Source organism: Podarcis pityusensis (genome assembly GCF_964106645.2).
Source record: "Podarcis pityusensis genome assembly, chromosome: 7".
Classification (NCBI taxonomy): domain Eukaryota; kingdom Metazoa; phylum Chordata; class Lepidosauria; order Squamata; family Lacertidae; genus Podarcis; species Podarcis pityusensis.
In genome coordinates this window covers 30,408,954-30,481,042 of record NC_138031.1, presented here as the reverse complement: position 1 = coordinate 30,481,042, position 72,089 = coordinate 30,408,954, and the positions used below count along the sequence as shown (strand labels likewise).

The following is a 72,089-nucleotide window of genomic DNA, read 5'->3' as shown; positions in this document are numbered from 1 at the left end:
AATCGCAGAAGGTCCCTCTCCTACCCATAGACACACCTGCATCAGACAACCTTGCTAATTACCAGAACTCTAACAATCAATCCCAGTCTAGCTTCTGCCTGCCCCTGCACTAATCTGTCCCTTTCCTTTCCCCTTTACTTTGACAAACCACAATTCCCACCTGTATTCATTGGGGAAGCAGCAGCTCTTTCTTGGAGAGAAGCTGAAGGTTTAAGGCCAAGACAGCTCTTTCATTTATTTCCTCTGTGGTGTGAACATCTTCTTTGCCCTTTGTTCTTTCAACTACTATAGAGGCAGAAGACAGCAAAGGGCAAGATGGCATCTCTCCACCCGCCCTTCTACGATATAAAAGACTGCTTCAAGACTAGCAAAAGGATAGTGTCCTCCCCAACTTCCAAGGGCAGCAAGCTAGTTATGGGGTGCAGGAGAGACCATGTGGAATGTACAGCTATGTCCTTCAACAGAAGGGTGTGACTATGGGGCTTGTGAGGATCAGCCAGGGCAGTTTCCTTCCTCTGCCTAATGGCAGGTCTGGTCCTGGGTGCTCCAGCAATAACGAAAGGAAATGAATAGCCTATTAAATAAGGTATTCCTGTGTAGGGGCAATAGGGGACAACTGAGGCTCTCCACTGAAGCACCAGGAAAGGAAAAGAACAGAATCCCTACATTTGCCCAGGGATGCAATGGCAGGGGAGGTAGTTGCTAGGGTGGCCACTGTCCTACTTTACAGAGAACAGTCTTCTACTGAGATGCTGTCAGAGGATGGTCTTCCAGTTGAAGGGCTCTCTGCTTAACGTTCTGTTTAAAGATAAAACAGCATAAGAAGAGAGAGCAGGGCCCTTGACATTTCCCATCAAGCTGCACAGCAGAGCAATACAACACACAGGTCTCTTGACCCCCGTCTTTCCCAGGCTAGTGAGGTGTCTTGTATTTTGAGTTAAATTATACTACTTATTTCTAAATCTGCATCTATGCAGTAATTTAACAAATGCAAGTATCACGCAAATGTGTTGTCTTTAATGGTGATGGTTGTCCTCTTTTTTGACAATGTGGATCCTCATCTCCTTCTTGTCTCTTATATTAGGATGCTTGCCACGTACAGAAAAATGCACAGAGATGGTGATGGATTGATTTTAATCGTTTTGTATGTTTACTGTGAAGTGCTTTGTGATATAGAAATGAAAAGTGGTATGTGTTGTTTTTTTAAAAGAATACAATGAAATAGGACCCATGTCTATGCATTGCTTCACAGTTTAGTGTCCAGAGTCACAGAAATGTACAATTCAGTTTAAATTCCTTGGAGTCTACACTGAGACAGTATGACAAACACCTTGCAATAAAATTAAATCAGGTAAGAAGACAACTCAGCTTAAAGGGAGAATGGGTCCCCCCGCCTACTCTAATCCAGTCAGTTTTATCTAATCACTGGACCATGTATAGGCTAGCTAATTTCTACTTGCATTAACATAGGCCTAAGCCAAGTGCTCATTTTAATTTAAATTACATAGTAAATGGAATGCCATCCCAAGGGTCTTAGTGGAATCTGGAAGGAAGAAACCATGTATGTATCATTTGTATTTCTGTTCCGGCATTAGATGTACAAGGATGGGGACTGGGAGGAGAGAGTGGCAGGAAGAAAAGCACAAGAAACAACATTGGAAAGAGTCTTTTGGGGTTTTGTGTCTAACATGATTCAGTTCTGATCCATTAATTCTGTACTCCTATTAATAAGTCCACTTATCAAAAAGTACGTTCCACTGAAATCAAGCTTAATCATTGTGATCATTTATTTCTCTGTTACATTTCTATCCTGCCTTTCAGCCAAGGAGCTCAAGATGGCGGTCATGGTTCTCTTTCTCCCCATTTTATCCTCACAACAACCCTCTGGGGTAAGTTAGGCTTGGAGACAGTGACTGGCCCAAAGTCACCCTGTGAGCTTTGTGGCTGAGTGGCAATTTAAGCAGATGGCCGAGCCTGCATGTCCAGGGATGACTGGAATGGTGGCCGATAGCAAAGGGCTGCAACTGCCACCCACCCGGGAAAGAAGGTAAGCAGCCATTCTCTACTGTGGCCAGTGGCCATAACTCTCTGTATTTGCACCCTCTAGGGATTTCCAATATATCACTGTTAGAATTCTTGCAACCATAAGTATCTTACTAGTTATTTATTGTTAACATGAAAACATTTGCAAACTCAGCATACATGGACAGCGACACTCTTTTACAACTCTAAATCCTGTCCTGGAGTCTGCTTCCCTCACCTCTTTCCCCATAACCCCACTTGGCTTCTGTTAAAGGGGCAGTAGCATATTAACAATTAATAAGGGCAAAGCTGAAGGCATAAGCTTTTATGCTTTAATAAGCTTTCTTTTCCCCTTGCTGGCATCCTAATTCAGAACCCATTAATAAGGCATGATTTGCACAAGAAGCCAATTGCATAGGTGACTGCTCGCATAGCAACTGCTATGTAGCAAGCGGTTTGTATGAAGCCGCTCACCTTGTGGTTATGTCAATGTTAAGCAAATCATCATATATGTGGCAAGCTACATGAGTAAATTCAACCAAACACTCCTTAAATTAATGCTACACGGGAAATTTTTAGGATCAAGGTCTAGGGCATAAACCTTGAATGACAAGTTAATGTCTGGGCTGTAGAAAGCTCAAAGGATTAAGAAGCTGCAGTCCTTTATATGTCATTTGACATCCCCTGGGCAAACGTTCCACATACAGAGAAGTAGCAGGAATTGATCCAAGCAAGATTGACAGGAGCTAGCAAGTTTTCATTTCAGGCTCAGAAATGAGCTGTAGAAAGAGTGGTAATCTAAAGCGAAGAATTTGATGTAATAGATTTTCCTGGGGCTAATATTTTGCTTTCTAAGCCTTAGAAATATGGAGATTTGATGGGGAGAGGAAAATATTCAGTTACGCCATGGAGACTTGTGCTGTATTGAATATTGGAGTGCCAAGATTCCATCACAATCATTTTGACACCATCTGCTAATTTTCTGAGCTTGCCATTAAAAATTGCCATCTATGTCATGCCCTATACTCAGCTCTCTCACCCATCATTATCCATCTTGTGATATTTCATTCCGAGCTCCCTTCCGGTTCCTTTCTCTCTCTCTCCATTGTGTTTTTTTGTTCCTTCCATGGTGACAGAGCACTCCTACCTCCACCTCTTCTGCAGCAGCTACCAGCCATATTATGTACAAGGAAATCATCAAAAGAGGGGCACCAAACCATTTCCACAGAACAGAACAAAACACACACCTCAGTCTGATTTGTTAATGAAAGGGACTGAATAACCCCCAAGGTATTTTCATTTACAATCTCACAATTTATGTAATGTTGTAATTTGAAATTGGCAGCAAATGTTTGCAAGTCTGGAGCTATATCTTGCCATCATCATTAGCTTTCAACTGGATTTTGGGCCATGGGTCTTTTCCTGTTGAATGTTTTCTACAGAAAAATATGCCCCTATGTATATACCGTATTTTTCGCCCTATAGGACACACCGGCCCATAGGACGCACCTAGGTTCTTTTTTGGGGGGGGGGGAATAAAGAAAAAAAATTATTTTTCCCCCCAGACGCTGGGCTGGGGCGGGGGAAGCCCGAGCTTCCCGGGGGAAGCCCGAGCTTCCCCCGACCCAAGCCCCCAGAACAGGCTGCTATCCGCAAGCCTTCCCCCACCAGCCCCAACAAACTCTGGGAGTATTCCCCACCTCCCGCAGAAGCCGCCTCTCTTTAAAGGGGCTGTGCGGCTTCTATTGGCTCTTCCAGCTTGGGGATGGCTGCGCACAAAGGAAGGCTGTTCCCAAGCCAGAACAGCGAGACGGAGGGCTCCGTCTCGCTCTTCTAGCTTGGGGACGGCTGCGCACAAAGCCTCTCCAGGGCAGCATGGTGCCTTCGCCCCGCTGTCCTGCAGAGGCTAACAAGGCTGTTCCCAGCCCTCTTTAAAAGGGCTGCACGGCTTCTCCTGGCTTTCCTGGGAGGTGAGGGGATTCCCTCACCTCTCGCAAAAGCCTGCAGAAGCCGCATAACCCCTTTAAAGACTTCCGGGGAGGTGCCTCCGGCAATGGCGGAATTCCTCTGACCGGGAGGAATCTGCTCCATGGGAATCTGGGTCTGGCCGCCATGGCGAAGGCGGAGACCCGTTAAAATCACAGGCGGGAGAAGCCTGTGAGCATGGGATTCGGCGGGCACCTTCTGCGCCTCCCCCACTCGCGGGGAACCCCAGTTTTTGGGGCTCCAGAGCGACGTGGGGTGAGCGGCGCAGTGCATCGAATCGTCTGCTTCTTCCACGGAGCGAAGCCGCATAGCTGTTGCCAGAGAGCACTGACCTTTTCCTGTGGACAATTTGACTTTAAAGTAATTACCCGTGAATAGAACTGAAGCGGAAGAATTGGATTTCTAAATGTTCAATTTGGTACCGTAACGGGGAGGTTCAAAACAGGAAGTCCGCCTCCCCCTTTTGTAAATAGACTGAGGCAATGAAGTTGCAAGCTAGAGTCCTGGAAAGCCTTTTGTAAAAGATTAAATTTCCATTGGTAAAGAACATTAAACCCCCTCTTGGAGGCAGGAGAAGAGAGGGGGAAGTTGCGGATTGAATATGCCTGCGGGAGAGAGCGAAGAGATTTAAAACACCGCCGCTCTGACCCTGGAAACGGGCTGCTAGCAGGACTGACGTCTTTTGGAATGTTCATTGACAGCGTTTAGAACGTTCATTGACAGCTAGTTAAACAAGAGAAATACATTGTTTCTACTGTATCCGGCTGCTTTAAAAAGGAGTAAAAGTAACTGAAAATTGAAACTAATTTGAAACTAATTTTGGATGGTTTAAAAGAGGATACTATTGACTATTACAAATAGAAACTGTTTCCCCCTAGTGGAAGCCTTTGAAACCGGTTGCTTTACAAGAGCTGGGCTAGGGGAATTTCCAGCTGCAAGTTAAAAACCGTGAGACTCTGGGACTGACCTTGAATCTTTTGAGTGTTATGGTAAATGGAAGAGGAAAAACAGACCCGTCAACTGCTGACAAAACATTAAGGTCTGGGAGGATTTGGCAACAATCCAGGAGAGGTCCATCATCAGGCCCCCCTGCTCCTCCCGTTGCTTCCTTTGTACCAGTATATTTAAAACCAAGAGGAATGTCGACAGAAGAGGCTTTAGTGGCTGCATTTTATAAGATAAATGACTCACTGCATCAGCTTAACAGGAAAATGGACACGATAAATGCGAAAGTGGATGTTTCAACTACTAAAATTAACTTAAATACAGAAAGTATAAATAATACCAATACAGAAACCACCCAGAAATTGATACAGGAACCTACTTGGATACGGCAAACTGCGGAGGAAGCCAGGGAAAATGCTGTCGTTGCTGAATGTAAAGTAGCACAACTGGAGAGAAAGAGAAAGAGAGCCCCAGCCCTACAAAGGCAATTTGATGAACATAAGTTGACGCTTGCTATGACTGAACTTAAAGAAAAACAGATGAATTTGAGGATTAGAGTTCACCTTTGGTGGACATGCCCAAGGATTAAGACACTTTGGGAGATGATTCATAACGAGATGAAAAAGGTATTTAAATATACCCTTTTGAAGAAACCAGAGGCCTTTCTCCTGGGCATTGTCGGCCAATTGGTGTTAAAGAAGGATAGAACTTTTTTCATGTATGCAACAATAGCAGCAAGAATACTTATTGTGAAATACTGGAAGACACAAGATTTATCTATTCGGGAAGAATGGCAGATGAAGTTGATGGACTATATGGAATTGGCGGAAACGACTGGCAGAAATCCGAGACCAGGGAGAAGAGTCGGTGGAAGAAGAGTGGAAAAAGTTTAAGACTATTTATAGAAATATTGTTAAAATAATGAATGTTAGAAAAATGTTGGAACGAAGTTATATGGCTTTAGTAGAAATGTTATAAGGAATTAAGTATAAATAGATTAATAGAATATTAAAGGGAAAAATAAGGTTAGAATATGTTAAGATAATTATAGGATAGAAAACAGAGGAAGATGGAAAGGAATTGCTGAAACAATTAACAGAAGTGGAATACAAAAAGGGAGGTGTGAGGAGGTCGTGGAAATAAGGGAATGAAAGATGAGATAAGATATTGAAATTGTTTTGTGTTTTAAATGGTTTGTGTCTTGTTTTGTTAGTGTTATGTCTTTTTTCTTTTTGTTTTTTTTTGTTTTGTTGTGTTTAAACGGTTGGAAAATTAATAAATATTATTTTTTAAAAAAAACACAAGGCTGTTCCCAAGCGAGAATTCCCCCACCTCCCGCAAAACCGGCAGAAGCCGTGCGCTCTTTAAAAGGGCTGCATGGCTTCTCCTGGCTTTCCTGGGAGGTGGGGGGATTCCCTCACCTCTCGCAAAAGCCTGCAGAAGCCGCACAACCCCTTTAAAGAGCGCGCGGCTTCTCCTGGCTTTTCTAGGAGATGGGGGAATTCCCCCACCTCCCTGAAAAGCCCGCAGGCTGCCATCCGCAAGCTCTGGGAGCCCGAGGGAAGTCGCGCCGGGCTCCCAAGGCTTGCGGATAGCTTCCTGAAGCCTGCATTCGCCCCATAGGACGCACACACATTTCCCCTTCTTTTTTGGAGGGGAAAAAGTGCGTCCTATAGGGCGAAAAATACGGTATGTGTGCCTTGTTACATATTAAATTTCTATACTGCACTTCATCCGAAGATCACAGGGTGAAACACAAAAATACATAACATAAAAACAAACAAAACAAAACAATAACACACACACACACACCACAGTTTAAAGGGATGTAGATTGCTTAATTAGTCAAAAGCCTGGGAGAAGAGGAATGTTTTTGCCTGGCAAAACAGGAAGTGGCAGAAGTGGGTGGAGTACAGGTCTTACTCTTACTTTTGTACCATACCATGCAAAAGCCAGAGTTTTGGACACCCACATCTCAATGCCGGTGAGAGGTGCTATCATAGTTCCAAGGACACATTCCACCAGACAAAGTACCCAAGAAGGATGAAAACTGTGGCCTGAGGAGCAGGTGCAGCCTGGAGAGATTCCAGAGAGGGCAGATGGTGCCATATTCAGACCCTGGTCATAAAGTTACCTACTACAGATTTAAGGCTAAATCACCATAGCAGCTCTTCGACCAATAAGAAGATTAGGTTCAGAAGTTATATCAACCTGGGACTTCCGGGTTGGCGCCATCGCCGAATGGCGGACTCCCTCCGAGCTCCGGAGGGAGCCTGCTCGGCAGGGGCTGGGTCCTACCGCACCGGCGATGCGGGGACCCTTAAAAACCACGGCCACGGAGGCCGTGGACATGGAGACTCGGCTGGCACCGCTAGCGCCCTCCCGACTCGTGAAGGAGCCTTTTTAAAGGCTACGGATCGGGTGCCGGGGAGAAGCGTGGTGCTTTGAGTCCTCTGCTATCCCTGCCGAGCGCAGCCGCATGCCATCCGGCGGAGAGCGCTGACTTCTTCCATTGAAAATTCGGACTTTTTAACAACAACCCGTGAGTAATTTGGAAACCGGGTTCAAAAGGAGAAAAAAAAAGAATTTTTTTTTCGGATTGGACACGAGCGGGGGGGGATCTAAAAAGGAAGTCAGTCCCCCCCCCCCTACTGTAAACCTTCCAAAACAAGGACGGGGAAACCAAGGTCCGAAATGATGTGTATTGCTGATTAAAACTAAGAATTCCACGATGGGGAACTATAAGAACTGTGCTGGAGGAAGAATTGAGGGAGAAGAAACGTAAACCCCCCCCCCCGGGAACCGGGGTGATTGAAGAGAGAGCCTGGTGAAAAGAGTCGGAGATTTTGACAGCTGTCAAAGTAGCTGTCAAAGTCGGAAAGCAGAGAGGATTTTATTATGAGAACTTTGCTGGTTAAATTTGTTACAATTTGCTATAACTCGCTAAAATTTGGATACAAAATGGCGAAAACATGGATAACAATCGAACTTTTGGACTAGAGAAAACAAAGTTACAACAATCCCCCTAGAGGAGTTTTGGGACATTACAAAGATGGTCGTAAGTGGAAAAATACCATTGGAATTTTACAGGACTGGTTATTTTCTGGGAAAGCTGCAAAACGGAAATAATATTTTGTCTACAGGGTGTTCAGCTAAAGGAGACAATAGAATTTTCTATTGAAGAAAGGAAGGGTCTGAACGCAAGTTTTTGTTCCTGAATAATAATAATCCCTGCAGAGTTATTAAGCTTCTGAATTAGAACGTTTCAGCAGCGGAACAAGAGGAAACTGGACTACAACTTGGAAAGAACAATGGGGGGAGTTTTATTAAAGATTTGAAGTTAAATGTTTTAAAAAATAACTATAAAAAGAAAAAGCCAGCAAGGAGTTGGGGGAAATAGGTGATTTATGGACTTTAAGAATTCCAGGCAGATAACATGGTTTGGTGGTCAGGGGGAAATTAAACCGGGGACAGGGGGGGGGAGAACTAAAATCCAAAGGCTTGTCAACTTTTTTTTCTGAATGAGCTTTTTCTCATCTATTATACTTTTTATTTCTTATTTTTTATATTTCTATTGTGAGGGGTGTCCTTATCATTAAAAAAAGGGAAATTGTGGAATGAAAATGGGGTGGGCCCTGGGGAGAGAATTTTTGTCTTTTTATTAAGGGTATTGATGAGGAGTGTATAAATTTTAAATTCGAATAATGGTCTAAACAAATTAAGTTTTAATTAGAACTGAGAGCTTGTGGAGCCAACAATATGAAAGAGGAATATGGTAGGGGTGGGGGAAGGGGGGAGTCCCGGAAAGTGGGTGTATGAAAATAAGGCTTTGAATGTATTTTAATTCTTACTTTCTGTATTTTTGAAAATCTTAATAAATATCATTTAAAAAAAAAAAAACAGAAGTTATATCAACCTATCTTTCGCAGATCAGATTCTCAATGTCAGCATCAAATGTGGGCCGCCAGATTACTATAATCAATTCAGTTTAACATTTCAATAAACTCATTTTCTTCTTCGAATACCAGTGTAGTTAGTTAGTTAGTTAGTTAGTAAGTAAATAAATAAATAAATAAAAAGTAGATAAATAGGTACCGCTGCGGGAAGATAAATGGCGTTTCCATGCGCTCTGGTTCCGTCACAGTGTTCCCTTGCACCAGAAGTGGTTTAGTCATGCTGGCCACATGACCTGGGAAGCTGTCTGTGGACAAACGCCGGCTCCCTTGGCGTGAAAGTGAGATGAGCGCTGCAACCCCATAGTCACCTTTGACTGGACTTAACCGTCCAGGGGTCCTTTAGTACTTTGAACTAACCCTGTCCCAAATTCCTAGCTCTTTTTGCAGAGATGTCCTGTCAGATATCTTCTCTTGATATATCCCAATGATAAGTTGCTGCAGACTGCTCTGCCCCTGAGTTTAGGGTTAATTTTAACTGTTTCTATCTTTCCGCATATATTTTATAACCTCATTGTACACTGCTTAAAAACTATTAACACTGTAGTCGAATAATTGAATTTAAAAAACAACACTGACATTAAAAAGTCTGTGGCCTTCAATAAATTTTGTATCCCTCATGCCATTCCAAAACTTCAAGGTATCTCCATTAGATGAGAACATCCGGTAGTGTTGTTTTTGAATGATTCTTCAACACATCATTGGAATACGAAACTAGCTAAATAGTTTGTGGTAGCTAGTCAGTCAATGGGGGGGGGGCGTATGCCAAAGGGATGATTTGTCAAATGGACAAGTCAATTAATAGATAACTTAAAAAACCCAACAAGACCTCATGGTCCCTTCCAAATCTATGATTATCCATGAGGAAAGGCTGGGGTATACTCAAACCATTGGACTCCCCACTTCTCACTCACCTCATCACAAAAAAAGTATATTGTGGAGTTGGAAAAGGTTCAGAAAAATGCAGCCAGATTATCAAGGGGGTGGAGTGACTCCCCTATGAGGAACAATTGCAGCAATTGGGACAGTTTAGTTCAGAGAAAAGGCAAGTAAGAGGTGGCAGAAAATTATAAAATTAAGAATGGCATGGAGAAACTGGATAAATAAATCTTTGTCTCATAATGTAACACTCATGGACTTACAATGAAGCTGAATACTGCAAAATTCAAGACAGACAAACAAAGGTCCTTCTTCATGCAGCACATAGTTAAACTACAGGACTTATTCCCAAAGGAGGCAATGATGGCCACCAACTTGGATGCCTTTAAAAGAGTTTTGAACAAATTCATGGAAAATACCTACAATTCTGGGCACCGTAGTTTGCTAAGGGTTGCTGGGAATTGTAACTTTGCATGGGGTGAATTACAGTGCTCAGAATTCTTTGAGGGAGAGAATGTGCTTTGAATGAGCTTTAGATGTGAAGTGCACTCACGACCTTAACAAATGCTAAGAATTGCAAATGGAAATGTGCTAAGGTGCTTTTGTAGCCTGTGCAGCAATGTGTCATTATCTGTAACCTCTTTCTTGTTCAAGACAATAGCAGAAGGTCTATAAAATGTTCTGGTAATGAATTAAAATTCATCTTATTTGTATAATCTTCATGTGCTGGGACTGTCTCAATTTGTATACCATTGTTTTCTTCCACTTTGCATTTTCTTGACTTTGGGGGGAGAAATAAGAAATTAATCAATTTCATTCTTTCTGCAATCTGTTGCGTTTCCTAGTTCCCAACGGCTCCCCCTCCACCTATGTATTTTGTTGATTTTGTTCCCTCCTTTCTCTCCCCAATCCGATTCTTGGGGCGGGGGGGGGGGGGAGAACAATTTATATTGGATTTTGTTTCTTAAAAAACACCAGCATAATTTTGAAAGAACTGCCTTGTTGCATATGGAATTATTTGGCATTATTGCTGACTTCTAAGTGGAAATAAAATTAGCTCCAATATAATCAAAAACAAAATCAATTAAGTAAATTTTTATTCATCTATCAGTTTTATTCACACTGTTACAAAAGGCAACCATGCCAAGGTTCTGATTAAATCAAAAACTTTTCATTAAAAGAACAAAACTATGACCTTTGTTTTATTCCATTTTACACAACAATCTAACAATCAGAATCATGTTATCAGATAATTGATATTATTGTTCTCCACATGCCATTGACTGGTTAAAGTCAATGGCAACGCCCTAAAAGAGGGCTTGAGAACCTCCAGATGTTGCTCCCATCATCCCTGACCATTGGCCACTGGGTAAGTATTAAATCTCAGAAGAGTGTGATGCAGACCTTTTGGGGTTAAGAATGGGGCTTTTTTCAGGGGAAACGCACAGGAACTCAGTTCTGGTACCTCTTAGGTGGGTTCAGGAACCTCTCAGGTGAGTGCCATTGCCATTCTAAGAGAAACAGTGATGTGTTCATTGTGAATTCCGGCACCTCTTTTTCTAGAAAAATAGCACTGGTTAAGAAAGACACATGGAGATATGTGCTGACTGGCCCTACTCTGCCAAATCATAGCAGATATATTTGGACACTGAACCACACTGCGAAATACAAATAAATACAGGCAGTTTCAGAAGAAAAGGAGGCTTGTTGCTCAACACAGTACTTATGCATTCTGCTTAATATTACTGTGCTCAGTGGTGTAGTGTGCTACACAAGGGTGCATAAAACATGAATAAAATATGGGGAGGAGGTAAGCCCCACCCCGCATAATCGATCACATGACACAGCACATGCACACCATTTGACTAGCAATGCCTATCAACTTTGGGGAAGAGGCTGACCCCTGAAATATTGGGGGGGCAAGGGACCTTGACCCCCTAGGAGTTGGCTCCTATAGTGCTCCACAATTATTTTCTGCAATGTATTTAAGAGTTCAATATTGTAAATGTTGGAAGTAGAAGGAAGGCCAGCCAGGGGCAAGAGAAAAGCACCTTTGCATATCAGCCTTTGTAAAAGGAGTCCATGAGATCAGCCTTAATGCTGCAAGACAAAAGGAGAAGCATGACTGCAATGTTAACAAGGGACCTTGTTTTTATACAGCCCATTTTTTTACATTCTAACAAGCCAGATTGTTCTGTCAGAACAACATCATTTTCTGGCTAATTAATCTATCAATTAATGTATAGAACCTTGTTCCTAAACAGTGACATCTGTGACATGTGGCATCTGTCAATGACCAAAGGCCATTGTGATGCAAAGCAGAGTCACAGACAGTTGTCATTGTGCTCTTGGCTGAATCACCGAGCGTTGACATTAGCAGAACTATATTATCTCTTTGCTAACTGCCCTCCAGTGCTAGAGGGGAGAATGATTTCAGAAATGGAGTGAAACAAAGGGGACGAGATCATCACTGGGGAAACTGAGCCCTGGGGTATTTTTCCAGACCAACAAGACATTTCACACATCCAGTAGCATGGAAATTCTGCAGTCAGTTACAGTGCAGGCCAATCTGCACAGATGCAACAAGCAGTGGCTCTGGCATAGCCTTGTTTAAAAAGCTGCATGTTAATATTCATATAAAACTTCTCTCTTCAGAGGGTGAACATGGAGTCAGGCAGGGCAGGGCTCAGTGGTCAACAGCTGCTGCTGCCACCACTACTGTCTAGGAGTAGCTTCCACCATCTTTCCCTTGTGTGGCAAGAGGAGGGGGAGGATGGGGGCTGCCAGTCACTGGGACCGTGCTGCCACCATGTTCGACTCCACCCCCTGGCTCCATGTGACATCATGCATGTGATGTCAGAAACTTGCGTTGGGCCCCCACAATGTTTTTGAGAAGTAGGCGTCTCTGATGAGCACCAAAAAAAGTTAAAGGCTCACAGCAGTCACATAATCCAGGTTCAGAGGGCTGGAGATACAACAAAATCAGGCAGAGAACACAGGGCAAAGTACAGCAGCCAAAGAACCAGGTCTATTGAACTCAAATGTTGGATTGTTCATTTTTTTTCAGTTTTGCATTTCAGGAAGTTGTACGTGTCTCTAAGACATTTGTTTGCCTAAAGTGATGAATAAATGCAAATAATAAAATAATTTTTAAAAGTGTACTGGAAGGTAGCGGACTCAAAATTTGGTGCAAGTTGCACCCTCTGTTCAGACAGGCAAGGAGCCAGGACAAAGGCCTGTCATCCAAACAGTTCCAAGGCTCCTCTCCCCATCCTTTGGCTGAAATAACACCTCCAAGAGGCTCATGATACCTTCACAGATTAAGAAGGCATTCACATCTCACCAGAAAGGAGGGATCTTATCAGCAAAATGTCTTGCAAATGTGCCACACTAGGACACCAAGCTGTCACTTATTTCCACAGGGACATGTCCGATTGTCTCCCAGACTACTCTGCAGGTTGATATGTGGCAATGGGCACATTGGAAGCCACAAAATTTGTGAACATACAATACCAGTTCTGAAGGAATGGCACCGGCTGCCAAAGTCAAGGTGATTGCTTTGACATCTTAAGCCCAACATGGGCATCTGATGGACCACCTACTTCCCAGTGTGGTGTAGTGGTTAAGAGCGGTAGACTTGTAATCTGGTGACCCGGGTTCGCGTCCCTGCTCCTCCACATGCAGCTGCTGGGTGACCTTGGGCTAGTCACACTTCTCTGAAGTCTCTCAGCCTCACTCACCTCACAGAGTGTTTGTTGTGGGGGAGGAAGGGAAAGGAGAATGTTAGCCGCTTTGAGACTCCTTAGGGTAGTGATAAAGCGGAATATCAAATCCAAACTCTTCTTCTTCTTCTTCTTCTTCTTCTTCTTCTTCTTCTTCTTCTTCTTCTTTCTTCTTCCCAAACATTACGATCAGGCGAGGACAGTCTCTCAATGGTGACACAGTTGTTGAGTGTCTGATAGGCAGCAACTCGTGGAGTGGGTTCTCAGTAGCAGCACCTTTGCCTGGTCCTGCCCACTATTGGCACGCTGCTGCTAGGTTGCCCACAAGGTTATAAATACTGATCTAAATAGACTAACCATCTGACCCGGTATGAGAGACTTCCTATGTCCCAACCAAAGGTGAAACCTGCGAATAGATTTCAGACGCCTCCTAGCAGAATGAGTTTATCTGTCAGGAACTCCCAAGGAAAGTAATCTTTAAACAGAACAGGCAGCAGCGGTATTTAGGAAATGAATCCAGTTAGTTAATGGATCACAGAGAAAAGCAGACAAGATTATCCTGCAAAGAGGATGCCTCTAAAGATGGATTATCTGTAATGAGATTACTCACACAGCAGAGTTCAGTTCCAAGAGAGGGGAAGAAGTCTTAGTGCTATAACGCAATTCTGTTTCTAAATGTATATTTTTTCCCCCAGAAGAAATATTAATGTTAATCTCACAGTCAGTTCCCTACTTCAGTTAATATTATGTAGCCGGTTACCATGATAGAGATATTATTATTGTTAATGATCAAATGCTGTGTTTTGTATTGCTTGTTGGAGTATTTCACATCCAACTATTCATGACACCTAAAAATGAGGTACATTCCATTTATATTGTTGAGTTTCCTGGGTGCTGGAAAGCACAATCAGGGCAGGGTAAAATTATTTCCCCCTCCTGAGCACGATCTCTGCCATCTTCTTTGACTCGTGATGCTTTGCAAAAATACTCCCCATTTTAATTTTCCCCAGCAGCTGCCATGTTACTACCCTTTGACCATATTTCTTTTTCAAACTCTGTGAAGGCTCTAAGGGCTTATTGAAACCTATAGGCAACAGAATGAAACAAAATCAGCAGATTGATTAAAATAAAATAGCTGTTGGAGAGTTGAGTGCCAGAATTGGACTCGATAGACTCAAGTTCAAAATCCCACTCAGCCACTGACTCTCAGCCTAACCTACCCCATGGGGTTATTGTAAGGATCAAATGGGGAAGTATGGCATGTAAGCTGCCTTGGGCTCCAGGGAAAATATATATACACACTAGCTGAATTTGTCTCCAGAATTCTGTCCCAGAACATGAATATAAAGATTACAAAATTATAATTATTTTCTTCATGTTTTGCATGCCTGGCATATGGTAAATCAAACTCAGGCAAAGGGAAGGACATCTTGGATAAAATTAATCCCTAGAATTAGACATCCTGTCAAAATGCAAGGTTGTCACTATGTCACCCAAAAATAACTTTGTGAATAAGTAGGATGCAGGTCTGGTTTATAGTAATTTGTTATAGCAAATTCCCAGGGGAACTGAAGGAGGCAGTGGTGCGTCCGCTCTTAAAGAAAACATCATTAGATCCCTTAGATCTATCCAATTACCGCCCAGTTTCGAATCTTCCATTCCTGGGTAAGGTGATTGAGAGAGCGGTTGCTGAACAGCTTGGTAGGTTTCTGGATGAAACATCGGCTCTGGATCCATTCCAGTCCGGCTTCCGCGCTGGTCATGGGACCGAGACGGCTCTGGTCGCCCTAACAGATGATCTCCACAGGCAGCTGGATCGAGGAGGGTCGGGGCTGCTGATTCTTCTAGACCTGTCAGCAGCCTTCGACATGGTCGATCACGAACTCCTGGACCACCGTCTTGCCGACGTGGGGATCCAGGGCACAGTCCTTCAATGGCTGCGCTCGTTTCTCTCTGGTGGGGGACAGAGGGTGGCGCTTGGGGGGGAACTGTCATCCCGCCACTCCTTGGTGTGTGGAGTGCCCCAGGGTGCGATACTCTCCCCGATGCTTTTTAACATCTTTATGCGCCCCCTCGCCCAGCTTGTCCGGAGTTTTGGCCTGGGCTGCCATCAGTATGCTGATGACACCCAACTCTATCTGCTGATGGATGGCCATCCTGACTCGGCCCCAGACACACTGATCAGATGCTTGGAGGCTGTGGCTGGATGGTTACGTGGGAGCCGGTTGAAGTTAAATCCTTCGAAGACAGAGGTCCTCTGGCTGGGACGGGACGATATGGGATTGAGGGGGCAACTCCCATCTCTTGCGGGGGTGCAATTAGTGCCAGCACCGTCCGTTAAGAGTTTGGGTGTAATCTTCGATACCTCCCTCTCCATGGAGGCGCAGATTGCAGCTATAACAAAGGCGGCATTTTTTCATCTCCGCCAAGCTAAGCAGTTGGCTCCTTACCTCTCTCGCCCTGACCTAGCCACTGTGATCCACGCGACGGTCACCTCCAGACTGGATTATTGTAACTCGCTCTACGTGGGGCTGCCCCTGAGACTGACCCAGAAACTCCAGCGGGTGCAGAATGCCGCAGCGAGACTCCTTACGGGGTCTTCGCTGCGGGATCACATTCATCCGGTGCTATACCAGCTGCACTGGCTCCCGGTGGAGTACAGGATCAGGTTTAAGGTGCTGGTTTTAACCTTCAAAGCCCTATACGGCCTAGGACCCTCGTATCTACGGGACCGCCTCTCCTGGTATGCCCCACAGAGGAACTTACGGTCTTCAAATAAAAACATCTTGAAGGTCCCAGGCCTCAGAGAGGTTAGGCTGGCCTCAACTAGAGCCAGGGCTTTTTCGGCTGCGGCTCCAACCTGGTGGAACGCTCTGTCACAAGAGACAAGGGCCCTCCAGGACTTGACATCTTTCCGCAGGGCCTGCAAGACAGAGCTGTTCCGCCAGGCCTTTGGTCAGGGCGCAGCCTGACTCCCTCCTTTGGCAATCTTTACAATACTTTAGTTTATGGTTGCCATCAATTTTGATTTTAATTAATTCTTTGATGTTTTTATAATGTTGCACTATTTTAGTGTTGTTAGCCGCCCTGAGCCCGGCTTCGGCTGGGGAGGGCGGGATATAAATAAAATTTATTATTATTATTATTATTATCAAATCTATGCCAGCATCTCCTCCTGGAATTTGTAGTGTGTGGCACTGCTGAAAATCCACTCTTAACCTAATTTTTAAAAGTGCAATATATTCCAATTGTATATTTTCTGAATTTATTTTAAATCATTTGTAGTTGCAGTTTTTATGTTTCATTTTAACTCCAAAGCCAAATGTGGCAGTAAATCAAAGCAATGAAGTGGTTAATTGGAGCCAAGGGAGGGAGAGGCAGGCTGGCAGGCAGGCAGAGAAACAATCACCTCCCCTCACACCTGCTTCTGCTTCAGTTAAACCAAATCTCCCCCCTCACACATGCATGGTGGCCCTAGAAGAGTTTAAGGCTGAGCTGAAATTTTAGAGGCTGGGGATCAAAACAGAAGCTAAGACTATGGTAGGAATGGGAAAGAGGTTTGATTCAGTTTCATTTAAAGACAAGCCTACTGTCAGAGCTGGCTCCAGGTCCCAGCTCACAGAGGACCAACGCTAGCCGGCAGTAATGTACAAAAGTCTTTATTGAAGTACAGTTTCCATTTTCAAGCCGCAGCGCCCCAGCTCTACGTCTAGGGGTTAGATCGGCGAAGCTCCATCTGAGTCTCCGCCCCCTGTACACCAGTTTAAGATTCTAGCCTTACTCCACCTCTTACGTCTCTCCTTTCTCCTCTGGGTCCTGCTACCCCCCGGGGTCCCTTCCTTCCTGGATTCTTCTGACGCTGACGTTGACCCCCCTGACTCCTCCCCCTCTTTTCGGCGGGCTTTGGGACCTGGCTCCCTATCCGGGCTGCCAACTGCGCCGCCCTCCTGTACATTTGAACTTGGCGCGCGCGCCCAGCCTTCAACCTTCCTCTCGACCGTTTCCTCGCTCCCCGATGGAGGCGTGGCCAATCCTGACTCATGTCCTCCCACTGGCAGTGCGCCGCCTGATCCCGATGCCTGGGACTCCTCCCCCCTACTGCACTCTGGTGTGGACGCTGGTCCTGATTTCCAACTGCTGCTCTCTGAGTCCCCTCTGGCCCCTTCTTCCTGGGGTGTCCCCCTCGGCACCCCCCTTGCTCTGACCATGGGAGCCCCTTTCTGTGAATCTTCCGATTCGCTGGAAAGACTCAGAGACCTCGGACCGCTGTCATCGCTAACATTTCCTTCGGACTCCTCCCCCTCGCTCTCTATTTCCTCCCTTTCCTGTGCCTCTGCTCCTGAACCCCTGACACCTACCTCCTTTCCATAGCAAAATGCAAACCAAAATACAACCTTCAAAATATACACTTCTCCAAATACTGTGATGCAGTTCTCCAGCTGAACAATGTACACAAAATTGCTTGTGCTGTGTTAAAATGTGCATGAAAAGTACACATACTGATGTAAAGGAAAATGCAAAAATGCATTTCGTTGGGAGAATTCACATAAAAACCCTGGTGAATTTTCATAAGATTTTTTTTTAAAGAAAATGGAAAACGATGCAGAAATGTGAAGAAATGAGAATGAGAAATGGGGGGGGCAAATAGAAAGACTTCATCCATCCCTAAAGCAGACTGTCTTTTCTTGCCAACATCTGCTATGCTGTGGCAGCACTGCTCCTGTGTGATGGAAGCGGCCATATTTGCCTGTAGGATCCCCCTTGGCATGACGCTTTGTCAATATGTTGCGTTCTTCTGAGGGTCGTACTGAGGGAGGAAATGGTAGCCGTGGGCCAGAGGTGCCAAGAAGAATGGCATTGCTGGTTGTAAGCCCCCCTTCACCCACATTTTGCCTCACCCCCCTGAATCGCTGCCCTCCCTCCAATTTCACCACCTATGAAGGGGGCGGCAGAATGATAAGCCAACTGCCTTGTGTGAGAGAAGGAGGAGGCAAGCAACTCACTATCTTGGGCCTGCTCTCATGTCAGAGTTTACCTCTTTGCTACTGCCGTCCTTTGTATTCAAAGTTAGGTCTTTTTTGCTTGTAAGACTTTTGCTTGTTTAGCTTTGTTTCGGGCTTGTTTTTCGAGCTCAGCAGTTTAACAATTCGTATGCAACCTGGTTTCCCCTTTGCTTCCCTTCTCCTCCCCCACCAGCCCCTTTCTTTTATGGTTTCTAAATTTCTAAAATAGTGGTGTCATTTACTGGGACCATGGCATTCTATGCAAGTTTTCTCAGCCTCTTGGTGGCTTTGCTCAGGAGGTGGGATACAAATGAATGAAAGACCGGGATATCATGTAGTCCTGCCTAGTGGCTAAGGCTGCAATCCTCTGCTACTGCAATACCTGGGCACAAACACCAGTGAATTCATTGGGACTTACTTCTGGGTATATGTGATTAGGATTGCAGCCCAAGAGAGCTCAAGCCAGTCAGCTTCTAATTCGATCTCAGTTCAGCCACAGACTCGGCAAAGGGTTTTAGGCTAGCCACTGTTTCCTCAGCTTCAGCTAGAGATAATAAAATGCCCATTTGCTTTCCAGCAATAATGGATGCGAAAGTGCTTTCAGTGCTCAAACCGCGCTGTGTATATGATAAATATGATTAAATAAGTGTGATCATTACCTAAGCCTGACATCACAGTTAAAAAGCAGATTAGTCATGACATTTCACAAACAAGGAACATGACTTAACTGCCTGTAAATGGCCCCTGATCTGAATTTGTGAGAGAGCAGCAGAGGTTATGGGCCCACTCCTTCACTTCAACAGATCGGCTATTTTTGGTGGGGATGCCTGGACCTACCCTAAGGCTCATCTCTTGCTTTCCTGACCTACACAGGCCCTATTTAGGCATTTCCCCTCAAGTGTTTCCCATTGCATGAGGCAGAAGATAATGCACATTCTATGTGTCATCCCTACCTCCACTGTCAAGAGGCCATATGCCTCGGTCCAGTATACCTGAAGGAGCATCTCCACCCCCATCATTCAGCCCAGACACTGAGGTCCAGCGCCGAGGGCCTTCTGGCGGTTCCATCACTGCGAGAAGCCAAGTTACAGGGAACCAGGCAGAGGGCCTTTTCGGTAGTGGTGCCCGCCCTGTGGAACGCCCTGCCATCAGATGTCAAATAAATAAACAACTATCCCACATTTAGAAGACATCTGAAGGCAGCCCTGTTTAGGGAAGAATTTTAATGACTGGTGTCTAAATGTATCGCCGCCCAGAGTGGCTGGGGAAACCCAGCCAGATGGGCGGGGTATAAATAAATTATTATTATTATTATTATTATTATTATGAGTGCCAGTCACTGGGAAACACACGTAGACAGAGTGCTGTTGCAGAGGAACATCCAGGCAGGGCCATGCAGTAGAAGTCAGTCTCTAAGGCATGCTGGCAACTTATGCATTACCAAAATAAAGAAATGCTTCAAACACAAAAACATGGCAGAGATTTGCAAACACTAATTTGCACACATAGATGTGAATTTAGAATAATGACTATAATTTAAATAAGAAGACAATACATCTCAGCATCGGGGGAAGGAATGCGACCAGGAGACCTGTGTCTTCTACCCCATCCATATTGTTAGGTTGGTGTTCCAGGTTGCAACGCATCAACACTACTGATAGGAATCAGTCTGATGTCTAGGTGCTAGGTGAACTTCAAAGACCTCCACTCTTTCTTCTTAAGGAACTTTCTCATTAAATTGGATTCGAAGCAGGCAACCCTTCAAGGAAATGATTGTTCTGTTAAAGTAAGATGCATGGCAACACTACACTCCTCCCAAGCCATTGACACCTTCCAAAATGAAAAGAAGCACACATGCTAGAAATAGACCAAGAGCTACTGTAGTAGTTGTTTGAAACCAGTGACTCCAGTCAGCAAACTAGCTGTTGTGTTTCGAAGCAGCTGCAGTTTCTGAACAGTGCTCAAAGTCAGCCCCATGTACAGTGCATTGCAGCAATCAGAATTTTTCAAAGCACATCACATTTGGGGGTGTCTGCAATAGTTCATTTCAGCCTGGCGATTTGTCACCGCAAATTCCCATCTCCTGTGCAAGGAAGCAGTGTTGGAGGTGATTAATATTACCCTAGGGATCAGCGTGTGGAATCGTTTTTCATTTCCATTAAATCAACAAATTGGGCAGATGTTTAAATATTAAAATAAAAGCAAGGCCAACAGGTAAACGTCAACAGGAGAAAAATAATAATTAAAATGCTGATCTACTTTATCCTTCTATCGTTTTAGTAATTTTGCAAGTGTCTATTATTCAAATAAGATTTCACCATAAAATTATAGTTTTAAGTGGTGCCTTGGGTTTTGACATTTAATAAATGTATTTGTCTCATTATACATGTTCTTTATCAAGTGTTCATATGAAAAGCCCAGGAATCCCATATAGTAAAATAACATTTTTGATAGGAGATATTAATGAGGTGATTAAGCTGTCTTGCTAGATTTGGTTTTCACTGGTAAACTGATGGCTCAATTCTAACAACTAGTAATAAGAGCAAATCATTTAATTTTAGCTGGTTACAACTGTGTTGTCTTGTCTGTTTAGCATTCTCTTTTGATATTTGCCCTTTATAAAGTCTGCTTTTAAATATTTTATTCTTTTAACATTTATGTGTAAACAAGTAGTTGCATGTCAATAAATTAGCTGCTGAAGACCAATTGTAGAAATGGTGTAGTATTTTTTTTAAAAAAAAACTGTAAAGCACAAATCACTAAAAATATGGAGTTGGTGTCAAATCCTGCTTAAGAGAGAAGCTAACTTGCCTTAAATACAGCTTAGGTCAGCGCTGAAGTAACACCCACAATAATAAAAGAGAGTAGAGGCTCTGCAGTATGGAAGGTGCAGACCTGTTAACTATCGTGAGTGATAAAAGCAACTTTACACCTGCACTGACCAAGTGAAGATGGCCAAAGACAACTTGGTTTCAATAGTGAAATACTGTTTGCAACATTATGATGTTAACGGATAGCAACATACAATTGCTTGTCACTTCAAAGGAATGGCCCACAGGTGATCACCAAGACCTTCAGATGTATGATGTACAGAGCACATGATTTTTATTTTTATTTTTTATTAAACAGATCTATTCATTGCCTTTCAGGTGTTCAAGGCCAGCATACAATGACAAGCATAACAAAACAGAGCAGATTCAATGAGCAGCGCAGAGACTCGGACACAAATAAGAAAGCAGCACCAATAAAAGGCAAGGAAAATCAGGGCTCATCCAGACTTCCTTTTCTGCTGTGTTTCTAGGCTTCAAAGCTCAGTGTCTGAGCATTTCTTCCCCTCCCCCCTCGAAAAAACCTGCATTTTACCACTAAATTGGGACAAATGGCAATCAGATTTTCTGTGGATTACCACTTGCTCTGATGCAGCAGTAAAAAACCCACTCAGACAAAGGACCCTGTGTACCTGGAAAGTGTGGTGCAAAAGGAAGTCCAGATGAACCCTTAGATAGGACTTTTGTTCTGTAAACCTGGGTCTAGTTTGATGAAAGATGGCTTAGAAGTTGAATGAAGTTGAATCTTTCTGTAAAACCAATAAAAATTTTTGCAAAAAAAAAAAAAAAATAGAAGTTGAATGAGTGAATGAATCCATGGTGGAGAACCTTTCTCAGCCTGAGGACTACATTTCCTTCTGGACTGTCTGCCATTAGTGGGTGAGGCCAGAAGCAAATGGTAGTCCAACAACATCTGGGGGACCCAAGGTTGGGAAAGTGCTCTGAAGACAAGGGCTGGATCTAGACACATAAAAAAAAGAAGTTTCAGAAAAATGCATTGTAAACCTCATAATGAGAGATCACATTGCCAAAAAAATGGAACTCCATATCACCATCTGCTGTCACAGTGTCATGATGCATTTAAAACACTTTTCTTCTTCTCATGTAGCTGAGTCCTGGTGACATGCAGCAGCTCAAGATTCATATACAAAATTGTTACTGTCCTTTCAGTTTAATATCCAGCTGCTGCTTTTCCCCTTGCAGAGACTCCGGGCATGAGCAACAACCTTCAGGGTCTGAAAAGCCTTGGTCCTAACTTATTAAGCGACTGTGGGTTACATTTCCTGAGACCTCAGTGCCCTCTTCAGATGCAGAAGGGGACAAATGTGTACCCAGGGAGTTGCCTGATGCAAACTCTATCTAGTTCAGTATTGTCTAGGCTGACAGGCAGTGTCTCTCCAGAATTTCAAGCCAGGTTCTCCCCTAGTCCTATCTGGAGATGGTGGGTCTTGAACCTGAGGCTTTCAGCATGCAAAGCAGATGCTCCAACACTGAGCTATAGCTTTCACGTGTACATCTCCCACATGACTGGAAGATAGCAGGAATCTCTGGATTGATTAGGTCTAGCAGTAGTCTACTTGGAACCTGGGTGTGTTTCTTTGCCGGGTCAACAAAGCTATATATTTTGCTCTCTGCATCCTCCAAGCTCAAGACACTGACCTTAGAAGGTCTGGATTGAGATACATCCAGCCAACCACAGCCCAAGCCATACAACCCAAGAATAACGAGGAATGAGAAAAGAGAAGGCCAATTTATCCTTACCCAGCAATGTTCTGCTAACAAGCTACAGGGAGGTTCAAAGTTCTATCACTGTGCTGACTAAACACAAGAAAGTAAATAATTAAGAGAGACAGCCTTTTGACATTCTTTATTTTCACTCTGAAATGAGAATCTTAACATGACTGCAATGTAATTGTTTTTGCTGCATATAAACCCTGATGCTGGACAGGGGTTGTTTCTCTCTCTTTTTGAGCAGCAGTGAGCTACTGTTTTAATTGGCTTTTCTGAGCTAGTACATATTAATAACAGCTTGCAGTCTTTTTCAACTTTTGGTGTTTAATAAGGAGTCTCTTTTCTTATGATTTACAGCAGCAGTTTTATTCCTCCTGGCCATTATTATTAAATTCAAATTTAAGCCTTCAAATTCCAGTGCAGGAAGCTATAGTCTCTATCATGTAGTGCTGGTAATTAATTAGGTTCTAATTTAGTATAATCCTTGTGCATTCTTTTTTCAACACAAAGTTGTATAGAAGAGTATCAGAATGGACTTATTATAGCCTTTTCCCCCCCTTAAGGGTTTAAAATCATTAAGGAATTCAGCCTTCAGTTTTTACAAAGTAATCAAGCTTCTAGTCCTGAAAATTTATAAAATATGCATTCACAGTATCTGCAAAATGCTTTCTGACTTTTTCTTTTCACAGGGTTTCTCCAGTAAGGTTCCAACCAGGTCTGGATACAGTTCTGGTGTGTGTGTGTGTGTGTGTGTGTGTGTGTACAGCTTTACTGCACACACATAAAACATATTTTATGTTGTTTGCATGATTAGTATTTTATATTTCTTTATTGTTGGTTTTACATCATGCTGAATAATTTCAATGTGGGAATCCAGTTCAAAGCCTCTGTAGACAGTAATCAAACCTAGGGGTCATCTTCCCCAATATTCTGGATGGAATATAAAGTAGCCTTAAGGAGATCAGTCCTGTTGTCGGCATGCAGAGGGTCGAAGGCCAGCTGGCTAGCCCCAGCTGAGTCGTCTCCTTCCAGCCATCCCGCTGCAAAGACCCATCAGCCTCTGCTCCAACGTACATCAGTGACCCGGGCTTCAAAGCCAGGGCACACTATTTCAGCAGAGTGAACTGCACACACAGAATAGGCATGAGGTTTGTGGAAGCATACTACAACTACTGATTTATTAATCATAAATCAGGACAAAGAAACATGTCGTCTCTCTCTTTGTCTTCCCAGAGAGACAGAGAAAAGCAAAATCTATATTCACAATAGAAGTTCCCAGCAAGCTGTGCTGGTATGTAAACAGACATGTGACACACAACAGTTCCATGTCTGCTCCTTAAGGTGGAATGCCAGATGTTGCCAGATGTTGGGCTGCTTGCCAGATGTTGGGCTGTGGGGGCCCAGGCACCCACAATTTTTCAATGAAGGGGGCCACCCCTCAAAGTTCTATACAGCAGGGCACGCACAATATGGGGTGTCTGCATGTCACTCAACATGGCCCACAATGTGTGCAAGTCACCACCCCAGGCACCCTCTGTAGCAGGGGCAAGGCAGTGTGCCTGCCTGCCTGATGGAATACTCTCCCAACTCCTCCCAGCCCCCAGCCCCCCGTGCTGTTCTGGGGATTCTCCTGATTTCCCCAGCTGATGGGGGGGGCTACAGGGGGAGCAGAGGAGGAAAGGCTGCATTGTGCTAGTGGAACTAATAATTCAGCCAGACCTAACCCTGATCCAAACCTTCTGGTCATCTGAACCGGCAACATAATCCCTAATATGTTCCGTGTCTATACAACCATGTATTCCTAATTATCTCAATTTCTTATTTTCCAGCATATATAGAATCATCTAGGATAGTAAAATATTTACACCTGCAAGAGGTTTCTCAGCTCTCCATTTGCAAAATGCAATGTGTGAGATGCCATTTACAGTGTATTGACTAAGGATGTGGTATTTTAAAAGCTATTAGATATTACCCTGTTCAGGAACAAACGTTTGAGAGAGAGATATTTCCATGAATGACAATGTACGCAAAACTCAGGGGCACTCATATATGTACTTCAACTCAATAAAAGCTTCATATAGCCCCTCAGCTCTTGAAACATCTGAAGAGAATTATTGGAAGAGAACATTTAAAAAGAGGCAATTTCTAATGTCAAATCCTGAAGGTTTAAACTCCCTCCCATCCCCCCAACTTTTCTCTACAATTTGTGTGAACTCAGTATAAAAAATTTGTAGCCCCGAGTGCTCCATCGACGGCCTGATAACTGCTCCCCATAAATAACTGATATGCCAAGGGTTTGACATGACATTGATTGTCATGTAATTTCTTGAGTCCAGATTTTGGTGATGGAAATCTCTACGGTACTCAAGACAGTCTCCTCCCTGTTCCCTCTGGGGGCAGGCAGATTTTTATGTGCCTGACAAGTTAATAATGTGGCCTGTTACTCTGCCACATTTTCTTTTCAAATATGGAAATGCTCGATCTGTGCAGCAAGCCACAATGAAAGAAACCCTTCCCCCTTTTGGCTCAAGTTGCCCATTCTACTCCTCCCAGTGAAATCCCAGAGAACAAAGAAGCTGTCTCTGGATCATCATGGCATTAGGCTTTGCAGATAGCAGTGGTCTTAGAGTGCTCTGCTTTACATACCTTAATACTGTTACATATTGTGTTCTTAGAATAAGGATGATTCAGGGAACATTAAATCAGGTACTTCTTCATACAATGTATCATTAACTTATGAGATTTACTGTGCAGTGATTGGCCACTAGCATTATCCGGGGTTAGACTCATCAGATAGACCAGTAAGGGAAAGAGGGAAATGAATGAGTCAAACAGAGACTCATTTATGCTCTTCTGTAAATGTTCAGCCTCAAGCTGCTTCACAGATGTGCAATGGAGGGAATCTGCCAGCAAATTACCTTCTAAATTCTACAGTAACAGCCAAAAGATTCCTAAATCTCTGGATGCCTTATGCAGAAAACTCAAGTGACCTAGACACATTGATTACCAACAGGAAAATTCCAACAGGAAGTTATCCTGTGGAAGCATCATGAGAATCAATGGGCTTCAATATTTCTGCTCCTGTTTATTTAATGAGGCTTGTGCAGGAAAACATCTTGTTATGTTGTGTGCTAGGGGTCATCTTACCTGTTCCCCACTCTACCAGCCCTAATGATTAATAAATGCACCAGATGAAGTGACCATCACATATTGCCTCATTTCAGGAAAGCCTCTGACTAACAGGAAAGGATTGGCCTAGGGCTGGGTGGACTTCATGCTGCCAAGGGTTGAAGGAAGAGTCCTTAGCAGTGGTGTAGTGAAGGGGCAATGCATGTGCTTCTTCACAGTAGAGTGGCATTTGTGGGGATTCAGAGACAGATCTCATCTGGCACATGAGCCTAGGGTAGACTCAGGCCTGAAGTCACCCAGTACACATCATGACTGATCAGGCACTATAGGCTTCTAATTCTTGATTAGGTGTATTGTTGTGTGTGTGTGTGTGTGTGTGTGTGTGTGTGTACCTGTTATGATGAGCTCCTGTACATCATAAATTACCACTAAACCACTGTTTCCTGCACTTGAAAAAAAGACAATACCCTAATGCTCTTGTTACTCCTCTGAGTATGACTCAAGGAAGCCATTGCCTTTCTCTCTCTTCTCTGTAAATGAAAACTACACACACACGCAGAGAGAGAGAGAGAGAGAGAGAGAGAGAGAGAGAGAGACCAACCCCCTCCCCACACACCCTCTCTACTGAGCTTTGCTTTTTAAATTGTTTCAGAAGAGATAACCTGCTTTTTGAGATAAACAGTAAAGATTATTTTATGGCTGTATCTACAGAGGCCACATTGTGCTACACAAAGAGTTAACTGAAGTCAGCCATTTGCACCCATTCATCCTCTACATCCCATCTCCTATTCCTAATCCAGCTCAGATGGGAGGAAGGGGGGAATTTAGCTTTCATGCTTTATAGCCAGACGAAAGGAACAGAGTGAGAATATAATGAAACATAACTGTATAATGAAAGTGGCAAGGTACTGACAGAAACTACTGATTTCATATGTTGGAGAAAATGTCATATAAAGACAGGAAGCAACAGATACACACGGGGGGGGTTCCCCAAGCTAGACCCTGATTCATTCCCCCCCCCCCCCCAGTTCCAGTCATTGCTGTGGTTGAAGGAAGCTTTCTTATGATTCAGCTAAGTGATTCGATTGGCAATGTAACAGTCTGGAAAGCTGCAGAGTGTTTCAGTACCAAGGACAGCTCCAGTGCCGCTGCTCACTTGCGTTCTTGCTTGCCTGCTGAGCATCAAAGTCCTGGACAAAGCTTGTGTGTGAGGCAGCCACAAGCTCATAATTATGATTATTCTGATCTGCATCATCATTGTGGGTTGGTTTCTGTTTCTTAGCTTAGATTTTAGAACCTTTTGATGGAAATCCAAAGAAAGTTAGCAGTGTTTGGGGCTCTTGCTACAAGAGCTGTCCTCTTATTTCAACACATGAATCCCTTTTTCCACTTCAGTACAGCTAACATTGTCTCATTCAAAGTCAAGCGGCATCTGTGCTCTCCCACAAGACTTCGCAGCAACCCTTGTCTCTGGTCTGGAAAATATCAACCATCTGCCCTCTCAGCGAAACCATAATGGTTGTTTTAATATTTGTTTCAAATAACCTGGGACTTTCAACATCTTAGTGGGGATATGGTCTGAGAATCATACCTGCTACATGGTGGGGGGGGACCTTTGGCCTGTGGGCTAATCTTGGCCCACCAGAGGGTCCAATTTGGATCATGTGGCCATTGCCCCCAAACCATGCATACCCACCCATCAGCTGACATCACTAATATCAGTTGATGGGCAGGAGGACAGTGTTGGCTGTGCAATCCTTTCCCCACCAGGGAATACCACCAGCATGTGGCTCCCATATGGATGCCTAGATGGGAATGTGGTCTCAGGCTGAAAAGGGTTCTCCATCAGTGCTGTAGCTCAGGGCCTTGAAGAGAAATTCCAAGGTCCTCACATCATACTGTAAACTGCTGTCCCAGTCTGAACATTTGGGCAAGATTTAACCAATATACCAGTGACTACAATTTGGGGCTTCTGCTAGAATGCACAAACACCTTTTTCCAGTGTTGGCTGATATGCTGGCTGTGCCTTTTCCGGGAACATCTCACCTAGTCCTAGCTGTACATGCCGTGGCAACAGCCAGACCAGATTACTGTGGACCTGCTTGTAATAGCTGCTTAGAAATTTTAATTGGTTCAAAATGCACCTGAGAGGATCTTAACTGGGACTCATTGTATGGAGCCTATAACATCAATATGACATCATCTTTATTGCCTTACAATTTACTTCTGGCCCCAATTCAAAGTGCTGCTTTTGTGCTTCGGAGCCCAGAATAAAAGAAGGAGGGGGATTTTCAGTAATTGCATCCAGACTCTGGAACCCACTTCCTGAGAAGGCTTTGCTCCTTCTTGGTTTTCAGAATACTGTGAAGGCACAGGTGTTCCAGGCACAGATGTTCCAGGGGGCTTTTTGGAGTATGACAAATGAAATCTGCCCTATGCTTAAAAAATTAATTGTGTTTTAGTTCTCTACTGGATTTTCTGGGATGATGTTGTTTTAAATCATAATAATGTGATTTTAGCATTTTTGGCTTTTTTATATTCTTATAACCTGTCTTGGATGTTCAGTTGAGACAAAGGTGAGATGTGTTTTAAAATTAGAGAGTGAAAATCCTAACATCACAAACACACACACACAGAGAGTGGGTGCCTGAAAAATCCCTCCCACCAATCATTTTCATCATAGTTACCTCACAATTATTTTCACTCACAAAGAAGTGTGTGTTGTGGTAAATCTCAGGGTACTACTTAATGCCATTGCTTTGACTATCAAATAGTACAAAAGAAAGAACATCACTGGTATTAGTTCTTAGCTCACCAAAGCTATGTTCATAGTCCTTTCTAGCACACCATCTTTGAGTCAGTATCTTACATGAATTTCAATTCTCTCCAACTCAAATTATCAGGTGAAAGCACAAATTGATGCTTTTGCTCTATTGGATCAGAAGGGAGGAGGGAAAGTCCTTCTCTCTCTCTCTCTCTCTCACACACACACACACACACACACACACAGCCCTTTTGGCAATCACATTAGTGCTTAGTTGTGACAAAGGAAGGGAAACATGGCAGCAGAAATTAAATCAGATAATTATCATCACCTGGATGTATAATTGCATCAGAGAGAACAAGAGAGATGTTGAGCCACTTGAAACACATTTTTTTCTCAGGATTATATTCTGATTATTTTGCGATTTCTCAGCTGCTTATATTTATATTTGCTAGTCTCAGGCCAAGCTCTGCCACTTTCTTATGCACGATAGTTGGCCCGTGTGAAACCTAACACCCACCACCCCCAGCAATGATCCTATATTTTTTAGAGTACTAAATTACTAGAAGACAGTGGTGAATAGGCCATTTCCATTCTTCATTTTAAAAACCCTATGGTTTATACACACTCCATCTAGCTAACAGTTCTTTTCACATTAATGGAATAGAGGATAGCACTGATCCCTCCCACACATTGTCACCGCACCACAGAAGAGGAAAGAACAGGTTCATTCTTGTCCCACATTGGGTTCACAATAGAATTTCCCCTGTTCCCAAATTTCAGACACATACTGTACATAAGCAAATGAAGCTGTACATTTACCATTAATGCATTTGGGAGTCATCACACTTTCTCTGCCTTATCATTCTATATTTCTTAACAATCTGGATGTCAAACTTCATATTTTCTATTCTTATTTTGTAAGCTTGCAGTGATGATCCCAGACTTAGCTTTTTTCAGCTCTTGGCCACCTGCTATTTTTATGATATGCATGATAACAAGAAGAGTTTATAAGAGCAAACCAAAACACATTAAAAAGCAGTGAACTATTGGTGTTAACAATACACTCACAATGAAATCCTATGCATGTCTACTCAGAGGTAGGTCTCCCTTACCTCCATAGGCCTTACTCACAGGATAATGTACATAGGATTACAGCCAATATATATATATAATTCCACTGCATGGGCACAAAATCAGCTGTAATACTAGGTAATTTTTGTTTCATGTTCTCCCCTGCTTCCTCCTATTAGTACCATAAAACGTGTTAAAGTGCATTTGTGCATGTTTTACAGGTAGCAACAGCCAGAGATTTCAAGACCAATAGGCTTTTCATGTAAGACATTAAACATTTGACATGGAATGTACCACTGAAAGGAAAGCGAAAGGGGGGTAGCAGCATTCAAGAGCCAATTTCCATTTCAAACTGCATTCTGGCACTTTATACTCCATCACCATTGGCAGATCAATATTTAATGCCTGGAGATTCTAGCTCTGCAGGAGTCATGTCAGGGGACCTCTCGAGCCAATCTGCTTGGATAGAGGAGTGATAATTATTCATGGGCTCCTGCCTCTTGCTCTTTCTTTTGCACAGCCCCACTCTGCTGACTCAGTGCCTTAGTCTTCTCTCTCTCTCCCTCCACTGCTGTAGCTGGACCTCTTTGCCTTCACAACCTCTGAGCGTCTGTACACCTCACAATGGCTAAAACTGCAATGGGTAAGGAAATAGTACCATCTCTTTTGTCTTCATCCTGTATGATAGCTGCTCTATTCTAGAAACCTGCTGTCCGTGGTGCTGACGGAGCGCTGATAATACTAATAATCAAAAATATTGTTTTTATTTCTATTATTCTCCTTGGGTTGTTGTTATTTTTGGGGAGTTTTACAGCCAAAACCTGGAAGCAGCTGGGAATTTGAGGGATCGTTATAAGTCTCTGGTTTACTTTTAAAAAGAAAAATTCGCTTCGATTGTTTTACACCCCTAGCCACAAATCAGTTCATCCGGAGTATTAACAGTGCAATCCGAATGCAATCCTAGCGGTCTTCTTTAGTGTTTTGGGTCAGGTAAACCCGAAGCTCCATTTCCAGAGCACTTTTCTGGGACTGGCGTGTGGCAAAAAGGAACAAGTTATTCTGTGTTTTATGCGGAGTTGTTGCCAGCCTCCAAAAATCACGCCCTGCTCATCGCCTGATGTTTGCAACCGGAGGGGGTGCGAGTTTAGGAGAATACACTGGGGGAAACTGACCAGTCCTTTTCGACTTGAAATTGGTCAGTCTTTTTGAATTAGATGGAGACGGCATTAGATCCAACTATCTTTATTGCGTGAAGAGGAAATGAAGAAGGGGTTTAAGAATTAGGTTGCGCTGCCTTTGTGCTAAAGATGGACGGGTGGTGTGTTTTTCCCCCTCCCTTTTATCCCCTTGTAGGGTGGGGATTTAGGATTGCGGTCGCCTTGGCTTTCTTTGTGTAAGGCTGTCATGCAGCCGTTGCTCCGGGCGTTCCCGGCGAGAGCGCACCTGCAGAGAGAGCGACGCCACAGACTCCAGCAGCCCGACACAATGCAGAGCGACCCCACCCATATCGTTGTTGGTGCTGCTGCTGCTGCTGCTGCCTAGTCACAGGCGCACTGGGGAATCCTCCCCCTCCCCTGCTTTTTTCTCTCCCACCCACTCCCAACGCTCAGCTAGCAAGGAAGAAAAAAGAAGGGGCTGGAGGACAGGAAAGAAAAGGCACTTCACCCATTCCAAATTGCAGCTATTGCTTATCAGCATCGGTTTTCCGCTCCCTTCCAGTTGTTTGTTTCTGCAGCAACCTCTCCGATCCCCTTGATCTCTAGAGGCTGGTTCTTTTAGTAGCCAGATTGTGGGGGGAGAGGGGAAAAAGTAGGTCACTGGATTACAAACCTCTACCTCTTCCTTCTCCCCACCCCGCCAGAATTGCCCCACCTGCTGTAATGCCTCCAGCGACCTTGTTTTTATTTGGTCTCGTTGAAAGCAGAAGCAAATCCCCCTCTCCACGCACACACATGTAGACTCAGCAGCCCCCCAGCCACACCCCTGCACCGCACCCAACCTCCCTCCGCATCTGAAAAGAGGTTCATTGCAGTGCTAACCGAGAGCTCTCCAGCAGTCAGGGCTGCAGGTCGGGGAAGAAAGATCATAGCTAGCTGTGTTTTCGGAATTTATACCAAGAAAGGTTATTGTTGAAGTCAGTAAAATCTAATGGTTTATTTATTTAGCATCGTTTGGAAGAGAGCCACGGGCTTTCCTGTCCTCTTGCCCCTCTGATCCCTCTTTCCTTCTCCCCTTCTCTCGCTTTCTCTGACTTTTTCGTCTCCATCCCAAAACTGAGTCTGCAATAAAACTGCTTTATAGTGGAGAAAACAGATATTGCAGTGAAGGGCGCGGTGGGTACTGGGGAAGTGAAGGGAGACGGCTTGGCGACCAGCATCACACATCTTGAAATGGCTTTTTAAAATATCCAATTCTTTTCTCCACCTTTTGCAAAAAATGAAACCAATATATTATAAGGGGGTGCCGATTTCCCCCCTAAAAAAATAGCAACTGACACACAGGCAACTTGGGGAGAGATCATATTTCTTTTTTTCCCTTCCCCCTGGTCCTCCCTCTTGCAAACAAAAGCCTTGTCACCTAAGGAATCTTGCTCATTTGCTGCACTCTCACTTGTCCAAAATTAATACGGATGCTCACTGAGCCCCACTCCTTAAAGGCTGCTTTCTTTTGGCTTCGAGGTGCTCAGTGCTGCAGGAAGCCACTCCAGCCCCCTGGCAGAGGGCTTTGTTATTCCTGAGGGAAGGGCATGAGACAGCTGTTTATGCCAATGCAGCCAGACAGGAGTCTGGCCTCATCCCTTCCCACTCCTCCCCAATGCTGCAATCGGGTAATCAGTATTGATAATTTGTAGTCAGTCAGAGACTGGCCACTGCAGAAGGCCCCTGTTCAGAATTCCATCGCCACAGCCAGAAAGGGATCTTCAGGGTTTGGCAAAGGAGGATTTCATGAATCCAATGCAGGTGAGATGGTGGCAGTCACTAGCGGCTGCCGATTAACCCTGATGATTAATAGACCCTTCCTAGTCACTCCACTATTCAGGCCTGCCTTACTTACTTACCGAGGGTATTGTCTGCTAGCATAAATAAATGCAGTGCCTTACTCTTAAAACTCCCTCATGAGTAACTGCATTACCGCATAGACAATAACATCTTCATTTTCAGTTTTTTAAAAAAACTAAAAATGGTACTGAAGTCATGGAATCATACAGCTGAAAGAGACCTCTGAGATCATCCTGCCAATACAGAGATTCATTGCTAAAGCATCCTTGAAAGGAACACAGGCACTAGGAAGCTGTCTTAGACTGAGTTAGACCATTGGTCCATCTAATTCTGCATTGTCTACCCTGACGGGCTGTGGTTCTCAAGGTTTTCAAACAGGGTTCTCTCCCAGCCCTACCTTGAGATGTCAGGAATTGTACACAAGACCTTCTGCATGCAAAGGAGATGGTCTACCAGTGAGCTGCAGCTCTCCCCCCAAAATATTTTGAATATTAGAACATGGGAACAGAGGAAGCTGTCTTATACTGAGTCCATTGGTCCATTAGACTCAGTATTGTCTACACTGACAAGCCTGGTTTCAGACAAGGGTCTTTCCCAGGCCCACCTAGAGATGCCTGGGATTGAATGTGGAACCTTCTGCATGGGGAGCAGATGTTCCACCACTGAGCCATGTCCCAAGGTGGCTGTCCAGCCTCTTCTTCAAAACCTTCGATGAAGGAGAGTCCACCACCTCCTGAGACAGTCTGTTCTGTTGCCAAACAGCTCAAACCATCAGGAGGCTCTTCCTGACGCTTAGTCTAAATCCTTTCTCTTGTAATTTGGACCCACTGGTTCAGGCCCCACCCTGGGGAGCAACAGAAAACGTATTTGCTCCATTGTCTCTGTGGCAGCCCTTCGAATATTTGAAGATGGCTTTTGCATCTCCTCTAAATATCCCTAGTGAAAAACTGCTTATGCAAAATTATTTTCAGTTGTTTACACATGCAAATTTGAAATAATGTTTTGGTAGCTAAAATATAATCCATCTGTTCCCCCTCCCACTGCGTATGGTTGTCATCTTCTTTCCTCACTGAGGCTGTTTGCCTTTTCTCAAAAAAAAAATGCAGTGATGGGAAAGCTGTATCTGTTGAACTTAAGCCTGTAACAGCACCCGAGTTCTGGGGAGGGGGGTGACTCCTATATCAGTTGCAAAATTCTCTGATTAATGTCCTAGGGTAGGGAAGTAGAGTTGCTATTCCAGAGGGAACGCAGATATTCAGTCCTCATCTCAGTGTGGGAGAGAAACACTTGGTTCTAATTAAGCTGGAAGGCTGTCAATTATTTTTAAGACAAATAATTGCACTGCGGGACATATACTTCCATGGAAAATGGATCAATGAATAGATGAAGAACTAGACACTGATTTGACAATAGATGTATAGCATTATTTAATGGTTTAGGCTGACTTTCCATCATACATGGGCCCTGACATCAAGATACCAGCTTTCCAAGAACTGCATAAATTCTGCTCATTTCAGCTCAGCACAGAGGTCCAGTTACTGATTTTCAAAGAAATGTGCCAAGGGCAGATGTTCAGACCTAGAAGTCCGACTCCTACTAAAATATAGGTTAGAGTGAGCAATGGGTGTTTAGTTGGGAAGTTAAGAAACCTGTACATGTCAGAGGAATTCTCTTTCTATGTGAAATTACAATAAGGGGGCAGCTTGCTGGAATAAGCCCATCTAGTCTGGCATTCTGTAAATGCCTGCAAAACAGGGTGATGGAATGTGTGGCCCTCCAGATGTTGCTGGACTACAAGTCTCATTATTCTGACGACTGGCCATGCTGGCTGGGACTGATGGGAGTTTTGAGTTCAAAAATGTGATCTGGAGGATGGCTACTCCTACTGTAAAATCTTACCAGGAAGAGTTGGTGATGGCTATAACCAACTTTTTGTCCCACCATCAGTTGTTACTAAGCCTGTGAGCATGAAGGCTACAGTTAGCCAACAATTGAGCTGGTTTACTTCCAGTTAAAAAGGAACGCGGGTAGCGCTGTGGGTAAAACCTCAGTGCCTAGGACTTGCCGATCATATGGTCGGCGGTTCGAATCCCCGCGGCGGGGTGAGCTCCCGTTGTTCAGTCCCAGCTCCTGCCCACCTAGCAGTTTGAAAGCACGTCAAACTGCAAGTAGATAAGTAGGGACCGCTTTATAGCGGGAAGGTAAACGGCGTTTCCGTGTGCTGCGCTGGTGCTGGCTCGCCAGCTGCAGCTTCGTCACACTGGCCACGTGACCCAGAAGTGTCTTCGGACGGCGCCGGCTCACGGCCTCTAGAGCGAGATGAGCACGCAACCCTAGAGTCAGACACGACTGGCCCGTACAGGCAGGGGTACCTTTACCTTTACCTTTACTTCCAGTTAAATTGCACTTAGGGCTAAGGTGCTTACTGTTAATAATGAGCAAATACTCGTACTGAGGAAGGAGCCTTAAAAGTGGTGGCCCCTTTCTTAGAAAAGTTCACTATCTGCCATCTTGAGACCAGCTAAGCCATTCCTGTTCAATGCACCTTTTATTCTACCATTGAAGCTGGTTGTGATCTTCAATTTGTTAAATTACAGTGTTTTCATATCTCATTTTTATTATGTATTGCACTTATATTTTATGTATTTTTAAAGCCATTGGAAGTTGCCCAATTTTAAGATAAAGGGGGATGTAAAATGTTTAAGTACAAACATGTATAGTTCCCTGTTTTCTAGGAATATTGATGCATATCTGTAGGGGTTTTCTGCGTCTCCCATGACAATTTGTTGCTGCTTTGGTTATGTTTTTCCTGTCAAAACCTAACTATATCATTTCTTTGAAAACTGCCACAGCTTTCATTCTAAATACATCAAGAACAGCCAAATTTAAGCACTTTTTTAGTGCCACTGATTTAAACGGGAGAGAGATTTAAGCACATACATAACACTCACACTGAAATCAATGGAACTTAAAAGAGCTAAATTCTGGCAGGAGCATGTTCATTGCTTTCCAGTCTAAAAGCTTCACTAGGTTATGGCACATGATGCTAGACAACCACATGCTTAAGTGCCTAGACAGATACAGGCTAATGGATTGTGTCTCATCTACCAGCATCATTAATGTGAATTTATTAGAATATTGGGTTTAATGTGGGGAAATGTCTTAGGTCATAACCCTCAAACCATATCTTCAGCACTTCAGCTTTATTTCATGGTTTGATTTCTAAATCATAGCCGGTTTAACAAAAATGTGCTGATAACTATAATTAATGTGTTGCTTGCACAAAATAGTAGGGCAGAATTTGGCCTAAAATGGAACAAGAATGCTATTATTTTTCTCAGAATGTCCACTGTTCTTTGGTATTAATGCTTATATTGTTCAACTTGATTTTTAAAGACTAGTAACTCAGTCTTCAGAAAGTGTCAAGGAGTTCCTGTTGCCAAATTTATAGGAAGCTGCTCTCTTGATAAAAACATAAGAAAATAATGATCCAAAGCCAGTACACACTTCTGAATATAATTGTCTATATAATTAATAAAACAACAACAACATGTATAACTGAGGATTAGAGAGTATGTATAGTCCTAAAATCTCTATTGGCTTATTGTGGTCTCTGGAATCCAGAAGCTGTGTCATATGGCAAGGCCAGAGAAGTCTCAGATATCTAGTTGTTACTGGTTTCCAGACATTGTTTTTCCAGCTTAATACAATTCTGTACTAAAATTTGAAATTGGTTTCTGTCTGAGTTATTAGCAGTTGCAAGTTGGGTTTGTAATGTTCCCTTACTATTTACATCAAGGTTGGGGAACCTGTGGCCCTACTAATGTTGCTGAACAACAGCTCCCATCATCCCTAGCCAGATGTTGTGGGACATCAGCTTCCATGAGCCCCAGCCAGCATAGCCCATAGTTTGGGATGGTGGAGTCTAACAACATATGATGTACACATTCCGGGGGGATCTTCCTCTGTGGAGCTCAGATATTGGAAATGAGCTTGACTGTGGGGGAAAAGCACATTGAGAGAGGGGTTGTAGAAAGGTAGGTGGCAGTCAGAGTGAGGCTCCTACATTCCTTACCCAAGGAGATGTTTTGCTGTTAAAAATCATATCTACACAGCCATATTATTTTTCTAAATAAATTAAAAAATTGTTCAACAGCACCTTAGAGACCAACTAAATTTGTTCTGGGTATAAGCTTTCGTGTGCATGCACATTTCTTCATGCACATGAAAGCTTATACCCAGAACAAATTTAGTTGGTCTCTAAGGTGCTGTTGAACAATTTTTTAATTTATTTCAACTGTGTCAGAACAACACAGCTACCTACCTGAATATTATTTTTCTGTGCAACTGGGACATGGGTCTGGTGTCATAACATCTGAAGGGAGCCATAATGGCAGGCCCATAGACACCCAATAATTTTGTGGCAAAAAGTAGGAATTTGAACCAGAGTCCTACACTCTGTACACTACCCTAGCAGTGGCACACTAGGTCACCATCCATTTGATTATTTTTCTCCAAAATAAATTCTTCAAAGGTTCTAGCTAATGAAACAAAAGCAGTCTGCCTCTATATAAAATCAAACCCATCCAAAAAAAAAAAATACATTTATAATATAACTATAAAACAAATTTCAGTAGTCGTATTTATTAAATTTGCTAGTCACTTTATCTTACCCAAGGCAACCCAAAGCAACTTACAACAGCAATAACAGTAATAAGCGAAGGGTTCAACATTCCTCACTATAACTCAGACTTCCATTCTTTGCATGTGATTGGGGCAGACAGATGATTAAAGACACAGGTCTGTGACTATTCTTTTGGACCACATATATCCCATAGGAATTATGTCAAACAAAAGCAAACTGGCAACAAATTAGTGAGGATGTTGGAATGGCCCATGCTGAAATCTGGAGACAGGCTGATTTGATCTGTGAAGCCAAATATATTCTTGTTGTTGACTTTACCCAAAATGGCATCCAAGTTCTTTAGAAACACTACACTGAAAAGTTATGTATTCAAGGAAGAAAATATTTAGGCATCATAATACAATGTCCACAATCATAATCACAACCACATGTGGTCTTCCATGTGTTGTTGGACTACACAGGATAGTGGCCCCTAATCAACATTAAATGGTAGCAGCTGTCCAGAGTTTCACACAAGTCTTTCTTTCTGTTGGTCAATGGCCCAAGGGGCACCTCTGAAATTACAGATCAGGTCAACTAGCAGTTGGACTGATCTACACTTTCAAAGCTCTTCTCCCATGGTTGCCATATCTCTTGCTCTCCTCCCTGCACCCCTCCTGCCCACCTCTGCTAGAAAGAGCTATGGCAGGCCACATCAGGCCCATGGCCTAGAGGTCATAGATAATGGAACATAAAATATGAACAAGCATACTTGATCTTTAAAGCCCTAACCCTGTGGAACGCCCTCCCATCAGATGTCAAGGCAATAAACAACTATCTGACTTTTAGAAGACATCTGAAGGCAGCCTTGTTTAGGGAAGTGTTTAATGTTTTATGTTTTATTATGTTTTATAATGCTTTTAATTCTGTTGGGAGCCGCCCAGGGTGGCTGGCGAAACCCAGCTAGATGGGCAGGGGTATAAATAATAAATGTAGTAGTAGTAGTAATAATAATAATAATAATAATAATAATAGGCAACAATACCTATACCAAAGCACCTGCATTTCTCAAAATATGCAAAACCTCTGAATACAGTTGAGTGTGGGTATGAGTGTGCATACTGTGGAAAGCAAAATGTCTTATTGTATCACTTCCAACTCTGAAAGCAGTTAACGCCCATCTCCAGACACTACTTTAGAGCCAAGTCACATAGTTCTACTTACACAAGCTTAATGTTAAACACTCTCACTTTATACACTGTGCATGTAAGGGCTAGTATACCCATTTCTGCCTTGCCACTTCAGGCTGAACTATGGACCTTTCTGAAGAACCATATTTTGCCTCATGTAGAATTATGATGATAAGCCTTTATATCCTGCTCACATGACAGCCTGAAGTATATGCATGTTTCTAAGCCAGCCATTTTCAAAGCTGATAAGAATTTTTTTTGTTAGGATATCCTAGGGCAATCCGAAAACAGAACCAGGATTTATTTTAATTTCACCCTGTGCCAATTCGTACATTTGATATTGATTGTGCAGCTGTGTCAGAACACAATAGAATTTGTGGGAGCAGAAAAGTGACATTAATAATTACTATTTTGAGTTTTGGAATAATATTTTCATGCAATATACTGAAAATGACATTTGAAGATTATGTCATATTATGAGGATTATTTTCTTAAAAATAAGTTGTCGTTGCACCCCCACAATAAGTTGAATAAGTAGCTCTTTCAGTCATCTGGTTTTTTAATGGCACTATTAAATACAAGTATATTTTTACTTGATCTATTCAGTTTAATTTGCAAAGACTGCTTTTAAAGGTTGTATTCCAATTAACCATAACTAAAACGGATTTCTGAGATAATTGTCATGAGAAGAACAAAACTAAAAGCAGAAATTTGCTAGGAACATATCAAAGACTTTAATGTGACTCAGATAAAAATGGCAGTGCTGTCCATGCCACACACCCAATTTCAGTAACTGTATATATAACAATTATCAATTGTAGTGTAAGTTTCCTTTTTTATCTAAAACACTCACATATATATTGTAACTGTCCTGAAGTCTTTCAGTTAGGATGAGGGCTTGAGATGGATGAATCTGACAAAGCACTATTTAAACTTTAGGCTGCGTTAACAGGGTGATCCTATATTCTCAGAAGTAAGGCCCACTTAATTAAATGTGACTAACTAGCCTATGGGACGCGGGTGGCACTGTGGGTAAAAACCTCAGTGCCTAGGACTTGCCGATCGTATGGTCGGCGGTTCGAATCCCCGCAGTGGGGTGAGCTCCCGTCTTTCGGTCCCAGCTTCTGCCCACCGAGCAGTTCGAAAGCACCCCTAAGTGCAAGTAGATAAATAGGTACCGCTTTATAGCAGGAAGGTAAACGGCGTTTCCGTGTGCTGCGCTGGTGCTGGCTCGCCAGAGCAGCTTCGTCACACTGGCCACGTGACCCGGAAGTGTCTTCGGACAGCGCTGGCTCCCGGCCTCTTAAGTGAGATGAGCGCACAACCCTAGAGTTGGACACGACTGGCCCGTACGGGCAGGGGTACCTTTACCTTTAACTAGCCTATGTGTATCTACTGAGAAGGAAATATCATTAAATTCAGTGGGACATACTCCAGTGGAAAGGCTGCATTAGATTGCTCCCTATGCCTGCTAAGATATTTTCTTCTCCTGCTTCCCTTCCTGTTGGTGTTGCTTCATTCTGTACCTTTCTTTTCTGCTCCTGGTGGTAATCAACCACTGTTTCCTTTGTCTATTAAGGCAAATGGGGCACTTCCCCACCAGTCTGCCCTCAGCCAAATCCTACCTGCCTATCTTCTTGCTTACTACCAATTGGGGAGTTGGGGCGTGGGACAGCCTATCCATTTCTTCCTCCTTGCTGTTGTAGAACTCAGCAGGGATTAGGATGGAGGAAAAGTTAGTTGGCTGTGCCTTGTCATTGTCTCTGGCTCCACCTTCTCTGGGGCTCCTTGCCTTCTGCCTTACATGTTTTGTTTTGTTTATTCATTAAATGTGTACGCTGCCCTCCATCCACAGTTCTCAGGGTGGTTCACAACATAAAAACACAATATAAAAGCACAAAATACATGATAAAAAATAAGAACAAAAAAACCACAAACCAATAATCACCGCTCTCTACCACCCATACCTAATGGGCTCCAGCTACCAACAAATACCACTACAGTTTTGAAACATGGTGCCCAGTGCCCTGCTTACCACTTACCACTTTATTTATTGAAAAACATTTTACAAGTTCTTTTGAAGAGCTCAAGGCAACTTCTACCAAAGACAAAGTTATTGTCCAGACACTAATAGCAATAACAAAGGATACCTCAACATCGCCCCCCAAACCCCCCACTAAAAATTCATTACAGTACAGTGTACACATAACTGTAACCAAGAAACATCAGCAACAAGAGAAGACGACGTTTCTTTACATGCTTTATCTCAGAGGTGGCAAAAAAAAAATATGCAAGACAAAGTCAAAGCATTAGACATGCCCATTCTAGTATGGTCCTCGTGTATCTGCCTAAGGATCTGTGCTACATGTAGCATCCATGCTACCAGAATGGACCTCCATCTTCTAGGGGTCACCAGCCTTTTGGGGCAAGTGAGCACATTTGGAGCAGGGGCCATGGGTGTCAGTCACAAAATGGCTGCTATGCGGTGTCTGGCATAACACAAAATGGCTGCCACATCTAAAAGAGCAGACAAAGAGACAGAAACACAAAAGGATACAGGCATGCCTCCCCTATGTCATGCACTGTGGATTTTTGAGGGGATATTTACTGAGGCCTTTTGTAACGGCCATAGGACATACTTGTAAATGCAGTAACTCCTTTCAATTTTTTACACTTCTCATGAGTGAGCATGTGAAGGATCATTACAAAACATGCAAGCTAGGACTTGGTATTCATATTACTATGGCATTCACAAAATATATTGTGCCTCCAGTAAATCACTAAAACAAATTAACCAGGTGAATAGAGGCTGTTAGTAGTAGCAGCAGCAGGAGATATGCAAGACTAATAAACATCCAAAGCAGCAACTCAAATATGTGGGTACCCCAACTGAACAATCAACCAAATAGCCCTAATTTTAAGAAGCATTTAAAAATAGGTATCCAAAAATGTTTGCTTCATACAAAAGCAGTTCTGGTTCTTCATTCACATTCTCTACAACACTATATCTCTATAGCATCATACCAATTTACATCAGAAGTACACCTAACTTTTAGCATTGTGGGTTATATCCAGAGTTACCTTCCAAGAACAGAAAGACTTTGTCCATTTCCAGAAAGGACCTAAATCCAGTGGAGACCAGTAATGTAGCAGCAAAGTTTAAAATGCAGGGTCACTTCTTGATAAGTCACAGCCATGTCTCATCAGAACCACGCCCCCTCACGGCCATGCCCCTTTTAAGATTATACAATAAACTTTAAATTCTACAATAATAATAATTAGGGGTGCATCTCAGAGATCAATGCTGGGATCTCCATGTGTTGCCTTTCAGCTAGATCTGCTATTTTATGCACGCATACGTGGACAAATAATTTGGAGTGCTCCAGTACCTTATTTTGGACTGACTTTAGCCGCGTTTTCATTGAAGTTCCATTGTACATAATAGCATTTGCACACCATTCTCTTGAAACCAAAGCATCCTGTGTTTTCAATGTTCCTAAATGCTTAGTTTGGGGGCATGCAGAAAAACTCCTCCTTGGTGTTGTTCCCACTTGCCTCCTATAGAGTGATCCTAGGAGCCAATCCTCTGGCTGACCCATCTCCTTTCACTCTGATTAGCTCCAATCAGTAGCTTTTAAATACCTCACATTTCATGATGAATGGACAGCTCTTGGACATTGGAGACAGGGTCTCCGCTGGGACCCTGCTGCAAATATAGTAATGGGTCTTTGACTCACCGACCCCTCATGATCCTGGACCACTACACCTCTTGTGGAAACTCCACCTGAAACAAGGGGGAGGAAGTGATTTTGGCTGACTCATCCATCTCCCTCTAGCCAGCTTCCACATGGTTCCAGAAGGGCTCCTCCAATCCACTGAAACAGATATTTAGGGGCCGCAGGAGGGAACAATCCACAAAAAATCAACTTCCCACCACTTCTTAACATGGGAGCAAATGAGACCTCAGGACTGAGTCCAGTAATAATATATAATAAGATTGTTGGTAATAGTTCAATCTCATGTTGACTAGACAGACTGACTAGTTAGCAGTACGTATTTTGGAGACAGTTTTATATTCACAAGGAATCAGCAAATTTCCTGTTTTCACTGCTTAAATTTTAAAATATGTGATTTCCAAAGGAATGTTTTGAATGGATTCATCAGTTTTGAATTGCATCAGAATTTTAAGTGGTTTGGTATTGTTAGTACCTATTGGTTGTTTTGTTTTTGGAAGCTATCAAATAGAAAAAGCTGCCAACTCTCTAATACTAAATTCATTGCATTCTATTCAGCAGCATTGAGTACTGTCAAAAACTATTCCATGGCAACTAGCAACTACTGCCAGGTGCTAGATATCATTGCATATTACTAAACCATAGACTTGTGTTTTTAAAACTATTGTACACCAGTTCCAAGATACTAAATATAATTGTGTGTCATCCATCAAGTACTCTCAAAAGCTAAATTAAGCCTACACAGCTTGGGATCGCTCCCTCCAAGCTAAATGCAGCCCTATAGCCCACCAGGGATTTGATCAACCCCCAGGTTCTGCTGCCTGCTTGGGAGTGTAAAAACACTGGGGTGGGGGTGGTGCTAAGCAACTGTCGAGCAGGCATATATTACATGGCAGGTGGGCTCCATTCAGTTTGCCTGGCCTCAAAATTGCACGCAGACTGTATTTTTACTATTTCCCATCAGCTATCAAATACCAGCAGGAGCTTGATAACACCTCTTTTGCAAATCTTGTAGGAGCAATTGAAGTTTTCTATACCTCTGGGGAGACAGCATATCTAGATGGGTCACAAATTGTGTTGTCCTGATTTAGGAGCTCTTGCGTAGAATTTAGTCAACATATTTTCTGTCTTGGGGCACTATTTTTAGGGAGTACTTAGGCTTTATTAAGCTGTTTTGGCACAGGCTGGAGAAAGGATGTGGAAAGTTTTTCAGCCAAGGTTGCATTTCCTTTGGCTAACTTCCTGGGAGGGTACCACATGCTAGTGGGATGCGGAGCCCAAGGCAAAAGTAAGCGGGTCACCGAATGTGAATTTTACCTTCGCACAATAGGCTGGTTTCCACCCATGCATGCACACATCTTTATCCTCCATCCAGGCAGGTAAAAGGCCTTATCAGATTTCAAGGACACATTCCAGTCAGGCAACTTGAGCAGAAGGTGCAGCAGGGCTGGTCGTGGGGAATTGTGGGCTGGGAAGGGCAGTCAGAGAGGCTTGGCCACCCAGCCTGAGGTACCCAGTCTCTGGGTTATAGTAAAGTAAGTTGAAGTATTAATTAACTCCAAATTGTGGCAAACTTCATGTGTGAATTCCTTTGTGATCCTTTGAATGGACATCTACCACCCTGGCTCTATTCAGAATTAGTTCAGTATTTATTAACATTCTCTGCAAATTCTTAGAAAGTCCTTTAATTCATACAGCTGACAAATGCAAGTTAGTGCTTCTTTGAGAAGCCACTGCCAAGCAGTGTAGACTCAGGCCCCAAATATCTGAAAGACCACCTCCTTCTCTAAAGACCCTCTTGGGTGCTGAGATTCCCAGATGAGGCCCTTTTGGTAGCTCCTCCACCCTCAGAGGTTTGGGGGGGTGGCCTGGGAATGGGCATTCTCTGTGGTGGCCCCTAAGTTGTGGAATTCCCTCCCCACAGAACTGAGTCTGGCACCTTCATTATACAGCTTCCAGAGAATGCTGAAAACACACCTCTTTCCCCTGGTTTTTGACTCCTGGGGTATATATTTTTAGGACCCATCTTATTTTTTGTGGTTGTAAGTTGTTTAAAACTTTTTTTAATACTGTGTTTTAATGTTGTAACATAAGCTCTGGGGACATTACAATCTAGATAAATTTGTACAGTGATGACCTACTTAATTATGGGCACTGGTGATGTCTTTACCTCAAGCCAGTTTAAGAGTCTTTCCCTCTCTTCAGTGAACCCTGGGGGCTCTAGTCCTAAGGCAGGAACTAGGAATCGCTAACAGAGAATTATGAGCATCTTCACTAAACTACAATACCTAGGATTCTTTGAGAAAAGCCATGGAGACAGTTAAAGGGATAAGCTTGCAGTGTAAAAATGCCAGCTGTATTCCATGCTGATTGTCATCAAGATAACATATGCAAATTCATGCTGATATGCCAGCAAGAGACTCAGCAAGAGGGTCTCAGCAAACAGTTGCTTTCATGCATTGCATTTGTTTGCTTCTAATTGATTCACTTGCAGTTGTTTTGTAATTGTATATGTTCTACGTTTCTATGTACCGTATTTACCAATTTCTGATTAAAATGTAGCACACATTTGAAGTCAGCCTACCACAGGCTACAGTTAACATATCATAGCCTTAGGAGAACAGCACCCATGCTTCTCTGTTTAAATAACAGATGAGATGCTTAGTGTTAATAAGATGTAAATCACTTGCCTAGTCTGCAGCCAACACTTTTACATACAATTCTATCCCGTGTATCTTCAAGAAATTCAGGTATCGGTCGGTACCTGAGAGTGAAAAAAGGCATTGACAAGAATGAACTTCTTTGAGAACTATGGATGCTTCTTCCAATTAGCACAGGGTAGTACCTATCGTCACAACAACTCTACAATGTAGATTAGGCTGACAGGGTAACTGGACAAATGTAACCAAGTGAAAGCTTCCCAAGCAAGGTAGTCAGTTTCCAGACTTGTGGAGCAGCCACCAAACAAGGCTCCTCTGTGCTCCCTTGTGTTGTTGTGGACTTGGACTTGTTGCATAAAGAACTTGTCTGAGGTCTGAGACTACAAGTATCAACTATCTTCTCCAGTCTCTTGGACAGCTTTCATCCTGACATTTAGAAATGGATAATGAACAACAGTTTGCTTCCAATATTCTCAAAATAGCCTAAGAAGAGTGCCTAGTCCAGTATTTTGGTTTCCAGAAATTTGCAACCAGAATGCCTCAGGGGATTATGAAAATAAAGGCCATCAACTCAGTATCCTTCCCCTGTTGTTCATTCCCACCATCAGAGGTTGACCACCTTTTGAAATTTCTGCTGCTTTTCAATCCTTGGTTGCTGCATAGTTGCCTTGCTGATTTAAGAAGCAGCTTGAGTCCTTTGCTAGCATTCACTTCAGTCACAGAAGGACAACCATGCAAGGAAGGGAAGAGGCAGCCCTGCAAGCTCTGCCCCACTTATGCTGCATCACATCTGCATTGAAGGACATTCTTCCAAAGTGAGGAGGCTCTTCCTCTTGTGGAAATTCCCTGCATGACTTAGAATCCTGTTTTAATCTCACTATGAATCCAAGTCACACCTATAACTCCATAGGCAGAGGAAGCTCCTGATTTCAGAAGAATGACTTTCAAGGGAAGGTCATGTGCTGGAGAACATGACATAGGATAAACCCTGCAGCTGGATCAGACCAAGGACCCATCTAGCTCAACACTCACTTCTCACAGTGGCCAACCAGATGCCATTGGAGAGCCCATAAGCAGAACCTGAGCTCAAGAACACTCACCTCCCCACCTTCAATCTTCAGCAACTGATACTTAAGAACCATGCTATTTCTGCCAGCATAGGGAGCAAGAAGGCTTGCCAAATGCATGATTTATTTATATATTTTATTTGTGAATCATTTCCCATGAGGCATCTTGAAGCAATTTGCAATATCATTGTAAAGCAATTTACAAGATAATTATGTATTTGCCAACAGGATTCCTTGCCGGCCCTGCACCATAAGGTCCCAGGGCAGGTTATAAAAATACAATATTCATTGCATAAGTGAATTGAATGCCTGAACAGGCTTTTGGTGCCCCCAGGGGCAAGGACAGCTCAGAATTACAGTCGTTTTAGCTTTTTTTGCTCTTTAGGTGGCTTGACTGAAATGTAAGTAAATTCATTGTTTAAAGGATGCTTGCACACATTTGATCCCCCCTCCCTTTTTTAAAATTGATATCTATCTGGATGTAAATGCTAGGCAGCAGAGTCACATCCACTCTCAGTCACATCAAAAGCCAGTGCAAGAGCCCTTGCTTTCCTCTGGTGGAAAATAAAAGGCACAATTAAAATTTCATTTTGCATTAGTGTTTGCATTCGCTCAGCAAAACCGACACATTAACTCATGTTTGAGAAGCGAACATAACAATAATGAGACTAGGAATGGATTCTCTGTAGCTTGTTCAAACAGAACTGCAGGAATGAAGATACTGTAAAATGGCAATTTCAAGCCTTCAGGGATATTATTACCTTTTGGCATCGGTAAGCAAGCAATATTATTATTACCTTAATATATACCTCAGGATCAAATCCTATAAGTGCAGCACAAATAATTCAACTTGGCAAGGGGTCAACATGGAAATGACAGAATGGCATATCAATCAGATCTCTATCCAGTGGTTTTTTTAGGCATCCAAAAGAAGTACAATGCCCATATACCTGTGCTTATTTTTTGCAACCTTATAAGCATCATAAATCCAGTCCCTTAACTATTCATTGTTAAGCACCCACCTGATCACTATGGCTTCTTTGGTCATTGTTTTCTCAACGGACACATACAAATTTCTGTTTTGAAGATTCATGCTGAGCAGTGCAAGAGAGCCATGGTGCAAGGATAAATTTCTGGCAGTGGTGATGATCCTCTGTCTGGCCCATGGACCAAATTAGGCTAGCCAGGCCTCCCTATTTGGCCTGCAAGACCATTTTGGCCAAGCCACACCCACATGCTTGACATGGGGCGTATAAAGATGTGGCTCATCTGAAAAAGGGCTTTGCAAGCACCACAAATCATCTGATTGTCAGTGCCTGCAAAGCACCATTCCACTTCCCCACACAATTTGATTTCAAACCACACAAGCAAATGAAAACTGGTCACCTGGTTTCACTGTGATGTCAAGTCACTGACAGATGGGCAGCTCCACTCAGCTGCCAAACTGGGCCCATGTGAGGTGGGGGAGTTAAGAGTCTAGCCTGTTGGCCAGATCCAGCTTCCCACCCCTAGCCTATGAAGAGTATTTGGAGTCCTGATGATAGCTATGTTTAGGTTGTCCAGCTAGCTGGGAGGTAACCAAACAGTCAGGGTGTTTGGGCAGATGGACCTTGCAGCAAAGATATGTGCAGATTAGCATGTTGCTCAACAACTCGGCAGGAGCCTAAAGAGAGTTTATATGCTGTGGCACACTCCTTGCTTCAACTTAATGGAAATGATAGACTACTAGTTGACTTCAGGCAGTACATCTTCACACAGTGCATAGTTAAACTATGGAACTCACTCTCACAGGAAGCAGTGATTGATGACAACCAACTTAGATGGCTTTAAGACTGGTATGACAGATGACACCTGTAGCATCAATTTCAGTTCTCCCAGATTCTCATATTCTCAAACGCCAGCTCCTTCGGCCTGAAAAGCAAGATGAACTCCGCACCCCATAGTCGCCTTTGACTGGACTTAACCATCCAGGGGGCCTTTACATTTTACCTATTTCCAGTCAGCTCTGCACATTTCTGCAGCAATCAGCATTAAAAAAAATCAATCCTTTTTGTATGCAGCTTTGACTAATATACATATTTTGCAAGTGGTTTTCCCTAATGTAGTGCATACTATAAGAATGCTTTGCATTTCCACAACAGTCTGCAGCATGTAGATTGGTTGTGAGCCAGAATAATAATTCTTAGATTTATGTGAATCCACCTATAATAGAGAAAGTCAGTTGATTTTTAGCTCTCATGTTGGCTCTGGAGCCCAATCTACACTATACATTTAAAGCAGTATCATACCACTTTAAACAATCATGGCTTCCCCACCAAAAATCCTAGGCACTGTAGTTTGTTAAGAGTGTAGAGATCTGTTAGGAGAGCCCTATTTCCCTCACAGAGCTACAGCTCCCAGAGTGGTTTTACAATTAATCTCTCTTCCCTTCTTAAAGTACTATGATACTGCTTTAAATGTATTGTACAGATGGGTCCCCATTACATTTTTCTTTATCCCTGCTTTCTATGGTCAAAAGTATGGAAGACAAGTAGTGACTGAAGTGAAATATCCACCCTTGAATTGCTGGGAAATAGTCACTCACATGTCTCTGGTACTCCGCTTTCGTTCTTCTACATGGCAGAAAATTAACCTTGAGAAGAATGGCTATTCCATGTAGCCCTCTACTCCACAGTCTACTATATGTGCTAATTCCACATACCATTCTTTGAGATTACCTGTGGTCCCAGGGTTAATGACTTGCCTTTGGATCATAGAATCGTAGAAGAGTTGGAAGGGACCCTGGAGACCACAGTGACATGACGGTTCAAACCCCACTTCTGTTATTAACTTATTATGCACCCATGAGCAAGTTGTGTCAAAAGGCCTAAAGCTGCAATCCGCAACACTTTCCTGAAAGCAAGACCCATTGAACTCCATGGGAACTGACTTCTTAGTATAAAAATGCATGGCCAGTTTCCTACTTGCGTTGTTGGATGAATTGTGGCCTACTTCACGGTGTCGATCAGGGGTGGGGAACTGAAGGGCTGGATTTGAACAAGGCCAACCCTCCAAGAGTCCAATTCCCATAGTGGCAGGACCCAAGGTAGAAGTGGGTTTGGCTGAAGTAAACGGTGCTGAAGACAAAGAGAGAATAACAATAAAAGAAGAAATGAAATGAAAAATTTAAATCACATCTCTGAAAGAAATTAGAGGGTCGCTAGCAACCAGGAAGTCTACTGACATCTACTGGAAGGAAATCAAGTCTCAGAAGAAGAAGAAAAGAATATAGGAGTACAGGTTTGATACACCAAGTTAGTCCATTCCCCTGCCAAAAGCCGCAGGGACATGGGTGGAGGAAAGGCCCCAAAACCAAACAGCACCTCAATTTCGTCCGGATTCAAGGTGCTAAATGAACTGTCAAGCCCCAGATGCAATCAGGAGCACACTGCATGAGCCGTGGGATGTTCCCTAATGCTCTAAGTGCAGGTGACAATAGGTGATGCTGGATGATTGACAGTTCTGGGCAGGCTGGAGGGTTTCCACTGCTGGTGCAGACAAAATAACATACATGTTAACTCAGTTGTTAATGACTGTTAACAAAAGGGGGAAAACACAGTGCTTAACATCACTTCCCTTTGTGACCATTGCCTATTACTATTTTTTACAGTAGTTGTATTTTAACTGTCAGTCGAAGCAGTCTTAGCAATCTAACCAAATAGTAGATATGGCAATGTTTTAAAAACTAGGGGAGGAAATATGAGGCTAATGCCTAGTTCTAGGATTTCTATTAATGTAATTTTTCTATAACCATTTATTCATTGTGGTTGATCAGAAGCGTGAAACTCCACATTGCATATCACAAAGGGAACCAAATTAAGAAAGCTGCCCAGCAAATCTGTGTCAGTTTGACACTGAAAGAACAATGCAGGCTTTACGCCGGCAGCACACTTAATACAAACCCAAAAGGCACGCGGCATATCTGAATCGTTTAACCTTCAGAATTCGAGAAACTGCTTTTGCCAATGGAATGACCGAGGGATCAATGTAAATGCAGTTATGATGCACTAAAGGAAATACGACCCTTGCGTGGCCTGCATTTCATGCTCCATCTAATTTGAACCTCCTGCCTCTGCCTCTCGTGGCATCTCTCCCAAAGCAGAAAATGAAATTGGATTCAGGGTCAGGAACTCAAATGCATCCTGAAAGCCTGCCTAAGCAGCAAAAGGCTCTGCAACAGACAGCAAGGTGGGGCTGAGCCAGATTATGGTTTCCCCTTTGAGCCCACTCACCACAAAGGAATCAGCTATGCCTGTATCTGTGTCAGCAGGTTCCAGGAACCCTCTTGGTTGAGAGATTTTGTGAGTGATCTGTGAGTTTGTTTGGGCCCTGGGTGAGAGATGGGAGGCTGAGAGGTGCTGGGCGTGCCGGAATAAGGATTTTTATATCCATATTTATTCATTCATCATTTGTATTAATGGTTTTATTGTGCTTTTTTGTAACGTGCTGCTGTTTTGTTTCCTGTACACTGCTTAGATATATTTTATGAATTAAGTGGTACAGATGTCTAAATAAAATACATAAATAAGGCGGCCAAAGGGCGTTTTGTCTTTTGTCTCTAAATCATCCCTCCAGTGGTCTGCACTTTGTACCCTTCCTTAGATGTCTGTGCTTCCTGAAAACCCCATGACGTCCTCAGCTGGGCTTTCTAGGAAGCTCAGAAAGATTGGGAGGCTGCCTACTCCTTGCCTGACAGCTGTTTGACATTTTCCTTTTAAAGAAATCTGCATGGAAAGACTTGGCTAAAAATTACAAGGAAGAAATTCCCTTAAAAATGAAATTGGTGAGTGCACAGTCACAGGTGCTCAGAAGACAGCTTCCCCATGTTCCAGTTAAAGCTCTGAATGAACCTCTCCCATGTGGCTCTGAGTGGTGATGTTTTATATGAAATGGAGAGACAATGTACAGTATTGTGAAACAAAACAATGAAGCATAGAAGGGCCTGCTCACTCTGCTTTTATGATCACAGAATCTGCAGCAATATGCAAATTATGCTTTTCTTCCCTCCCTACATTCAAGTTGATCAGGTCATAGATGATGATAGATAGATAGATAGATAGATAGATAGATAGATAGATAGGATAAAATTTGTGCACAGGTATCCACAGTGTTTATTTTTACTGGGCCATCTGCAGGCATAGCAGTGTATGTCCATACATCCATCTCTGTAGGAAAAAATTAATCTGTAACCTCACTGAAAACATTTCAATTCTATTTTATAATCTCAGATCCAAACTATGTTAAATATGTAGCTTGACATTGCATGATTCTTTTTTAAATTTTAAATAGCAGCTGCTGGGAAGGGAGTTGAGCAAGATTGGACTGCAGTGAGTGAAACAAGCCAACTTCAAACAATAGGTTATAAAGTTGGCTTGTTTCAACAATCCATAGTTCATATTAGCTGCAGTTTAGAAGCAAAGGTCTCTGAGTTTCTGAGTTTTGCCATTCTAATGGAGAGAAAAGGAAGGGGTATGCAGAATCAAGGGTTACCACTGCCATAATAAACCGTAGTTTCTTGTGACATGCAAATGCAGCCACAGTACAGTTTCGCTGTGAGACTCTTCCAAAGTTACCTCCTACTGAGATTTCTCTGATGGGATTGTTTACATCCCATTCAGCTGCTACTTAGTTTTTAAAAGAACCACACAAAACCAGACTATACACCTGCAGTTTGGCCCCCAGACCGTATGAAATAATAATAATAATTGTGAAATAATAATAATAATAATACATTCAAAATCAAACAAGACCATCTCAACTGTTAGCTAACATTTCTATTTAGATCTACGGTGTATGTTTTATGCAGCATTATTTAAATGAAGTGCATTGTTATTCAGTTCATTCCTCAGATGTTTTGCATGCCACTCACAGTTTACTATATTTTACTCAAAGCCCTAGATTCAAAGAACTATGGACTTTGGACCTGCATTCAGACTCCCCGTGTCATTTTGCAGAGCTCTTTTGACACTGACAGGAGTTTGTGACATTGCAGTGAGGTAGGGGATTGATGAGAATGCCACTCAAAGAGGGGGGGGGGGGAATACTGAAAGTAGGTTTTGGAATCCCAGCCAAAGTATATCCTATTTGCCATCCTGCTGAGAAACATGCAGGTTAGATGTTGATGTACTTGCTACATATATGAGACAAAGAGTTCAAGGCTAGAAGTAACCTCTTGTCTTTGTGAGTTTTCTTCACATTCACATAAGCTGGACCTTGTAGGGGAGGTCTCAGTACTTGAATAGTTGGCACTGTGGCGCTGGATCCTGGCTTCATAAATGCAGATTGGCATACATTATATGTTCCAATGTTTCTCCCCTCTCCACAGCAGAGAACTGGCCAATAAGAGCCATCAGAAACACCTGTGCATAGATGCCAACTCCATACGGCTGAAGTGTCTTCAGACCACCCACCCCCAAAGTCTATTGGGGCTGAGCACCCCCCACCCCCATCTTGAAGGGCTGGGCTTCATGGTGGTGGGCCTAACCAGGCCTCATTGCAGCAGCAGGCCTCACTAGTCCTCACATCACATATCACATATTTGCATGACAGCACACTGTGCATCATGTGTGTGACATCACACACGCATAACAGTTCCTCCCCCCCCCCCCCCATGTTGGGCGGAACTCAGTTTCTGGACCTATGTGAGAGCCTTGGGGAAGGAGAGGCTGAAGCAAGACTTAAATCCTCAGTGCCCTTGGTATAGAGACTTTATTCTTTCACTTCTCATTGGAAATAAACAGTTATCAGTCTTTAACTGCCCATAAGTGAAAGACGATCCCTGATGGGTGAGGAAAAAAGGCAGAAACTGCAGCCTTAGTCATATTTACTGCTACTGGCATGATGAGTGTGTGTGTGTATGTATGAGAAAGATCAAAGATTCTTCAATGCATAAGAAATTATTTTAAAAAGCCACCATTTATGAGAAATCTTTCACCTTCTTAGATATTTTTACAAAGTTTTAGTTGAGCAATTCATTTTGCAGCTCTACTAGCAACACTAATTGCCATTTAAATTAAACATTCTGTAAGACAGGAATCCGGAGAGGTGAAACAGATTAATACAGTCTCTTTCATTTCAGCCTACAAGGAAAAGATGAAGGAGCTGTCGATGCTTTCTTTGATCTGCTCCTGTTTTTACCCTGAACCTCGAAACCTGAACATATACACATATGATGGTAAGTAACTTTCAGTGGATATTCTTTGGTTTAGCAAAGGATTCCTTGGGCTGCCTTTTATAAGGGGTGCTACCCCACCCTTATATTGTGTGTGTGTGTGTGTGTGTGTGTGTGTGTGTGTGTGTATTCTAATGTCTGTGGCAGCCCAAGAAGCCATCTGCATTATCTGTTGCCATTGCTCTTTTATCACAATAGTAGCACAATAGTGGGTTGAAATGTTTTAACTTTTCCTTTACAGACATGGAAGTGAAACAGATCAACAAGCGTGCCTCTGGCCAAGCTTTTGAGCTGATCCTGAAGCCACCTTCTCCAGTCTCAGAAGCACCACGGACTTTAGCCTCTCCAAAGAAGAAAGATCTGTCCCTTGGAGAGATCCAGAAAAAGCTGGAAGCTGCAGAGGAGAGGAGAAAGGTATCTAGCCACTTACTTCACAGTCAAAACATGTAACTGGGAGGAGGAGAAGGGATCCATTCAAGTTAATCTACTTGCAATCCATGTTATTATTGGCACACAAAAATGGTGAAGGAGCACTTGCAAGTTATACATTGCAAAAATGTTGTTGTTGTTGTTGTTCTCCTCCTCCTCCTCCTCCTCCTTCTCCTCCTCCTCCTCCTTCTCCTTCTCCTCCTCCTCCTCCTCCTTCTTCTTCTTCTCCTCCTCCTCCTTCTCCTCCTTCTTCTTCTCCTCCTCCTTCTCCTCCTTCTTCTTCTCCTCCTCCTTCTTCTCCTCTTCCTTCTTCTTCTTCTCCTTCTCCTCCTTCTCCTCCTCCTCCTTCTTCTCCTTCTCCTCCTCCTTCTCCTTCTCCTTCTCCTTCTCCTTCTCCTCCTCCTCTTCCTCCTCCTCCTCCTTCTCCTTCTCCTTATAGTACATTCCAAATAGGAAAGTACCTTATACTGAGTCAGAACATTGTTCTATTTATGCTGCTTCTAAGTGGCTTTCCAGAGTTTCTGGCAAGGGTCTCCCTCGGCCCTACCTGGAGATGCTGGGAATTGAAACTGTGAGGAAAGATGCAATTCTTCATTGCTTTCCTTAACACACAGTGCTCCATGTTGAATCAATGAGCTGCTTCGTTTGCAGAAATCTATGGTCTGTGTCTGAAAGCAGATGGAACTGTCACTTAAGAATAACCAAGCATATGACTGTTTCAGTGCTGAGCGGACATGGCTCAGTGGTACATGCTTTGCATGTAAAGTATCCCAGGTTCAAAACCCAGCATCTTCCAGGTTGGGCTAGGAGAAGACCCCACCCTAAAATCCCAGGCAATACTGAGCTAGATGGACCATAATCTGATTTAGCATGACTGCTTGCTGAGAACATTTCCAGTTGTTGCAGCATGAAAAGGGGCCTGAGCTGATGCTAACATTAAGTTCTACTATGGCACATTCATTTCTGCAAACAGGCATCTTAACCCCTCTGGATTTCTGTAACCTAGTTAAGATATGTTCTTCAAAGGTACAAGCTCTCTTAAAAGTCTTGTGACACTTTTAAGACTAGCAGATTTATTGTGGCATAAGCTTTTTGTAGACCAGAGCCCACAGCGTCAGAAAACATATGGTAAATCTATTTGTGTCCAAGACTCCCATGGGATTCCTAGTTGTTTTGAGTTCTTACACTGTCCCCCAAAGGCAGGAGTGGGAAACAACACTTCAAAATGAAGTTAGACACATAGGAGAGCTAATATTGTGTATGTGTGTGTACTATTGCTGTTACTGCTACTACTATGCTTTAAACAATTTAAATGTCGCCTAACTGCAATAGTCTCTAAGTGGTATACAGGAAATACAATTCAGAAATTTCAGGTAAAAATCAGTCCCTACACGTTGAAGAAATCGGTAGATCACTTGCTTTTTCACACATCCCAATCTTGTACCTAGTTTCTCATTCACATTCCTCCCCACTCAGATCAATAGCACTCACCTGTGTACAATTGGTATCAAGTTTACACCTGAAGACTACAGGCTTGCCAGCAGGTTACACTGAGCACAGGTGCAAGCCGTCTCCACACAAGTACAAATGGTTGTTTGGAAGAATATGCGCTTGTTGATTTGGACGGCTCCACTGTTGTGTACACAGACTGCACACTCAAAACTATACAAGTGAATAACTGTACAAGTGTACAGCTCAACTTTTTGTGTATACATATTGTTCACTTGTTTAATGTAGTGTGTGAACTCCCTGTCATGATACCCATAAATTATTTCAGATGTCATGATAACCATGGCTTATTTCCCCTGCCATTTCCACCTCTGTCATAATTAGCTACAGTTTAGCTTGTCATCTAAACCCTGAATAGAAGCTGTGGTGGTGCTATGTGGTTGGCTGTATCATTATTAGCACCAGTGCCTGTAGTAGTATTTATATTATTTCACATCCACCCCTCTCATTTTCAAGAACCACAAATGAAATCCATCCAAATATATGCTCCCCAATGCACTAAAAAAATGTATCTGAATATCAGTGGAAGACAGAATTCATGTCATAGCATCTATTGCCCAGTCCTTCCCCAACTGAGTATCCTAAAAAAATTTGGATAGCTGTGGCTGATGGGAGTTATAGTCCAAAAAATCTGGAGGGGATCATATTTGGGGAAAGTTTCTATAATCACTGGACTTAAAATACTTTGCTTTTAAAACCTTGGAAGCTGGTTTAACAGCTAAGATTGAGTTGTACAGTAGGATCTTCCTTAGCCAGAACATTAATATGAAAATTATATTCCAAAGGGATTCATATTCTTAGTAGCTTTTGGATTATGGTGCAGAAATTACATGTGATCCTATTAATGGATTTGCATTTGTGTGAAAGGTAATTGGGAAGCCCCTGCTGTTTAACATTCCATAGAATTGGGGATAATGTTCACCCTTTTAAGCATTCATGCTGTCAGCTGCTCAGTGGCCATCTTTTGCTTGTTAATATCGCTCACCATAACGACTATATGCAAAAGAAGCTTCCACCTAATCATCAGCAAAATCTTCTCTGTTACAGCAGGCAATGCCATCCGATTTCCTTTTCTAGTCTGTGAATGCGGAAGCTAAATAAACCTTTATTTTGAACCTTTATTTTAAAACAAGCCAGTGGGAAGGGGAGGTGTATGCCTCCTCCTTTGCTTCTTACCTTAAATATACTAGAAGACTGTTCATGATCTCCTTTTCTGGTAGGTTCAGAGTTCTCAATACAAAACAAGCATTTTTTGCCCATAACCCGCTCTCTCAAAGTTTGTGTTTAATCTTAGAATTTATTGATCTCAGACAGAGAATACAAACTTGCCCCACTATATAGGTACATGCATAGCTATGCTCAGATTCTTTTTGACTGTGGGGAAGAATACTTTGGGACTAGTTTAGGAGGCTCATTCCTGACTCTGCAATTGATCTGCCTGGCCCAAGCCACTAGTAAATTCAACAGTGTGGTGCATTAGCTCAGTCATGTGAGCAGCTCAGATCTTTCTGAGATCTTCTGAAGTGAAAATTGGCCCCTCGCAGTCGGAAACCCATATTAAATCATTAATACAAGCAAGATAACACACACACACACACCAGTCTTAAAAACCACTAGGCATGCAGTAGCTGATGGAAATCACTGCACATATTAGTTCTCTCCTCATGGTGAGCTGACTGTATTCATTTCCCATACCATGTGCAGGATTTTATTGTTTTCCTGCCATATTTAATGAGCAAACTAGACAAGACAGCAGGAGATATAAAACTGGAGCTGGTAAGTGAGAGTAAATGCAATTATCATGGAGCGGGGAGATACAGTAGCTGTATGCTTCCCCTGAAGGGCAAATAACAGCTCTAGGGAGGATGTGAATTGTAATAAGTGCATGAGGGAAAGGGTTAACTCTTCTCCCTCCAGTGCCATATTCCCATTTTCTTTCTCCTTTTGAAAAACTGTAGGGGATTTAATCATGGACTTCTCACTGCCTTATATCACTGGAGCCCAATTCACATTTGGAGTAGTTAATGGTGGTGCGTGGGGTGTGTGTGTGTAAATACACAACTGAAGTGGTGTGTACACCAGGTGTGAGGAACCTTTGGCTCGCCAGATGTTGCTGAACTACACTTCCCATCAGTCCCAGCAAATGTGGCCAATAATCAGGGCGGATGGGAATTGTAGTCCAGCGATTTCTGAGGAACCAAAGGTTCCCCATACCTGTTGTATGTAATGGGTAACATGTAGACAGCCATTCAATGTACATGCAATTTCAACCAGATGTCATCATCTGACACCAGTTCACAGGTTGTGTGAATCATCCCCCAGCTGACAGTAAAGGCCAGCTTCAGGACGCAAAATAACCTTGAGAATTTGGGTCATCCCTGTATGCTACCTTTAAATATTTAATCAATATGTAGATGAATAAAGTTAAATATGGCAAGTGTCTAAGAGAGATTTTTAAATGCAGATAGTTTTGTCCACCTGTTCAAAACAATCCAAACAGTAAAGTAATAATACCTGTATTAAGGAGGAAAGCCAACAGTTAACTTCAATGGGGAAGGGATGGCCATTGGCTTTTTGCTTAACAACATGCAGCAGAAAGAAGAGTCTTATAAAACTCAAAAGCTAGCTCTCTGTTTCTGTAACTTTTAGTGGGCGGTAATCAAGACAGTATGCTACCGCTAAAGTATCCAAGGGTTATAAACACATTCCAGCTCTTTAGTTAAGAAAAATTACTTTCAGTAACTCCTTGGGTTTGAAGCCAGATTAAACAACAAAACATTTGGGGCATGGTGAAATCGTGAATTCCGTAGGATATGGAGGAAATGTGAACTTCTGAGACAATTTGCAATCAAGTAAACAAATATACTGTGAAATACATAACTTGAGTGAAATACAAAATGCACAGGCTGTGATCTAGCAGTGGCTCCCACCAGAGGAAGCCATTTCTGTTGATTTCTCTGCCTTCTGACAGCTCCCATTGCCCCTTCCCAAAATAATGTACTCCAGAGGGTAGGTGAACCCACTGAAACGATATAAGATGTGGTGCTAGACTGCAGAATGAAGGGGGAGTTGGTGCATCAGAAGCATAACTCCCAATCAAAATGTAGTTTTTAAAGCAGCCCATAAAATTTGCCTACAATCCCATTGAAAAACAAAAATAGAATGGCAGAATATTTGGAGGAGGTTCTGTTAGTAAGAGTGCTGCTCAGGGATTCATGTTTGTCAGATGCTCTCAAAAATTATCAGATATTTTTATTGGCATTTCAGACCAGAGGTGGGAGACCTCTGACCACACACCATTGGACTACAACTCCCATAATCCCTTATTATCCATGCCAGCTGTGGTTGATGGGAGTTTGAGTCCAACAGTGTCTGGGAGGCCACACAGCTTCACCATCCTTGCTTTAGACAAACTGAAGTTCACATATTATCCTTCCAACCTTGGCTGAATGCTTTTCAAACAGACTATCCCCTTGGATCCCTTTCTTTCCCCTGCCTTTCACAGTCCCAGGAGGCTGTGGTGCTGAAACAACTGGCGGAAAAGAGAGAACATGAACGAGAAGTCCTTCAGAAGGCTTTGGAGGAGAACAACAACTTCAGCAAAATGGCAGAGGAAAAACTGATACTGAAAATGGAACAGATCAAAGAAAACCGTGAAGCTAACTTAGCTGCTCTTATTGAACGCCTCCAGGAGAAGGTAACCAGGCTGAGATTATTTTAGGAGGGGGGAAGTGGTCACCGGTATTTTGATATGCATGATGGGCATTGTAGTCCAAAACATCTAGACTGAATTCATGTGACAGTTTACTCCATTTCCCCAGTGTTTCCCTAACTATTCATTTCTGCATTGTATTTGAATGTTCACATGACGTAAAAGGCATTTCTGGAAAACTAAGGGAATATAGTGCATGCTTAGTGCTGGTTTCCATGTTATTTGATTCCAGAAAAAATCCATTTGCAGCCCCCTAAACCCAGAAAATCAGGGGAGTAAAGTGATGTAATTTGAGGTAGTATGCCAGCATACAGTTCTTTCCTGCTGTTTTCATGGGGGAATCATGCAGGAATAGAAGATGTATGTGCAAAAAGAGCAGGGTAGCATTTGTTGTCATGTCAAACCACACCCACTGGTGTGAATAAAATTTAGCACAACATGCCAGTTTTATCACTTAAAAAGCCATAGTTTCATAATGCATCAGGTACTGCAGTGCAAAAGGAATGTCAGAAAATGGGGCAGAAGTGCAGAGTATTATAATTAGAAAAACTAAACCAAGATGCCTTATGTCTTAATGCAGCCTGGAGGGCACCAGGTTGGGAAAGGCTGCCAAGGTGCTAAAGGCGAAGAGGGAAACAGCCAAAGAAAGCTGTGCAGGCATGGGGGAAATGCCCTCTGCTTTCCCCAGAAGGTGTAGGAAAGGGACCAAAGGCAGCAGACATGCTTTCAGCTGATTTCCTGCCTCAGCCTAAAGGTGACTTTTGATGTCCCAGAGATGTCATAACTTTCTTTCAGATGGATTCAGAGATAAGTGTGCAAAGATGGCATGTGGTGTGGAAGCACAATCATGTCTGCTTACCTCCCACCCTCTCAGGTGTGCCTAGCCTGACTCTAATGCAGGGCACCCAGCTCCCACCAGGCAGCATGACCAATAATGAGGATGGGAGTCCAACAACTTCTGAAGGTGGCATCAGTATGGAGAAGGCTCCTCTAGACCAACTACCTGTCCACACACTGGGCATCATATTTGGTAGTGTCTATACCCACTTAAGTACCATTTATGTTGACCCATGTTAATGACTCCAGAAATTCCATGTGGAAGTTCATTGAACCTGGAATTTCTGGGACCACATGTGACTCTGCTCCCTACCAAGCACAGCTGCTTCACACTTAAAGGGTGGCCCAAACCCTCTTTCTGTCTCCATTCTCCAGTTCCTTCTAATCCAAAGAGGAATGGAAAGGACAATTAGTTATCCTAGCCAAGGAACATGGGTTATATTCTGCCTCAGAGGTGGGGAACCAGTGGGCCTCCAGACTACTGTTCCACATCATCTCTGATCATTGCCAATGTTGGCTGTTGTTGATGGAAAATGGATTTGAACAACATCTGAAGGACTACCACAGGTTCCCTGTCTGTTTTACCTAGTTTAAAATGCTTCTAATATCCTTGCTTACTTTGCAGTACATGAAACCAAATAATGGTTGTCTTCTAAAATTCTTTCTGGAGAAGGAAGGTGGAGGTTAAATGTTTCCTGTTTTTATTTTTATTTTCTTCCTCTTAGGAGAGGCATGCTGCAGAGGTCCGCAGAAACAAGGAGCTCCAGGTGGAACTGTCTGGCTGAGCCCAGCAGTGGAGAGGGTGGGATAAGTCCCCACCCCTCCTCAAACTCCCCTGCCTATATTATTACAGATCATGAGATATTAGTATGGGAAATGTATGACACGGTTTAAAAGAAGAAGAAGAAGAATCAAGAACTCAATAGAAAACAAAACAAAAAAATAAAACAATGCAGTTTTTGCAGAATGATTTGCTTGATGTTTAAAAATAAAACTTGGATCTTATTTTGTAAATACTTACATTTTTGTTAAAAAATACAAGTATTGCATTATGCAAGTTATTTCATAATCTTTACATGTCCTGTAACAGGCTTTTGATGTTGTCTATTTCCATTTGGTTGAATTTGTTAGATCTGTTCCTATGAAGTTCCCTGCAGCAACCTCCATGCATTCCAAGTGAACATCTAAGTCAGTGGAAGGTCTATGGTGCTAGAGTCTAGCCATTGCTTAATTACCTAGAAAGGTTTGCGATCAATACACTTCCTTAAAACAATAAGCAAATTACAGGCATTGGGACTTGACAGAGCAGTCCTGAAACACCCCCCTGAATCATTAAGCAGTCATGTTTTAATTACAGCCTCAGTGCTCCACTAAACAACAACAAAATTGCAGTGCACCACACATCTCTTGTTACATCTCTACACAGAAGTCAGACCCCATCAAATTCAATGGGACTTAGCACCCATTGGAGAAGGTAAGAAAAGGCTGCAGGCATAAGACACTTACAAAGGAGTAAGCGCCACTGAACACAGTGAGACTTACTTCTGAGTAAACAACCACAGCATTGTGCTGCAAATTAGTATTCACAGGAACAATTTCTTCTACCTTTTGAAGAAAAATGCTTCTGTTTTTCAAAGGCAAGTGTCATTGACAAGGAGGCAAGCAGAAGCAAGTTTTGACTTTTTTAAAAATAGGCATTACATGCAGCTGAGAATGACCAATCATATATCTGGCCAAAAGAAGCTTATGGGTTTTGGGGAAGCTGGATTTAAAAATAACTCAAAATCTGCCTCTTCACCAATGAAGAAATTATTTAACTTGAGTCGAGAAGCTTTTAAGTGTAGATTCTGTGACCTGTTCTATTTATCTTAGGCCACAGTCCTGCCCACCATTCCTAAAATCAGTGGGGCAACCAGGTGCGCTTTTGTGGGAAGGATCCAAGCCTTAATCTAATCTGTTTCATTACGGTACAAGATTCTCTGTAGGACATTTTTCATCCAGACTCAACAAGCTTAATCCTGCTGACTTCTCCTCTCCTGCCTAGTTTTAAAAAGATACCAAGAATGACAAGGGCTGAAGCAGCAGGAGCGACTAGGAGCCAGGATGCTTGAGCCAGGTGTGGCATCACCCACCTGCTTTCCCCATAGAGCTGCCAGTTTGAAGTTGTCCCTCTCCCTCCTGGGAATTGCTGCCTGCATAGTCTACTCTTCATTTGTGCTATTTTTCCTGTATGTCATTGTGAGCAAGCTGTGATTAATAAAGAATTGGGGTTCTGTGAACTGAAAAAGGACTGGTCTGTTGACTCGCTCATTCCCTTCTCCCAGCGTGAAAAGTGTCGGTCCATATAAGCTAAGTGTGTGGAATGGGAAAATTTCTGTTTCATTTGTCCATTTGTTTCACTTCATATCCCCAAGCATTTTGACTTGCCTTTGTTCATTGGTTGTGATTGTTTCTGTGTGGCATTTTCCAACCAACGGGCATTTCCCATCCAAATGGCACTGGGCATCAGACCACCCAAATTTCAGATTGGGTAAAGAGTCCCCGTTTTATAGGCGATGAAAGACTGGCGGAGGAAGGCGGGTGCGGGGGTGTGTGATGCGCACCAGGTGTCAGCTGTGAGGGCAAGTGACATCTCCATGCCACCCACCCACCCCTGCTCGCACGGGCGGTGCCCCCGGACGCTCGCTGCATGGACGGCAGGCTACTAGGGACAATGCTGCGGCAGGTGGCTAGCGACACCCCTCACAATGCTCGCCACGCAGGTGGCGGGCAGCTAAGGATGCTCACTGTTTGGGCGGCTAGCCCCGCCATCTCTCCGGGGGCCAGGGCAGGTAGCTCCGCCCCTGGATGAAAGAAGATATACAACCTTATGACCTTTCCATTTCATTAATGGAAGCACCTGCTGCATTTCTTCGGCTTACAATGTGGGTGACCATTGGCATGATTTTGAAGACATTATGGCACTCGCCAATGGGAGTGGCACCTATGGGTGCATATGCACCTGCAGAGACCTTCCCTTGGACTCACAGTTTCTCCTCCCTCCCTCCTTCCCTCCTTCCCTCCTTCCCTCCCTCCCTCCCTCCCTCCCAAAATAAGGCTCGAAATGAGCATTCTCTTATAATCTGAGGTTGTGGTTGCTTGCAGCTCACAATAGCTTCTCCAGTTCACAAATGTGCCCAAAAAGGTTGGTGGCCCCTTCTCCAGGGCATCGCACTACATGTATGTGTGAATGAATGAATTTTCCTTTGGCAGATCCCCATTCATTTTTAACGTAACAATGAACAAACAAAGGGAGGGGGCGTGCTTCATACTGATATTTATTCATTTAAAATTGAGCATGCAGTCCTAGTCAAAACCAAGAGGTTCCTATAAGAGAACCAGTGGAAGTTTCTGAATCACTTCTACAGCACCACGAGACTAATGCTTCCATTTAATCGTCTTATATTTGAAGTAGAGGCGTATATAGTTCAGTGGTAGGCCACATAACTTTGCATGCAGAAAATTCTGTGAAGTGCTGGGAAAGACTCGTTTGAAGACCTGGAAACTGCCAGTCACAATCTGAGCTAGATGGTCCAGTGGTATGACTTAGCACAAGGCAGCTTCCTGTGTTCCTATATTTTCAGTCAGTACTTTGTTAGCTGTTTTTGGATCACATCTAGTGTAACGAAGCAATGCACACATACCTGTCAATTACCTGGAAAAAGTGGGACATCCTGCCCCACCCCACTCCAACCCCCCCCCCCAATGCCATTTGGGGCACCTTACTCTCATGTGATTTCGGGCCAAGGTCTTGCCCCGAAAAGTGCTTTTTCCAGGTCCACAATCTCACATGGGTCGCATGATTCACACGGGATTTCAGACTCAGAAGATGGTGTCCCGGATTTGGGCCGTGTCATATTAGAGAGTATGTACATGTACACATGCACACAAGAGGTGAGAGGGAGAGCTGAGTGAGGGGAAACCATATATTGAACTCTAGCCTCCGATCTAGCTATAGCTGGAAGCAAATATTCAGACAACAATTGGGGACTGTGAATGTGGGTAGATATTCCCATTAGCATCAAAAGATGCATCTGTCTGGGTCAACAGCAGAGAGCAGGGGCAGCCAGGTACACTTGCCCCAGGCCTCAGAGGGCTAAGCTGGCTGGGGGGCCCCAACAGGGAACAGCTGTTTTTTTGTTGGAGTTTTATAATTGTATTCTAACATGACTCCCAACTCAGACCCCAGACAAGCTCTGCATGGGCCTGGTCAACAGAGGTTAGATAAGCATCATGATAACAGATCAGAAGCACATTTCCACAGGCAACACCACACAGCACTGTGCCATACTTTCAGAATCTAGTCTCAGGCTGAGTTCTCAGAAATCCTATGCCTGGATTGTGCCTCTTCAAAACTGGAAAGGGATCTTGCATGAGCGAATGTTCCTCCATCCAAAACCAAAAACCCAAACTTAGAAAATTAGCAGGTTGCAAAAGACTCCAGCCACCACCCTTCCAAGATGGCGAATTTGCAACTCAGTAACCTCATCACATGATCAAAGGTTACATTCAACTCAGAGCAGAGAACAATCATTAACCCATTTAGGAGCTTAGAGTCCCATAGTATGCCACTGTGGGGAAAAACCATGTTAATCCGTCAGCAATAAGACATAGGCATTTTCCATTTCTGTGTGAATTAAACAATTATGCTTAACATTATGCACATTCAAGTCATGCACAACCACGCATACACGTGGCGCTGGAAACCTGGAAGCGGGGGAGAGACCTGAAGAGCAACAACAAAGCCTCGCTGTGCCTCCGGCATGTGAGGAGACCCTTCCTAGAGGCCAAAGGGGACGTCTCCTTTGGGCTCCAAGTACAGGCTCCCCATGCGCTGAAGGCACTCCCCACTTAAGTGCATTTCATTTATGTGAGCAGGGGGCCAGAACATAACTCCCAAGTAAGTGAGGAGTCACCTGTATTTCAGAAATGCAAACAAAGAAACACAGGAGCATCTAAAAGGACATAGAACAGCAGGATATATTGTTTTCTCCACACATCACAGTTCCACATACAGAGTGGGCGGGAGGGAAGAGTGGGCACTGGAACAAATACCACAAAAAAATTCTCTGTGAAGGCTAAGAGAGAAACAGTGAGAGCTGCAGTGCTTTTAGTGGCCTGGACTCTCTTCATTACCTCATCTGTTGGCAACTGTTAAATCCTTTTTTGCAAGATATAATATCAGACGCATATATGATGCAGATTTCCCAGAGATAAGTCGCAACTGTGGATCTCTCTTTTTCTACATCAATTTATCCCTGAGCATCTTCAAGAAAACCTGTAAGAGGCAATTCAGACATCCAAAACAATCAACCAACCAACCAACCAACAAACAAACAAACAAACCAACCAACAAACACTTATATTTGCAGATCATAAGTCCTATTAATGCTGTAGACTTTTCTTAAAACACACACCCACACACACCAGGACCTCATCTGATTTCACATTACATTTCTGAGGAACGTGTAAAATCCTAGTTTATCACCAGAGGGCAATATAGGATCATTAAATATGAAGAAATTGCTTTTTAAGGAAAATCAGGCAGAGGGAGCTGTGAATTGGCCAAAGCTGCGTCATTCTTGGGGTGAAGTTGTCCTTTAATGGTGATGAAGGATTATCAGTTTTGCAGTCTGCTCATAGGAGTGTAAGTGCTCTGCTTGCATATTTGTAAACAAAGCAAATATTATTTTTAAAAATGCATGCACACATACAAAACACATTCTTTCCCTCAAATAATCCTCGGCACTGTAGTTTGCACCTCACAGAAATACAATTCCCAGCTGCCCTTAACAAATTCATTGTGGCGAAGCAGGGTGGGTATGTGTTTTGAATGTGCTCTAAAGGCACCATGTGTATGTCGCCCTAGTCTCCACAGCTCTCTTATTCAATGGAAACTAAGCCTTGTAAATGCTATTTGGAAGTTCCTAGCTCTTAAAAAGGAAGAATGCATAACAATAACATAAGCAGCAGCCCCAAAGTGCGTTCAAGAAGCCCTGAGCTTCTCATTCTCAGTCTATATATATATCTGAGGTGAGTCTTTTTCTGGTAAACAGTAATAACAATACACTACAAGCACTGAACATTCCCTATGTGAATTATTTCAAGGTCAGAATAGTCCATCTATATATCTATGAATGGCCAAGTTAGAAAGCATTTGCACTTTTGGCCAAAATGTTGCTCTATGCTACACAGGACTAGAACCTTTCTAAATAATAGCCCCATTCAGGCATTTGACAGGAACGCACGGAGGGAGATATAGGACTGCACACACTGGCCTCACCTTCAGCTTCGCCATCCCTTCATCCTTAGACCTTCATACATCGAGTGGGAAAGTCTGAAGGGAGCATTTCAATAGGTCCAACCAATTTGTCTTTAGAATCCTCAGTCACATGGAGGATTCTGAGTGTATTCAGCAGAACACACGAATAGTCTGATGAAAGGCGTAAAATGAAGCTAGATCACCTAGCCTGTGCTTTCAGAACAAGAATGTCGCCATGCATCTAAAAGTAAATTACATACAGATCAACGTTGATCTGTTGAATGTTACCCACACAGGCTGATCTGCTCCGCCCGTCTCCCTACCAACGTGTTCAAAAGTGGGCGTGCCAATATACCCTGCAATTGAATCACAGCAATTGCTCATGTACGTAGTTGCACAGAAAGCTCTAGCAGCACTCGAATAAACCTGCTACTCATAGTCCTCCGCAGAGACCAGAACCACAATAAGACACAGCACTCCGGTTCATTGAACTTTGTGTGCCCTGTTGTGTTCAGCGCACGCTTGCCGACCTACCTAGCGGCAGCGTGCTGGGACTGTGCATCATCCTGTCAAACACCACTCTGGAGAACGTCTCCTTTAGGTGGCAAGAGCACCGAGGGAGCTGGAACTGGGAGGAGCTACTGCAAGTCAAGTGACAGATCAGTTCACATTCATGTCTGATGTGAATCGTCTTAACAAAGTCAACTGGACGGCTGTTTGCAAGAGCTGCTTCCCTGTTTAGATTTGTTGTCAAGCCGAGTTACATCTCAGATATGGGCTGGGCCCATCCACTGGAAGGAGAAGACATCTGTTCTGGACAGCTGCTCCTGCAATGCTTCTTCCCTACAAATACACACACCCATTTTGCCATATGTTGTCAGACCCATCTCAATAATATGCTGGCTCCTCAACATGCAAGGTCTTGTTGGAGCAGACTGCTTTAAGAAACATGCTGTTAGAAATGCCTTTTCTTCTGAGCTTCAGATAATTGTGTTCTCGCATGCAAAAACACTCTTAAGTACACCAGCTTGTTTTGCTTCCATCACATATCTCTAGCTAATTCTTAATAATTATAGCCACCTTGCTATTATCTTGCTGTAATAATTTATCACCGTCTATATCGATCTTCCTTTGCACCGTTATTTGTTTTGCCAGAAGTGCATTTCATCCCTTCTTCCCCACCACCAGCACTGTTTTTTATATCTGTTTGTTCATTTTCTATTCGTCGCTGCTGCTCTTTTCTCATATTCGAAAGGCTCTGAAAGAAGAAAAGGAATGGAAGAAAAAGCCAGTCATTTTAGCACTTGCTTTAATAAGCTACTTTCCCACTTGTTCTAACAACTAGTTATGAAAAGAAAACACAGATTTCTCAAGCCTAATAATAATAATAATAATAATAATATAGTTCCTAAACCTATGACTAGTGAACATAATTACCATGTCTAGGCCCTTTCTGCAGTGATCCTCAGTTCATCTGCGTTATAGGTTTTGTCCTCAACAACGATCCAATCTTCACACAAGTGGAAAGAAGACAATACACCCGCAGAAATTTTTTTCTGCTACCGATCAGCCTTACCAGATATACAATAGCCAGCAACCAGTACAGTTGTTCAGTGGTAAATCTTAAAGCAAAGGAGCTCATAATGATAGCCCCCGTAGCTAATTTCATGCATACCAATTAGCTGTGTAATACCTAATTTATTAGGATTAGCATGACTTCAATCCTGTGCATCACTCCTGGAAGTCAGATCCACTGAACTCAGCTCAGCTTGTAACAGACGTGGAGTTTTAATAAAAGATCTTCACCCAGCTGAAAACCACCTTCTAACTTTTGATTTGCAATCAGTGTGGCAAGGAAATGATACCATTTAAACTGCTAACATGAACTATGAACCCCAGCAAAGAAAAGGAAGTAAGTACCCAGCCTTATTCTACAACTTCCATATATATAAATATTACAAATTAAATCAACAAGCTTGAGCACCTCATTATTATCTCATTCATTTGCTAAAACAAAGAGAGTGCATCAGTTACCCAGGTGCTTCGACAGACAATGCCCTTGCTTCTGCTCTGAAACAGAGTCCTGGAGCTGTGATCCTCTTTGTCAAGATGTAAATAGATGCTAGGAGAGGATATATTTATTAACCTTCCTCATGTTTGTGAGTTCTGCAGAGTGCCATCTCTTTGCAGCTTAAAAAGAAATTTAGCTTTTCTGTTTAAAACCAATGCTTTAAGGCAGACTGGTATTCTCCTGGTAAAAAAGCTAAAGGGACCCCTGACATTTAAGTCCAGTCGCAAACGATTCTGGGGTTGTGGCGCTCATCTCGCTTTACAGGCCAAGGGAGCCGGCGTTTGTCCGCAGACAGTTTTTCCGGGTCATGTGGCCAGCATGACTAAGCCGCTTCTGGCAAAGCCAGAGCAGCACACAGAAACACTGTTTACCTTCCCACCAGAGCGGTACCTATTTATCTACTTGTACTACGTGCTTTCGAACTGCTAGGTTGGTAGGAGCTGGGACAGAGCAATGGGAGCTCACCCCATCATATGGATTAGAACTGCCAACCTTCCAATCAGCAAGCCCAAGCAGCACAATGGTTTAAACTACAGCGCCACCCGCATCCAATTCTCCTGGTATTTCCCCCTTAAAATAACAATTAGACAAACAGTCTTGTAAAAGGTTTTTAAAAAAAACTTTTCTCACTCAGAATACTTGTTGAAGAGTAACAGATAGAGCAGCTTTGTTCAGACAGGCTTAAAATGGTAATTCAGTTACAAAGACATACTTATGTCTAGCTTAAATGTAGTCTGAGCATGCAGCTCAGACTTTGCAGAGAGAGAACTCTGTGAGAGACACTCCTACTGTGAGTTGACAGGAGGAGGGCGGAGCTACATATTTTCTCTTACTTGCCTGGGAACATCCTCTTACTCTTTCCATCCCTTTCATCACCAAGCCAACAATGTGAGAACCATACTGGTTTCAGACAATTTATCACCCAGCCCCAGTTGTAAGGCACCTTAAGCATTGCTTTAACTTTGGAAAGGAGGCATACCAATGAAATGATGGATAGATAGATGGATGGATTGATTGATTGATAAAGGGGAGAGGGGCTTGATAGAGCTTTCCAGTGAGGGAATTTGCCAAGCAAAGATGCTCTTCTTTAACCAGGCCGATGCACATCCAATGTCCTTTTAAAATGTGGGGGGGGGGGTATTGCGTTGTTTTTGTTTTCATTTTGATTATGTATTTTGTGTTTTTATATTGTGATCTTATTCTGCGAACTGCCCTGAGACCTGCAGTATATAGGGCAGTATTACAAAATAATAATAATAATAATAATAATAATAATAATAATAATAATAATTAATAATAATAATAATTCCACAGCTGTGGGGCTACTAATGCAAAGTTTCCATCAGTTTGATCTTCACTAGTTAGTAATGGACCAGAGACCAAGGCTTCTGATGGTGATCTTTGGGCTCCAGTAGGTTCATATGAGCTATTCACACTTCATGACAGATGAGTGCCTCAAGAGGCTTGGCTCCCAGTAAATGACGCCAAAAGGTCGGGTCCTAGCTATCATGAGGAGACAGCAAGATGAGGGGACAGAAGCCATAGCCAGTGGTGGAGCTAGGAGACCCATTCCTCATGTGCTGTAAAAATGCAGTTACAACCTGAGAATCCCCACTGCTGCTGCCGCTGCACCCTTGCCTTGGAAGCACAACTTCAGGCCCGCATAACCAATGAAACTATTGAACCAATAAGGATTACCTATTGTACAAGGCTAGTGTTTGTGATACTAGTCAAGGCCCATGACCTGTTTAGTGATGGTAAAACAGTATTTGTTCATAGGCACTCGAAAGAGCAATCAGCCTTTCAGAAGGGGATTTTTTTCTTTGAGACACTTGTGGGACAAGAGGGGCTTAATGGCAGAGAGGAGAGAGAGAGAGAGAGAGAGAGAGAGAGAGAGAGAGAAGAAAAGCAAAGGCAGGTGTTCATTTTCTGGGGGTACTCAGGGGTGCACAGTGCCGGCACCCTTTCTTTCTAGAAGAAAAGCACTGGTGGTGTACAAAATATGGAACTTTAGCTCTGTGTTTCCATTTATCCTTCCATATTATAGTCAGTGTTAAGAATCCAAGTCGATCAACCTCAACACTGAAGCAGATCAGCTCACTGGGAATATCGCATGTAATAAGGTAACAGATGTAGCAAGGCAACACTTTGCTTTAAGTTTAACTGCTCATACATCATGAAAGCATGTGAGACTTTTTAAAACCACACCGCTGCTAAAAACCTGTTCAAGTCACACACAAGAAACCGTACAGAAGCCAATCGTTCTTGTGAAATGGAATATCGATGTTTTGTGTCACTTTCAAGCGTGGGTGGGAGAGAATCCTGCTTTACCAAACAAAAGAGCTGCAGAAGCATTTAAGGATTTCTCAGGAAGAAAGAAAAAAGAAAAGTTGAACTGTGCAAACCTTGATTACACTGACATTTGTTTGCCAAGGTTGGATCTTTTTGTTGTTTGTTTGTTTCTGTTTTAAACGTACAGGCAATATATTTTATTATTGGGAAATGAGCTTAGCATTCTGCATAGTTTTCCAGGAGTCAATTCATGCAACCAAAGTGGTCTGGCTAGCCTGCGAATTGAGTAGACCTGACTTGAGCTCAAGAGGTAATGAGGTGCTTGTGTGATTGCATTGCCATAGACACTCCTTTGCAATCCAAGCCATGTATATACCGCATTGGCCAGAGCGAGGTCAAAAGTCTGTGGAGCAGTTGCACAGCAAATGTGGATTGAGTTACAAACGGGGCCTGTGGTGAAACAATTATCTTTTGAGCGTGTCAGGCAAGCAGTGACTTTGAACCACTGCTAAAACACATTACAAACAATATGACAGTGTTGTACTTCCCCTTTCATTCATTGGAAATTCCAGTATCAAGGACCAGACAAAGAGGCTTGGAGGACCACATTTACCCCCCTGGCCTTACACACACACACACACACACAAGTGCATGAATGGGGCTCTTAAGTCTTCTTCTCATTTTAATGTTAAACAAGTATGGATTTGTGCCTTGATGATGGCCAATATGCTTCAGAGTTTTGCTTCTCGCAATTAATGTTCAAACTTTTTTTTAAGAGTCCAGGGTATTTACAATGATGTATTTTGCAATGCTTATGTTCCTAAAATGTGCATAACGTTATGTGATCATTATGATCAACTGAAGCACGTTTATAAAAGTATCCAAGAAATTTGAGCTTCCTCCTCCTAGTCCTTAAATCAGCCTTGGACAAGGTGAAGCTCTTCTGAGGTTTTGGACATCAGCCCCACCCAAAATGTCATCCAAAACATCTGGAGGGAGCACAGAGATGAGATAGAAGCACTTCCAGTTTAAAAGTTTTGTTTTTCTTGTATAGGATAATAGCAGTTTTCTCTCTTTCTCTCTCTCTCAATAAAATACTATCTCCTTGCTATAATAATCCATCTGTTTCATGGAGTGCTGTGCTGACTACATACACTTCCCTCCAGAAAGGAAGCCCCTTTTCAATAAGGACCATTCAGTACTAGTACAGGATTTCCCCTTGTTGTTTATAGCTTCCTTTAAAAAAAACGATGCAATAATGCTCAAATAAAATTCAAAGGGGGAAACTACAGACAGCGAGGCATCGATATGATGCAAGGGACATTGTTCAACTTAATGGATGTGTTCCTTGCAAAGCAATACAGAGAACTGCTATTTTTAACATGTCATCATAATGCTGGGTACATTGGGGTGCCATA

The 72,089-nt window shown here is 42.9% G+C and overlaps 1 protein-coding gene across 1 annotated transcript; it reads left to right on the top strand.

Annotated features, from left to right (window-relative positions):
• Positions 1 to 30,435: 30,435 nt before the first annotated feature.
• Positions 30,436 to 62,297, top strand: STMN2 (stathmin 2). Its single transcript, XM_081014038.1, has 5 exons — positions 30,436 to 30,679; positions 53,428 to 53,523; positions 53,762 to 53,934; positions 58,964 to 59,155; positions 60,733 to 62,297. The coding sequence occupies exons 1-5, from the start codon at positions 30,661 to 30,663 to the stop codon at positions 60,790 to 60,792; spliced, it is 540 nt and encodes a 179-aa protein (XP_080870164.1). The 5' UTR covers positions 30,436 to 30,660; the 3' UTR covers positions 60,793 to 62,297.
• The last annotated feature ends 9,792 nt before the right edge of the window (positions 62,298 to 72,089 follow it).

Excerpts from the sequence above, each read along its gene's own strand:
- STMN2 (XM_081014038.1), top strand. Across the intron at positions 53,524-53,761 it reads GAACATATACACATATGATG|ACATGGAAGTGAAACAGATC; the intron begins GTAAGTAACTTT and ends TTTCCTTTACAG. Across the intron at positions 59,156-60,732 it reads TTGAACGCCTCCAGGAGAAG|GAGAGGCATGCTGCAGAGGT; the intron begins GTAACCAGGCTG and ends TCTTCCTCTTAG.